Source organism: Heloderma suspectum, chromosome 6, assembly GCF_057233095.1.
Source record: "Heloderma suspectum isolate Gila_16-S chromosome 6, 16-S_ref, whole genome shotgun sequence".
NCBI lineage: Eukaryota > Metazoa > Chordata > Lepidosauria > Squamata > Helodermatidae > Heloderma > Heloderma suspectum.
Window position 1 is genome coordinate 81,872,849 of NC_139463.1, and position 72,089 is coordinate 81,944,937.

The 72,089-nt window shown below is 44.1% G+C and overlaps 4 protein-coding genes across 4 annotated transcripts; all 4 read right to left on the minus strand.

The window, feature by feature from the left end:
- Window positions 1-17,247: 17,247 nt before the first annotated feature.
- Window positions 17,248-18,192, minus strand: LOC146341470 (olfactory receptor 13G1-like). Its single transcript, XM_084807475.1, has one exon. The coding sequence runs from the start codon at window positions 18,190-18,192 to the stop codon at window positions 17,248-17,250; it is 945 nt and encodes a 314-aa protein (XP_084663601.1).
- A 14,165-nt stretch (window positions 18,193-32,357) lies between these two features.
- Window positions 32,358-33,293, minus strand: LOC146341471 (olfactory receptor 13G1-like). The gene has a single exon (XM_084807476.1). It carries the CDS (start codon window positions 33,291-33,293, stop codon window positions 32,358-32,360), a length of 936 nt encoding a protein of 311 aa, XP_084663602.1.
- A 12,782-nt stretch (window positions 33,294-46,075) lies between these two features.
- On the minus strand, window positions 46,076-47,011 carry LOC146341472 (olfactory receptor 13G1-like). The gene has a single exon (XM_084807477.1). The coding sequence runs from the start codon at window positions 47,009-47,011 to the stop codon at window positions 46,076-46,078; it is 936 nt and encodes a 311-aa protein (XP_084663603.1).
- An 18,275-nt stretch (window positions 47,012-65,286) lies between these two features.
- LOC146341473 (olfactory receptor 13G1-like) lies at window positions 65,287-66,225 on the minus strand. The gene has a single exon (XM_084807478.1). It carries the CDS (start codon window positions 66,223-66,225, stop codon window positions 65,287-65,289), a length of 939 nt encoding a protein of 312 aa, XP_084663604.1.
- Between the last annotated feature and the right edge of the window lie 5,864 nt (window positions 66,226-72,089).

The following is a 72,089-nucleotide window of genomic DNA, read 5'->3' on the forward strand; positions in this document are numbered from 1 at the left end:
GTGGGATGAGTTTTGATCCTTGCGAGGTGCCTTTGGAGTTTGTTTGTGAGACCAAAAGGTAATATTAAAAACAAATACATAAATAAAGTTCATCTATGAAGATGATTACTCTTGTAACATCTGGCTAATTTAAGAAGAGTAGGGCTGCTGAGACATGGAAGCAGGACAGGTGGTACACATGGCTAGGGATGGGAGAACTCACCACCTCTTGCCCTGTGTGCTATGTGCTGTCACCTAACCCTGTTCGCTGCAGCAGTAAACCACCGGACAGTCCACAGGCACCTGGTGAGTGGCACAAGGCATTCTGCTGCTCTGGTGGCCACCATTTTGTGCAAAATGGTGGATAGGCTTTTTCCACAAACCCCCCATTTTGTGCAAATGGCTGTAAGTAGGGCCATTTATTGAAAGTTACAGGTGGAAATATCTAAATAGACCATTTACGCCTGTAATTTAACATCAGTGGCTCTATTTATGACCACCACTCATGCAAAATGGGGGATTGGCAGAAAAAGCCCAGCCAGCTGCCATTTTGTGCAAAATGGTGGCTGTCGGAGGTTCCATCGCTGCTCACCAAGCTCTCGTCTGTCCTCCTTGCAAAGAGAATATGGGGTTGGTGGGTGGCAGGGACTACTGCCCCTTTTGCCTATCAATCCCTCACGGTGTCCTTGCAAGGAAGGAGAACATGAGGGGTTGTCCAGCGGTGGCGGTAGGACAACCCCTACCTTTGCAAGGAGAGCAAAGTGGTGGGTGGCAGGGGACTCCTGCCCCCACTGCCTGTCAACCCCTCATTGTCTTCTTCCAAGAAAGGAGAACAGGAGTGGTTGGCATGTGGCAGATAACCATGAACTTGCCCAACTTTGCATGCACTGAGTCAGGCAGGCTCAGGGGTCCACAAGATGGCATCCAGGGAGCCGAGCTGGTGGCAATCTGATGAACTCGAGCTCCCAGCCAGACTCCACTGCCATCTCTATATGTGGCCCAGGCTTGAAAGGCCAGAAGGTCCCACCACTGTCACACCCCCAGTATGCTGCCCTAGCTCACAGCTGCTCACTGCCTCCTCCAGTCCTTCCCAAGAAAGTTTTGCTCCCAAGCCACAAGCTATACTGCCTGCTACTTCCCCACTGGATGGAACACAAAATCTCAGACACCTCTGCAAAAGGAAACAAGGTTCTTCATTAGTACTGTCAAAATCCCAGTTTTGTGCATTTCCTTCTAGTCCATGTAAGATTCCAAATGTCATGTAATGAGACTCTAAGCAATGAAATGTGCACATGTACAAGAAAAACACACAAGTGTGTTGTAGCAGCATGTGCTATGCATGCATGTAAAGATCACTCCCCTCTGCATGAAGCTAAATGTACCCTAGGAAGACCCCTGGAAGAGGGTCCAATCTCTGTAAAGTTGACCAGGTACGTAGTGCAGAGGTTGGCACCTCTGCTCTGAAAAGAGGACCTAGGTGTAATAGGACATATAATGAAAAACAGAAATAGTGAATGAGACTTCTGTGTTACTTCCCACTGATCCAGTGTTTTATCATACTGGCCAGAATGGCTGACCTGAAGCGCATTATCCTCAATACAAACATTTGTCCTCTTGAAGTGAGATAAGTGTGAACCTCCTCCCCCACTAAATTTAATCTTCACTCTGTCTCTAATCATATTTTGGACAGGATAATAATTCCAGTGGCATGCAATTATCTTCAAATTAAAAAAAAAAAACTTCATTGCACCCAGTTTCATTAGTAGTGTGTCTTTAATTGCAACTCCTTTCTAAAAATGAAACTTTTGCAATTGGTCGCACTGCGTCATCTGCCTAGGAGTTAACAAGATGCATCTTCCCGGGTGATTTTTCTTGTAAATTCCTTGTTTGCTAATAATCCTTCTGCAAATTTGTTCTCTGGGTTGCAATAATGAGGCTCAAAGCGACCAATTCAGCTTTATCCCCATGGACCAGAAACCTGGAGATTTTGATTAATCTCTTGAGGTATTAGAGCAACATATGAAATGAAGTTTCTGTAACTCTAATGGGGCCCATTGGGAGCTGGGAAACTTCTTTTTTTTCCAAAGGCAAAAATGCAGCTCTAAGCAGAAATTTCATTTCAGGAGGCCTTGAAAAATATTCAGCGGCACTGATTAAAATCCATCTTTTTATGTCTAAGAAATTTCATTGTGCATGCTTACGTATGTGTGTCCATAAAACATCTGCTGTTGTGCAAAGGTAGTTTCATTTAGAAATCCCATCAGGAATCTCAGCAGTTAAAGGAATGGAAAATTATATGTTACAGTGATTATATATCCCCTGTCCTTGCTGCATGGCCAAAATCAACCTGCCTGGCTAAAATTAACCCTGTAGAAAAGCCCAGATGTAGGCATGTGCAGAAGTATACTTGTGCTGTGCCCATTCCAGTTGTAAAATCTATGGTAGTTTGCTCAGGATTTTTGCAGGCAGCTTATATCTGACCTTAAAGTGTGTGTGTGTGTGGGGGGGGGGGGGATTTCAGACAAAAATATCCAAGGGTTTTTGGTATCCTCACATCCTAACCCTGTCAATCTCTCAGCTGCTTTGAGTGCCATTTTTTTTGGTAAAAAGGTGAGGTACAGATTAAATAAATAAATAAATAAATAAATGGGAAGATGACCTAAGTGTCATGTCACATATCCAAAGACTTAATGATGTAACAAGGAGTTGATTGAGCCTTGTCCTGTTCAGCTGTTATTGTTGTTGTTGTTTTGCTATAATCCTTAAGTATTATTAAAAAATACATCCCCGTTTCCTGGTTTTTAATTCCTGGCCTTTGGCTTTATTGCAGAGTGATATTTTTTCTTGCATATTTTATATTTGTACTGCAGTTTTACTATTGGAAACTGCCAGGATATGTTGCATATGAAAGGCAGTTTTCAAACTATTTTAAAAATAAAAAAATAAAAAATTTCTTTTTCTGTTATGCTATGGTTTCCTAACAGGTTCAGCTGGCATCAAATATTTTGCCTAAAGTGAAATGTCAAGGAAATTTGGGGTTTCCTACTGAGCCAAAATATATCTGCAGGATTTTTGAAGGTGAGAAAAATGTTTGGGTAAGAACAGCAGAGGCATCACTCATATCTACTGACAACTCTTGCTCATAGTATGGGACTTAAACTGCAAGTGATGACATGAAAAAAAAAGGGCTTCTTCAGAAGTGCTCTCCATGTCTTCACAGAATGTGCGGAGGGAGGGAGCACAGCTGCATGTGCTGGTTTCACCCCAATTCAAAGTTCCCTGCCAGCTCCATCCCCCTGACCTCCACATATTCAGCAGCATAAGGGTAGGGATGCCAGAGAATTCCGCCATGGATTCCAGTGAGGCCAGATTCTTTAGAATCCAGCAAAAAAACAAACAAACAGCATATGCAAATGGCGGCGGCTACTGCAGCCGCCATTTGCGTTCCCTATTTTTCGCCGTTTTATCTTACGTAAATATTTACGTAGGCTATTACGGCAAAAAAAGGGGACGCAAATAGCGCCCACTATGCTATTTGCGTTCCCCTTTTTTTCGTAAAGATTTACGTAGACTACAGGGACCAAATAAGGAACGCAAATGGCGGCGCTCCATGGGGGCCGCCATTTGCGTATGCACTTTTTATTTTTTTTTTCAAAGTCACCCATGATAGGCTACGTGACGATTTACGTAGCCTATCACAGCTGACTTTGGAAATCTAGCCGTGATAGGCTACGTAAATCATCACGTAGCCTTTCACGGGGTCTTTTTGTTTGTTTGTTTGCTTGTTTCGCGGCCGGGGAGATGGGGTGCTTCTCCCCGGCCTGAATTTCGGCCGGGTGAGGCAGGGCGCCTCCCCCCCGGCCTGAATTTCGGCCGGGCGAGGCGGGATGCCTCCCCCCCTTGCCTGAACTTCGGGGGGAGAAGCGAAGCGCCTCCCCCCCACCGCAAAGCCAAGCTGTGAAAAGGTCAGTGACTTTCATACATCCCTACATTTTGGCAGCACGAAGTTTGATCTGGATATGAAATAAATAAATACATACGTACATACATACCCCAGGCAACAACAAGAGAGAGCTCGACTGAGAGAAACGAGAGGCTGCCGGGACGAGGAGGCACAAGGAGGATTCTAAACATCAGCCTCCCCCCTCCCCTTCTTAAAGTGTGATTGGGAGTGATTCCGGTTTATACACAAAGTTATGTCACTGTTGTCTGTGGTTTGATGCTCAGGCTGACATCAATAGATATTTGTATTTTATATTGTTTTATGCCATGCTTCGTGTTTTTAATTTTTGTGAACTGCCCAGAGAGAAGTGGCTATAGCGCAGTATAGAAAAGAAACAAACAAACTTAAAATTGTAGGGATGGAGAAATGTATCTAGTCATTTTTTGTTTGTTTGCTTGTTTTCTTTTCCCTCAAAAATTGATTGGGACAGACCCGGGTCAGTTAATGTTGCATGTAAATTAAGTATGATAGAACTAACAACCTTCATCATCCTACCCTTTCAGATTGGCCTAAGATATAAGCAACACCGTATTCCTGTTGTTGTTGTTGTTGCTATTCAGCAGCATTTTCCTGAGGATGAAATAACTTTGGTCAGAAGGTGCAGGTAGCACCGAAAAGCCAGCAAGCGTCCACTTAAAAATATGTGAATGCACATTATCATTTTATTTCGTAAAGAGAGAATATTTTATGACTGAGAAAGTACGCATTAGATTTTTACAGGTAAGCCAAGATGCTTATGCAATACACTTCAGTGGGCAGCTGGAACAAGCAGAGAACTTTTTTAAAAAAAAAAGGTAATTAAGTAGCCACTGGTTAATAAGTGACTGATCATATATAAAGGTAGTGAGAACTGTGGCCAGCTGGGGGCACAGGTAAGGCAAATATAAAGACATTATTTGTAAAATGCTGTCTTATTACAACAATTAGCTGATAGACGAGATTCTACAGTCATACTGTGTGAATTAATTGAAAGCAACAGGTAATATTTCTTCTGAGAATTATAAGCTGGCTGGAAGCCCAGAATGTTCCTTTTCCTCTCAAGAATTTCAAGGCAAGTTTAGAAACAAAGTTACATGTAATGTAGTAGAATCTATTGGGAGCCATTAGCAGGACACCATACAGGGGAAAACAGAGCTTCAGATAATGTTCCCAGCGAGGGTGATTAGAAAGAAAATCAGTTTCATTAATTGATCTTAGATGAGGAAATCAACAAAAATATATGTTGGCACAGATGTGTATTTAGAGCTTTGGAATGCAGGTCACTTAACCTTCCCTACCATGTACAGCAATGTTACCACTGAAAAAATTCCATTAGGTGCCCATACAGTGAAGGAATTCCTGCATAACTATTGCATTGAAACTGAGACCTGAACAAAGCTGAGAGCATCTCTCCAGAGAAAGCATTTGTGCTGTTAGCAGTAGACATTTGCTGCTCTCTAGGCTGTTGCAAAAGAGCCAAGATCAACCAGTGTTTGTCACAAAGCACGCTGGTTCGTTCCCATATTGTTCCTGTATTCGAGGCGGGCACCACGCTGATCATTATGATCTGCAAACTGAAATTCACAAGTTAGCCTGCTTGTTTCCTTCCACACAGCAATAATTGCAACCATGTAATAAGCATTATATTTATAGGGTAAGATCCAGATGAAGTTAGTCATACTTTAGTCACACTGGAAACAATGCGACAAGCAAGTTGTGACTAATTTAAGCTCTATTTGATTTCAAAAAGATTAAAACATGACTATCTTCATCTGGCTCCAACATATAAAATAAGCAGTTCTGGAAACATGTAGGCCCTGAATCCCAGAAGGATGCTGTCAAATACTAAGTCATAATATATAAAAATAAGTGAGTGATCAAAGAGAGGTAGATTATATACTGCTGAGGTGTATTCATGGGGATGAATGTCCTTTTCGGTTTTTCTGAGTTTCTCATTTTTCTAATCTGAAATTTGTTTCATCCTGAAGTTCGAGATTTTTTTCCAACCTTTAGTTTGACTTGTCCTGAACTTTGAGACTTTTAAAAAATAAACATTTGCATGAAAATTCATAAGCATATGTGAAATGCAGTTTGGACTAATATACACATTTTTGTAAGCAATTCCCCTAATATAATGCATTTTGAGATGTTATTTTCCCTAACATATGCACATTTTTGTGTGTGCTTTCCCCTAACATTTTCAGATGCATTTTTGGATGGGAGAATTCAACTGCAAAGATGTGTAGAAGTGTGTATTTCACAGGATAACTGGCTTTTGGTTCACATATTGGATCAGAAAGGAAAAAAGGAAAAATACAATACAATAGGCATATTGATATTAAGATGTGAACCAAACAAATTTCTCCCCCATTGCTAATTAAGTGTTCCACCTTCTGCCCTCCTAACAGTTGAGATTTCAAATGAATGCTGTAAGCCAAGAAGACAATTTAAGAATACTCAGGATGGAATAATTCTAAGGAATGCGGCATATGCAAGATAAGTTTTTTTTTTTTTTTTTTTTTTGGTTTGGTTTTATTTGGTTTTTAAGGGGAAAAAAATCAAAGGCCAATTACAAATCAACTGTTGTTCCAGAACACACGGATGAGTGTTGTTACGTGACTCCTGAACGTGTGGAGGATCCTACAGAAGCAACATCCCTCTTCAGACCTCAGCCCAATGTGTAGAGGTTGGGAGGTGGATAGGGATGTGTGAATAGGGAATCTGAGAGGGCAGTGGAGTCCATCAGACTCCCCCTCCCCTATTATTATTATTATTATTATTAATTAATTAATCGCCCATCTGGCTGGTCTCCCAGCCACTCTGGGCGATGTACAGCATATAATAAAACAATTTAAAACAATAAAATTCTACAATAAAAATGTTTTCTAAAATACCCTAACCCACCCCAAAAGCCTGCCTGAACCACCATGTTTTAATGCATGACAGAAGCTCATTAAAGAGGGGGCGTGGTGGAGCTCCCTAGGGAGGGAGTTCCACAGAGTGGGGACCACCTCAGAAACGGCCCTCTCCCTCATCCCCACCAGTCTAGCTGTCCTGGCTGATGGGACAGAGAGAAGGCCATCCGAGGCTGATCTTATTGAGTGGCCTGTCTGGTGTTGCTGGAGGCGCTCCTTGAGATAGGCTGGGCCGGAACCATATAGGGTTTTAAAGGTCAAAACCAACACCTTGAATTTGGCCTGGAAAACACCTGGTAGCCAGTGCAGCTCTTTCAGCACTGGAGTGATGTGATCTTGCCGGTGGCTGCCTTTAATCAGGCGAGCCGCCACATTCTGCACCAGCTGCAGCTTCCGAACCGTCTTCAAGGGTAACCCCACATAGAATGCATTACAGTAGTCTAAACGAGAGGAGACCAGAGCATGTACTACCGATGGGAGCAGATGGTCGGGAAGGAAGGGGCACAGCCGCCGTATCAGATGGAGTTGATACAGCTCTGTCCGGCTGACAGCTGACACCTGAGCCTCCATGGACAGCTGGGAGTCCAAAATGACCCCCAGGCTGCGGACCTGGTCTTTCAAGGGTAGCCGTACCCCATTCAACACCAGGTCAACATCCCCCAGCCTCCTCTTGTCTCCCACCAAAAGTACCTCGATCTTGTCAGGGTTCAGCTTCAGCTTATTCCTCCCCATCCAGCCACTCACCATCTCCAGACATTTGGACAGGGATTCTACGGCCAACCTTGGTGAAGATTTGAATGAGAGGTAGAGCTGCGTGTCATCTGCGTATTGATGACACCGCACCCCAAACCTCCTGATGATAGCCCCTAGTGGCTTCACATAGATGTTAAATAACATCGGGAACCCTGTGGCCACGGGTCCGAAACCTCCTCTCCCAGTGCTACCCTCTGGTACCTGCCAGAGAGGAAGGACCAGAACCACTGCAATACAGTGTCTCCAATGCCCAACCCCTCCAGGCGGTCCAGGAGGATACCATGATCAACGGTATCAAAAGCTGCTGAGAGGTCAAGGAGAACAAGGAAGGAGCATTCACCCCTATCCAGAGCCCTCCTCATATCATCCACCAAGGCGACCAAGGCCATTTCTGTCCCATGCCCAAGCCTGAAGCCAGACTGAAATGGGTCTAGATAATCAGTTTCTTCCAAGTGTGTCTTCAACTGCATTGCCACCACCCACTCAATCACCTTGCCCAAAAATGGCAGATTTGAGACTGGGCGAAAGTTGTTCAGAACTTGAGGATCCAAGGGGGGCTTCTTTAAGAGCAGTCTTATCACTGCCTCCTTGAGGACTGATGGCATCACTCCCTCCTCAAGGGAGACGTTCACCACTGCCCTGATCCCCTCACCCAGTCTCTCTCTGCAGCCCATAATGAGCCAAGATGGGCAAGGATCAAGTAAGCAGGTGGTCGGCCTTACAGATGAAAGCACCTTGTCCACTTCATCAGGAGGAAGAAGCTGGAACCGATCCCACAAAACCAGTTTGTCACAGGCCGCCTCTTGCTCACTAACTGTATCCACAGCATGCAGAGTAACACACCTAATCTGATCAATTTTATCTGCAAAGTGCCTTGCCAAGGCCTCACAGGAGGCCTTAGAATGCTCCAGTGGTTCCAGAGCCACAGGACTGACCAGGCTCCAGACCACTTGGAACAGCCTCCTGGGACACCACTCTGCAGATGCGATGGAGGCAGCATAATATTCCTTTTTTGCTGCCTTCACTGCCACGTGATAGGCTGAAGATACAGCTCTAGCCCATGTCTGATCATCTTTGGAGCGAGACTTCCGCCACCGGCACTCTAGCCGTCTCACCTCCTGTTTCAGAGCTCGTAACCGTGGATTGAACCATGGTGCAGTCCGAGCCCTGTTCAGAGGGAGAGGGCATTTTTGAGCCACCGGATCTAATGCCCCAGTGATTGCAGCATTCCAGCCACCCACCAGGGTCTCGACCAAGTGGCCGTTGGCGTGCCCCAGAGAATCCCCAAGCGCGTTCAGGAATCCATTTGGATCCATAAGACGCCCGGGATGGACCATTTTAATGGGTCCTCCACCCCTGCGGAGGGGTTGTGGAACCATGAAGTCTAACGTCACCAGATAGTGAGCTGACCATGACAAGGGGGTGGTGGATATACCCCTGACTTCCAGATCACTCCCCGCTTCTCCAGAAACAAACACAAGGTCTAGTTCATGACCGGCTACATGGGTGGGCCCAGTTAGAATATGGTGCAGCTCTCAGGAAGCCATGGTCTCCATGAAGTCCTGAGGTGCTCCTGTGAGGATGGCCTCTGAATGTACATTGAAGTCCCCCAACACCAATAAGTTAGGGGACTGTACACGCACATCAGAGACCACCTCAAGCACCTCATCCAGGGAGTCAGTCATGCAGCGGGGTGGACGGTACACGAGCAGAATCCCCAGACTGCCCTTTGGGCCCAACCTCCAGTACATGCACTCAGCAACCTTGGTCTCCCGGAGAGGGGGTCTGGTGAAGACCAAGGACTCTTGGTAGATAACAGCCACTCCCCCTCCCCGATCCCCAGCCCTCGGCTGCTGTGCATACGAAAATCCGGCTGGACACATGGCTGCAAGGGTTGGAGCAGCAGCCTCGGCCAGCCAGGTCTCCGTAATACATGCCAGGTCTGCACCCTTATCCAGGATCATGTCATGGATGAGGGAGGTTTTCTGGGTAACAGACCTGGCATTGCAGAGCCGCAAACGAAGGCCAGAAGATGGGCTCACACCTCCTCCAGCCATCCTTTGGCTCTGGACAGGCCCGGAGCAGGGGACAGATACTACACATCTCTCCCTTGTTCCCCTTAGCTGGCATGGCCTGCCCCTAGCGCTCCGCCAGCGCCTGCCGCCCAGCCTCAGTATGTTCTGGCCCCCAACACTCCCCCCACTGCCTCCATCAGGTGGACACATGCCCCCTCGCTCCCGCCTATCAGGCAGGCTACCCACCCCTAAAAACACAACAAAATCCCCCAGAAGTTAAAAACAACAACAACAAACAATTAAAAATCCCCTTAAAAATAATGACAGGCAGGAGTCCACAGTAGTGGTGGTGGTGGTGGTGGTGGTGGTGCAGCAGCAGCAGCAGCAGCAGCAGCAGCAGCAGGCACACCTCTTCCCCAGTGGTGGCAGCTTCTCCTGCAGGCCCTGGCTCTCCCAGGCCATCTCAGCCAGCCAGCTTATGTAGCCCCTCCAGGAAGGGGCAGGTGGAAGCAGCACAGCTGGCTCAGTACCTGGCGGCCTGGTCCTGCAGGGACTGGCGGTCTGCCAGGCAGAAGTCTGCAGGGAAGGCCTGGTGTTGGTGGCAGCGGTGGTGGTGGTGGTGGTGGTGCAGCAGCAGCAGCAACAGGCACGCCTCTTCCCCAGTGGTGGCAGCTTCTCCTGCAGGCTCTGGCTCTCCATTCGGCCTCCTGGCCGCTGCCACTTACCTGCTATGTTTGGCTCCCTGGTCAAGCTGTCGGGCAGTCCGTGGGCAGCTGGCAAATGGCAAGCGGCCACCTGACTTCTCAGCCAACCATTTTGCATTAAAATGTCAGCTCATTGTTTTATGTAAAAGACATTTTATGTAAATTGCGGCCATAAAGTGGCCATTTACTCATGATTACAGGCATGAATAGATTATTCATGCCTGTAATCTTGTGTAAATGTCAGTTTTGTGGCCGCCATGTACTAAAAAGTATTTTATGTAAAACAACGAGCTGCCATTTTAAAGCAAAATGGCAGCTCGCTGAGCAGTTGGGCAACTGTGTACTGGTCACTGTGTGCCTGTGGACCACCCACCAGCTCAACCAGGGAGCTGAACCAGGTCGGGTAAGTGGTGGCAGTCCAGTGAGCAGCACATAGGCTGTGTGAACAAGCCATTAGGGATGGCTTGTTCACCCATCCCTAATCAGCAAAACCCAAGCTTGCCAAAGTTCTAAAAATTCCACCTCTAACTTCATTCTGACCTGAGTCTGTATCAGATTGCGAACTTTGTTTTTTTTTGGGGGGGGGGTTGCATGAGAATATGTGCATAGTTTTTATGCATAGTTTTTCCAAATGTCTGCATCAATTGTGCACATCTTTGACATGTATGTATTCTTGTCCCATTGATTAAGGCATATCTGTGCACATTTTGCAAACGTGCACATTTTTTAATACATATTTTTGTATGCATGCTATCAAACACTCTATCATCCATCTATCTATCTATCTATCTATCTATCTATCTATCTATCTATCTATCTATCTATCTATTGAATTTCTTAATCACCCACCTGGCCAGTCACCTGGCCACTCTGGGCAATGTACAGCAATACAACAGTTTTAAAACAATAAAATTCTACATCAAAACATCATATTTCTAAAAATACCCTAACCCACCCCAAATGCTTGCCTGAACAACCACATTTTTAATGTGTGGTGAAAGCTCATTAAAGAGGGGGCATGGCGGAGTTCCCTAGGGAGGGAGTTCAACAGAATGGAGGCCAGCACAGAAAAGGCTCAGGAATCACATTGCAAGCTCAGAAATGACTTCAACTACAGATTGCACCTGAGTCTGTGGTCGGTCCAGAAGGTACAAACTGGATATATCCTGATTAGGGATGTATGAAATGTACTTACCTTTCTGTGGATTATGTTTATGGGGGGGGAGGCACTCCGTTCCTCCCCCCTGGAATCCTCGATGGCTGGCTGTGCTCTGCGGCAGCTCCGCAGAGCAGCCGGCCAGGCCCAGCCAGGCCAGAGCCATCAGCAGCCAGATTTCTGGCCGTGGAGGGCTCTGGGTAAAAAAAAAACAAAAACGCTTACACAAATGGCGGTGGCTATGGCCACCGCCATTTGCGTTCCTTATTTTTGGCCGTCTTAGTCTATGTAAATATTTACGGAGACTATGATGGTGAAAATAAAGGGGAATGCAAATAGTGTAGCAGGCGCTATTTGCATCCCTTTTTGATTCGCCATTTTAGCCTACGTAAATATTTACGTAGGCTAAAATGGCGAATCAAAAAGGCACAAATAGCACCTGCTATGGTGTTTGTGTTCCCCTTATTTTCGCTGTCTTAGTCTACGTAAATATTTACGTAGACTAAGACGAAGAAAAATAAGGAATGCAAATGGCGGTGGCCATAGCCACTGCCATTTGCGTACGCATTTTTGTTTTGTTTTTTTACCCAGCCATGATAGGCTACGTAAATCTTTATGTAGCCTATCATGTCTTGGGGAAAAAAAAACACCACAAGTCTGCAAATGGTTGTGGTGGCAGCTGGTCGGAAGCCCAGCCGTCGGAGCCGCCAGCACCCGGAAGATCCACCCCAGGTAAGTCTCGTCCCGGGGGGGATCTGTGGGGGGGATCCGCGGGGGCGTGGGGGGGTGGCAGGCCATTCCGCCACAGATTTCGGGGGGCCGAATGCACTGGCATTCGGCCTCACCGAGATCCATGGCGGAATTCTCTGCTATCCCTAATCCTGATCAAAATTGAACTGAAACAAATTTCTCATACATCCTAAGAGGCAGAGCCAGGCTAGCAGGTGTGATGCCAGGGGGCAGTAGTTGCCTGGCTGATTCATGATTTAGCCATTCACATGGCTAACACAACCTTTTTTTGTTTGTTTGTTTTAATCCAATGTTTATGAATGAAACTAAGTTTGATGCTATCTTTATTAAGCAAATACTTTTAGATAGAGCATAAGATGACTATTTTAGCCTCTAAAGTTTCTCCTTGGTTTAAGAAAGTCATATCAACTACCGACAGTTACAGCTTTGGGTATGCAGACTCAGCACTAAATAGTATGGCATCCCCTCCATTCCTTGGAAGAGATGGAATATGAGACAAGAAGAAGCTGGGCCAGCTAACTAAATCTTGTGTAGCCTGGCCATTCTCAGGATGGCATGATTTCAGCTATATAGAGCAGCAACACCACTCCCTCAGTCCACTTCAAAGCAGCTCTGACAGTCCAGGACTAGCTGGTCAGTGATGTATAAGGAGGGATGCATATATCAGTGTTGATATCTCTCAGTTACTCGTTTCTCCAATCTTAAGTTCAGTTTGCCTCAAACTGAGATTTTCTCCAGCCTTAAGTTTGGTTCATCCTGAACTTTGAGATTTTTTAGTTACTGTTTTAAAGTTAGCATGAAAATTCTTAAACATTTTTGTGGGCATTTCTCCTGATTCATGCATTTTGTATGACTCTTTGGCTAATACTATACTTCTTTGCAAGCAGTTTTCCTAATGTAATGCATATCTGAACATTACTTTCTTTAATACATATGTGTGCCATTGTCTCAGCCATCCACACCTCAGTTACTGCTGAGATGTGAAGGAGAACCTCTCCAGAAAATCCTAAAGAATGGATACTTTCAGATGGGATATAAGGCAATCCCTTAGGTAACCTGGATCCAAGCTATCTTAAAAATGTAATAACCAGCAGCACTTTGAATTCTACCCAGAACCAAAGTGGAAGCTGGTGCAGCTATATTAAAATGAGACTCATATGCTCCAGGGGCTAGCAATGCCCATTACATGTGCGTTATTCTGGACCACTTGAGGTTTCTGGAGGTTCCTCAAGGCCAGGCTCATGGACTGAGCTTTTCAGTAATCCACTCCAGATGTTAGTGACACTTGCATCACTATGGCTAGGTCTGATCTACCCATGAATGGACACAGCTGGCACACTAGCCTAAGCTGGACAACCCCACCCCCAGCCACCACCTCGCACCAAGGAACAAAGCTTGTTTCAGGGGTACCTCCAGACTGTAAGCCTGATATTTAAAGGGGAATGATAACCCATGCAAACCAGGTTGGCTCCATATTTTCACATCAGACATTCTCCTAACCAGGAGAGTCCTGTTCCATTAATTTTGGCAGAAGATGTTGGGACCATCCCTCCCCCCTCCAAAAAAACCCACACAAAAAACAAAAACCCTGCATTTAACCATTTTGGACTCTTGGTGGCAGCAAAGAATAAGAAATGCAAGCAGTGAGGCAAATCCAACAACTGAATTTCAAGTGTCATGTTGTTTCAATATAGATTTATTACGATGGTATTTTGATTGGGGTCAATAGTTACTGTTTATTTTTCTCCAGAACATAGGTAAATGTATCACTAATCACTTTACTGAGTACTTTCCCCCTTATTACCTTAAATCATATCGTGTAAAATAAGCTGCAGGAAATCCCATTAATCCAGCTCACAATAGGTTTTCCAGCTGACAGTGAAATCCTATTAATGTTAACTTAGAAATCACTCCCAGTGTTTCCAATGGCACATAAGTGTGTTTCTGATTGCAGCTTAAGGCTGCAAGCTTGTGCGCACTTACTTGAGAGTAAGCCCCATCAGACAGTGAAACTTACTGCTGAGCAATAAATACATAGGACTGGGCTGTAGTTTTTTGCCACCTCCTGCGCCTTTAACAACAGCTGAACCTGCAGACATTAAAAGGGATGCTTGATGTGGGGGTGGAGGGGAGCATCTCTGACTTTTTCTTTAAAGGAAAAGAGCAGGCCTGGTAAACTTCTTAGATATCATGTGAAATGTGGGAATGGATGGTGGACCCTCTGCTGGTCTTGGGGCCCTGGGAAATGCCCAACTTTGCCACCTTTGGTGCTAACCCTGCATAGAGCTATACACATCTGGAAGGGAACAGCTACACACATTTAGCTGTATGCACATAGGTGCTTCATGCAATTGGGGACCCCACACAATGGCTTCCTGATCGCCTACATGTGTAAAGCTGTATGGATGTAGGTGCCCCCTCTCAGACATCCTGCTGATGCAGTCATCAAGGATCAGGACCAGCTGGACATGATGATGTTGGGGAAGGGCACCATGTATGGTCCTGCTCCCCTGTAAGCACATTTAGTCTACATACAGAGGGAATGGGTGAAGAAGACGGGACTGGAATGCTCATAATATAGTCAACAAAGACATGCATTAGATTAGGTGTGTTGAACCTCCAGCCCACAGAACAAATACAGCCTGCCTGGTGTCTGGGATGTCTGGGATTCCCCAGATGACCACACACCCTTCCATTGGCTCCACCTTCTTTCCTCTGACTGCTGATTGGTTGTTTTCTGGCTTTTGCGAGGTCCCCCCCACACACACACACACACGTTCCAAAAGGTTGGATATTACTCCAGTGTGTCTGACAAGGATAGTGACTATCAAACATACAAATAGTTGGAGAAATTGTCATCAACAAGCTTCACATAGTCATATCTGGTGCTCATGCCCTGTTGTGTTACACTTTTGGAACACAATATTCCCAGAAATGACTAACATTGCACATCAAACTGTATATGTTACATCAGCCTTGGCTCTATTAGCAAAACCGGAAGAACAACATGGAAAAGTGACATCTAATGAATTAATTGTGTTCATGCTGATGCCAGCCAGCTAAAAGTTGGGAAATTGCCAAAATTCTAAACTTGAAATCTTGGTACATGGTGCTGTGGCAAATTGCTATGTTTGTTGCCAAGAAACAATGGTTATTTTTAAGATTCAGAATACAATAAACACACTAATGGGTGAAGGGAAGATTTTATTAAGCAGAAGCTTATTAACAAAGCAGAGGAATAAAACAAACCACTGCAATATAAGAATTGCAATGAGCAACTACAAAGCAAGATCATAAGCCTATGCCCTTAAGTTGGCATAGCTGCCTGATGAATACTGGGAGTTGCAGGACATTTTTTCTGTCTAAAATTGCATAGGATCGTACCCTTAATGGCCCATTCCAATTATGTTTACTCAGAACTAAATCCTTCTGCCCCAAATGGGATTTACTTCCAAATGAGTTCATTTAGAATTGCTGTGCCAGCCTGATCATTTAAACGGGACAGGTTTGAGTATGTACTTAGGTTCCCCATTGAATTCAACATATCTTGCAAGTGGCTGGACCTTGACTGCACCATACTCAGTATGAGCATACAGTATTAATTATGCTCATCTAGCAAGAGGGCCACGGTGGATTAGTGGTTAAGACGCTGAACTGCAGACCGGAAGGTCGGCAGGACAGCAGTTCGAGACCCAAGTGCCGTGTGACGGAGTGAGCTCCCAACTTCAGTCCCAGCTCCTGCCAGCCTAGCAGTTCGAAAGCAAGAAATTGCAAGTAGATAAATAGGTACTGCCTCAGCGGGAAAGGTAACAGTGTTCTGTGCACCTCGGTGTTCAGTCATGCCGGCCACATGACCACGGAAGCGTCTTCAGACAGCGCTGGCTCTTTGGCTTAGAAATGGAGATGAGCACCACACCCTAGAGTCAGACACGAGTCACGACTGGCTGGGGACACCTTTACCTTTTAGCAAGAGGCACGCCTCCTAGAAATGGTGTAGACCCTACAGAGATTAAGTTCATCACTGTGGGTTGGAGCCATTAGACCCGGAACCCTGTGCTATCAGGCTTCTGACTCACTTGGAGATCTCTGTGTGTACAGCTGGTTGTGTGGAGCCCTGCTATCTGCAGACATTCACACTGCATGCTGGGAGATCAGGGGACAAGGCTAAATGCTAACTGAAGTGTTAGGGGGCAGAGGTACCAAGTCCAGCACTGATCCCACCTCACATGTTTACCTAAGCAGGATGATCATGATTTACATTTCCTAGACATCTTCCTCAGAAGATAAACAACAACAACAACAACTCAAGGCATCTTACAACAAGGATTAAAAACATGCAAACATGTAAACCAATTTAAAACAGCTAAAAACAATTAACAATCAAATACAAAGACCTGATAAATCAAATAAATTAAGAAGGCCATCAAAGGCCATAACTTATCTGGGAATGGCAGAAAGTATTAATCTGCTGCCTAAAAGATAACTATGCTGGTGCCAGGCAGACCTCAGTGGGGAGCGCACTCCACACTTGGGAATAAAATAGGGAATACAGCCTGAACAGGGGTACTTCAGGGGTTGGGCACCATTTTTGGCTCCATGGCCAAATTGGATCCAGGATGAGGATCCAGAACACTGGGGTCTGGATGCCAGCAATGTAAATATGACATGTGATCCCTCCAACATTCTCTCTCTCTCTCTCTCTCTCTCTCTCACACACACACACACACACGTTATCTCTTACACAGAGACCATTCATACACACACACACATTCACAAATATGGACACACACACACACATGCACACATTATTCACACACACACACACATTCACAAAGATGGACACACACACACACACGCATACACAACGCTACATATCCTGTCTCTGGGCGGATACAGCATACTTGCTTACTTACTTTATAGTCCATTCCAATTTTTGATATTTTGTCAGTTAGCTTGTGTGCATGCTAAAGAAGTGGATAAATGTAAGCCATCCTTACTGGAAAGACCCATCTCTGCATATGAGTTTTGTTAGAGCCTTTTTAACCTCTTTGTTTCTAAGAGAATATATGATTGGATTGAGCACTGGTGTAAGCACTGAGTAAATGATAGCAATAGTCTTGTATTGCTCTTCATCATTGGTGGAAGAAGGCTTGGCATATGTGTAGATGATGGTGGAAAAGTAAAAGCTAACTACCAGGAGATGGGAGGAACATGTAGAGAAGGCTTTCTTCTTCCCTTTGACAGATTGGATTTTAAGTATAGTTCTCAAAATGAGCAAATATGATATTAGAGTGAGAGCACAGCTACTCATTGTGAAGGTCACATCAGCTGCAAAAGCCATGGTTTCATTAAGGCTGATGTCCGAGCAAGAGAGCTTCCACAAGGGAGGCAGGTCACAGAAAAAATGGTTGATGACTTGAGAGTCACAGAAGGACAATGTCAGCAAAAGACCAGCGTGAACTGCAGAATTGGCCATTCCCACAAGCCACACTCCACCAGCTACCCCAATACATACCTCCTTCTTCATGATGTCCATGTAACGCAAAGGCTGGCAGATGGCAGCATACCGGTCGAAAGCCATAAACGATAGTAACAGAATCTCTGTCCCCAAAGCCCACACGAAAAGAAATACTTGAGTGATACAGCCAGAAAACGAGATGGTCCTTTTTTGGTCCAAAATGTTCTGAAGCATTTTGGGAACTGTAACTGAGATTGAGCACATGTTCACTACAGATAGGTTGACCAAAAGGAAATACATTGGCGTGTGGAGTTTGCTACAAGTGCAAATGGACAGGATCAGGAGAAAGTTGCCTGCCAAAGCTGCTGTATAGATGAAGGTGAATGCCCAGAAGATGAAAACCTGATATCCAGGTGTCCTGGATAAACCCACCAATGAGAATTCAGCATCAGCAGTAGCATTGCGGTTATTCATTTCCATGTTTCTGATGCTGCTCACCTAGACAGAAAAATCATGTCATTTCCAAAAATGTTTATGCAAACCGATCCATATGATGGAGTCAGTCAGATGGACTTGTGGCCATCATGTAGTGGCTAGAGTGTTGGACTGGGATCCAGGAGATCCGGGTTCTAGTCCCCACTCAGCCATGGAAGCTCACTGGGTGACTCTGGGCCAGTCACAAACTCTCAGCCCAACCTACCTCACAGGGTTGTTGTTGTGAGGATAAAATGGAGAGGAGGAGGAAAATGTAAGCCGCCTTGGGTTCCTTGCAAGAAGAAAAAGGCAGGATATAAATGCAATAAAATAAATAAATAAATAAATCCCAGAGCCGGACATGTAGCCAAGATGTATCATATTGCAAAAGAGAACAATCATTACATCTCCCTGTCCAGATCCAGTTTTAGTTCTAGTAGCACATGAACAATTAGCTTATAGTAAAAGAGAGGGAAGACAAATTTTAAAATGCACACACTTACTCTCGAGTAGGTGTATGCGGTATTTGCAAAAAGGCAGACAAAAATGTGTAGGAATTTTCATGCAAAGTTCAGGATGAACCAAACTTGTACCGAAGTACATGTTACACAAATTGCATTGCATATAGCTGAGACTTCTCTCTCCCTCTCTTTTTTTACTCTCGTGTAAGCAAGAGCGGCCTCACCTATCTTTTCCCCAAATAAATAAACTTAATAAAAACTCTTGATTGGAGCCAATGGAGGGTTTTTTCCCCCTTTTTCCTTTTTTCTTTTTCCACTATAAACTGGAGTCTACAAGAACTCAATTGTTTTTCATTCTTTAATATTGTTTCTGATGTAGGATCTAGTGCATGAATATATTTCCAGAATTCAACAGGTAAACACTTTCTGAAGAGGTTACTGTGTTAGTCTGTTGCAGCAAAAACAAACAAAGAAACGTGTGTAATCTTAAAGAGTAACAAAAAACATAAGTTTTGGACTCATTGTTTTCACAGTTAAAAGAGGTAATTATGAGGAACAGGAAGGGAGGGAGGGAGGAAGGGAGGGAGGGAGGGAGGGAGGAAAATAAAATAAATTCTCACCTCTGTTCCTTTTCCTAAATGCCTGATAATATTGGTTAAAGTTAACTCTAAAATATAGGGTTAACTTTAATATGCAGAAACCTCCTTTTGAATAAAAAACCAAAATCTGATCTTAGGCTATTTAGCAAAACCACATCTTTTATAAGTGTGTTGACTAGAAGTAACCAAAGGCAGGGTTATCTTGAAGCACCTTAAGCAAAGCGTAAGAGATCTATCCCCAAAGAATGAATTAAATATGTTTTTAATGGGTTTTTTGTTGTTGTTTTGTTTTTTAACCATTGGGAGAGACTCTGTGATGACCTTGAAATTAACATAACCATCTCTTAGTGCCAGTCATTCCCCAGGCTAATTGCTTTGGTCTTTGGAGAGGTACACATAGGATAACTCTAGAAGAAGGTATGTAATGGTGTTATAGATGTCGATTTCCAGTTCATCTGGAGCCAAACGGCTCATATTCCAAAACTGAGCAACGAGACTTTTTAAAGTATTGGCCTTAGTAAGGGGGGGACATGATTAGGGCTCTGTGGAAGTCACAGAAATGTCTTGGGGTGGCATTGAATATGCATTCATCATAACTTGTGAAAGAGCCTTCATTTGTACAAACTTTATGTACTTGTACTCTGCACATATGACCAGTCCAGGGGCTCTACATTTTCCAGTTCACTAATCACACATACAGAACCTATGCACGTAGAATTTGTATACATTTAGATTCTTCCACAAATTATAATGAATGTGTGTAAGTGTGGGAGAAAAGTCAGAGAGGGCAAACCTGCTCCTCCCTTTACACACATCATTCATTCATTCATTCATTCATTCATCCATTTAAAACATTTGCATCCCACCCTATATCCTTATGATCTCAGAGTGGTGTACAAATAAAATCCACTTAAGCAGTATAAACAAATAAATAATTTAAACAGTTAAAAGCATATTACACCATTAAACAATCTAATACCAATTAAAATCTAAAACAATAAAACCGTTAAAACAGCGTGCTGCTTCAGGGCATACATTAAGCCCTCAAAGGCTTTGGTGAAAAGCTATATTTTAACTTTGTGCTGAAATGAAACCAGTGTCTGTGGCAGTCTGGCCTCCAAGGGGAGGGCATTCAATTGGGGTACCACAGCCCTCTTCCATGTCCCACCATAATGTATGTCTCACACTGGTGGGATGCAGAGGAGGGCTCCTCCAACAGATCTGAGTCCTCCAACAAGCATATATAAGGGGAGGCGCTCCCTCAAATATTGAGGTCCCAAGTAGGGATGGCGGAGAATTCCGCCACAGATTTCAGTGGGGCCGAATGCACTGGCACTGGCATTCGGCCCCCCGAAATCTGTGGCGGAACGGCCTGCCAACCCCCCGCCCCCCTGCAGATTCCACCAGGGATGAAGCTTACCTGGGGCGGATGTTTCGGATGGTGGCGGCTCTGGCGGCGGCTCTGGCGGTGGCGGCAGCGGCTGGTCTTTTGACTGGCTGCCATGGCCACCATTTGCATCCTGGTCTTTGCCATCATAGGCTACGTATTATTTACGTAGCCTATCACGGCAAGCCAAGCAACCCCCCCCCCAAAACAACGGCATACACATGGTGGCGGCTACAGCGGCCACTATTTACGTTCCCTATTTTTCAACATTTTAGCCTACGTGAATATTTACATAGGCTATTACGGCGGGAAAAAAAGGGGGGAACACAAATAGCGTAGTGGGAGCTATTTGCCTTCCTTTTTTCTTTTCTTTTTTTGCCATTTTAGCCTACGCTGTTTGTTTGGGGTTTTTTTTCTTTGCCCAGCTGTGATAGGCTATGTAAATACTTACATAGCCTATCATGGCAGCCTGGCAGGACGCAAATGGCGGCCGCTACGGCAGCTGCCATTTGCATCCGCAGCAGCCCGTCCGGCTGCAGAAGTCCTGCTGCAGACGGCCCTGGCCGGCTGCTCCACGGAGCTGCCACGGAGTGGAGCCGGCCGGGCAGGATTCCGGGGGGGAGGAGGACCGCATTGCCTCCCCCCTGTCGAGGATTCCAGGGGTAGGGATGGAGTGCCTCCCCTCCCACCGCGAATCAATTCTGTGAAAAGGGAAGTGACTTTCGTACATCCCTAGTCCCAAGTCACTTAGGGCTTTAAACATCTTCACCAGAACCTTGAATTCTGACCTGAAGCATATTGACAGCCAGTGCAATTCCTTTAAAATTGGTGTCATATGATCCTTATGAGATGTTCCAGTCAGCAGCCTAGCTGCTGCATTTTGCACTAGCTGGAACTTCTGAGTCATCTTCAAGGGCAGCCCCACATAAAGTGCACTGCAGTAGTCTAATCAGGAAGTTACCAGCACATTTACTACTGTGGCTAGGTTATCCCTGTCCAGGAAAGGCCATAACTGGTGGATCAGCTGAAGCTGGCCCCAAATACTTCGGGCCACCTGGGGCTCCAGTGACAGGAATGGATCTAGGAATACTCCCAAGCTACTCACCTGCTCCTTCAGGGGAGTGCAACCCCATTCAGGACAGGTTGCTCACCCAATTCCTAGACTCAGGAACCACCAATTCACAGAGCTTCCATCTTTTCAGGATTTAGCTTCATTTTATTAGCCCTCATCCAGCCCAGTATAGCCTCGAGGCACTGCTCCAGCACCTTCACCACCTCAGCTTACTCTGATGATGAGGAGAAGTAGAGCTGAGTATCATCAGCGTACTGGTAACACCCCACCCCAAAATTCCTAATTACCACTCCCAATGGTTTCATATGGATGTTGAACAGCATGGAGGATAGAATAGACCCTTGTGGCACCCCACAGCTTAATAGCCATGGGGTAGAACAGGAGTCTCCAATTCCACTCTGGAATCGGCCCTGCAGGTAGGAGCAGAACCACAGTAACACAGTGTCCCCAACCAACCCCCATCCTGCAGAGTCAATCCAGTAAGATACCATGATCAATGGTGTCAAAAGCCACTGAGAGATCCAGGAAGATCAACAGGGTAGCACTCCCCCTGTCTTTCACCCGGAGTAGGTTGTCAGTCAGAGTGACAAAGGCTGTTTCAGTGCAATACCCTGGCAGGAAACCAGACTGAAATGAGTCCAGATAATCAGTTTCCTCCAAGAATGTCTGAAGCTGCCCAGCCACCACACAAAGAAGCACCTTTCCCCCAAAGCAGATGTTAGAATGGGGCGAAAGCTGTCACATACCTCTGAGTCCAGGGAGATCCTCTTCAGGAGAGGGTGCACTACAACTTATTTTAAGGTGGCAGAAATCACCCCCTGACAGACCAAAGCATTTACCATCCCCTGGACCCACCCTATCAATCCACCCCTGCTAGATTGTGAAACCCCTGTTCACGCGATTGGCTACGCAAATATTTGTGTAGCCTATCATATCAAAAAACAGGGATGCAAATATAGTGGACGTAGTGGACGCCATTTGCGGCTGGAAAGCTGGTAGATTAACCTAAATGCAGCTGTAAATGGCTGCATTTAGGCTAATCTACCAGCTTTATGGCCACAAATGGCATCCACTATGCCATTTGTGTCCAGAGACTTACTTATACAGAGATACAGCACCGCAATGGCTGCTGGCTGTATCAACTTTTGCCAGTGAAGTGGAGCAGGCGGCCGGCGCCACAGGATTGTCATCAAGAGGGATCTGACCTGGGCAGATTCCACGGGGAGGCAGAGGTGAGTGCTCCATTCTGCCACGGACTCTGGAGAGGTGGATTCTTTAGAATCCGCCCTCATTGGCATCTGTGGCGGAATTCTCTGCCATCCCTAAAGCAAATGACCGAGGGTTCCAGTCCCAATTTCTCTGAGCCCAAGCCAGATCCCAACAGGCTCTTTAACACTCAGAACAGTTCTGTTGGGCACCATTTCAAGGATGAGATAATAGAGGTGTAATAAGATTTTTTTTTTACATCCTCCTTGCCTTCCCTCCACACACCACACTTTATGGTAGTAATAGTGGTGGTCGCAGGATTCACCCTTCCTCCATATGAACCACATGATCTCCTGGTTCTTGGATTGAGGGACTTTGCAGAAGGAGAACCACAGATCTTCCTGCTCACAATTTCCATGGAACTGGCAATCAGAAATACCCACTGGTTGCTGTCTTATTAACTCAGGGATTCCAAGACCATTGTTCAAGTGGCAGTTGGGTTCTTCCATGGAGTCAGCTGGCAGAGGGACCCAGCATGTATCTTGTGCTGTTCAAGATTCTCTGTTCCTCTCTGGATATGAATGCATATGTGCATTTATTTATTCATTTGAAATTAGGAAATAGGCTATTGTTTAATGTTTCAAAGGAAGCAGAAAGGAACTGGGCAGGAGAAAAGGACTTTCTAGGTTTATACCTTCAGAAAACCTTTGCTTCTTTCAGGCCTGATTGATTGAGGTTTGGAGAATAATGGGGGAGGCCAAAGGGTGTGATACAATGCATATCTTTGTCTACTAAGCCTCCTTGACTGATCAACCCCCTGCAGCAGAATAAAGATTTTCACTAGCAGAAGTGCTCACTTGGACCTTAGATCTACTTAGATTTCTCATGGGATACTACTGTCGAGTTAAGGAACTTAGGTGGCATCTTGGTGCATCTGGTTATGTCTGTAACTGAAGTTGCAGAATGGGTGGTGGACATCCTCACTGTACCTAAATGTTTTATTTATGTATTTACAATATTTGTATACCACTCCATATCTAAAACAGATTTCAGAATGGTGAACATAAAGGGTAAAATAGTAAAAGGATACAAGGTTAAAACCACCAAATTAAAATTATGCTTTTTAAAAAACAATGCTGGTAAGAACCATGGCTGGTCAATTATGGAATGCCTCCTGGAATGGTGCTGTTTTCAGGAGGTGCCAGAAGTAACTCAATGTTGGTGCCTGCCTGATCTCCAGGGTCAGGGAATTCCAAAGAAAGGGGGCCACAACATTGAAGGCTCTTCTCTTGGTGGACTTCAATTGCGCAATAGGTCCATGTGAAACCACCAGGATCATGCCCTCTGATGACCTCAGTTACCAGGCAGGTTGGTAAAGGAGAAGGTGCTCTCTCAGGTATCCTGGTCCCAAGTTGTTTAGGGCTTTGTACACTAGTACTAGAACCTTAAACCTGGTTGTAGATTCATACCTCCCATCTTTCTAGTCCATCCTTAATATTCATAAGGTATTAATTTTGGAGCTATATCTTCAGTCAATTATTATCATTTAGAGATTACTAAAAGTTCAACAAATTGGAAGCCTGGGCAGCCACTGAAAATCATATATATATATATATATATATATATATATATATTTACATTGCAAAATTTGGAGAAGTGCGGAATCTGAAGAAATAACTGTGTTTTGATCTGCATATTAGTATGGGAGGTGTATATCAAGTAAGTCCATATCAGAATTCACAACAAACATATTCCTTAAGCATCCTTAGTTGAACCATATCTTTAAAAACTGTCATTGTAAATGTAAACCTCCATAACCAGTAATGGACTTGATTGATTGATTGATTGATTGATTGATTGATTTTATTTAATGATTTATTTGTTGATTGAGGCAGAAAGCTTTCACACAATGGCTCACCATATAGAAAAGCTAGTATAAATAGGTTAAAGAAACAATGAACATTAAATAAGAACACACACACACAGTTCTACGACTAAGATACTAGAACATGAAGGCATAGGTTTGAAACATTTAGGAAATGAGAGATCTTGATTCAGAGCAAACAACTAAGGATGTATGAATCCCCTTACCTTGTGTCTGGGGGGGGGGTCTGCTGGAGAGGGAGGTGACCCATTACACACCCCAGAATCCTCAATGGGGGGGACGCGATCCATTCCTCCCCCCACCGGAATCCAAGCTGGCTGGTTCCGCTTTGCAGAGCCGCCAGCCAGCTCCATCCCGGCTCCTATATGTGGGGAACAGTGCTCTCTGGATGCAAATGGCGTCAGCTACGCCATTTGTGTCCCCGTTTCTTCTTGCAATAGGCTACGCGTCTCTATTTATGTAGATACTTATGTAGCCTATCACATGAAAAACCAGGGATGCAAATGGAGTCCACTACGCCATTTGCATCCCTGTTTTTTCACGCTATAGGCTATGTAAGTATCTATGTAAATAGAGACACGTAACCTATTGCAAGGGAAAACGGGGACGTAAATGGCGTAGCAGATGCCATTTGTGCCCGATCACTTACTTCCGGGTTCCACACAGACGGCGGAACAGAACTGGCCAGGGGGCGATATTTGGTCCGGGGAGGCACAGGTAAGTGCGTTCGTTCTGCCACGGACTTCGGGGGCCCAAATTCACTGGAATTCGGCCTCATTGGCATCTGCGGCAGATTCCGTAGACATCCCTACAAACAACTGGAGTGGATCATCTGAGATTGCTTGAAGGAGTTTGCCAGGTTCAGTTCAGTCATGTCATAATTGGGAACATGGCATCAGAAGCTATTCCACACTTGTTATCTTTCATGGGCCTCCAGATCATTACTACAGTATATGGAACAGGGGTTGTCCATGAGCCAGTTTAACTCTCCTTGAAGAGCACCATAACCCACAGCCAGAACTGCATGATCCAGCTCACCCCTGTTGTTCTGCCCCTGGGCCTGTAGAAGGTGCTCTTAGATTAGAAAGTAAAAGTTCTGTGGAAGGCATCAATGCTGATGGACATGGGTGGATCTACACTTGTAATGTTCCCAGAAGTGATATTGGCATAACCTGAGACTTAGCCCACAAGTTCAATCTGGTTGCTATGAAAACAGGTATTGGGCCACTTAGCACTTTACAATAAGCCATGCTGAAAACAAGCCATGGTGGGTTGGTTAATTACTTGCTAAGCCATGCTGCTGCTGACAGACAATCAGGTGCTCACTAGCTTGCCAAGGTTTGTTTCCCCCTTTGTCCTCCCATCCATTCCCAGCACATATCACAGAGGCTGTGGCACAACTTGTCTATACTCCTACTGTGATGAGTCCCCTCCCCGCCCACAGGAAATGGTTTAAAAAAGAAAGAATAGATTTTTTTTCTTTTTAACTCCCCCATCAGGGGTGGATTTCATGATGAAAACAAGAGGGAGGAGCTTAAATCCCCCCTTCCCAATCCACCACGACCCCATATTTCTTTCTTTCTTTCTTTCTTTCTTTCTTTCTTTCTTTCTTTCTTTCATTCATTTATATCCCGCCTTTTTTTTTCTTGCAAGGAACCCAAGGCAGCTTACATTATCCTCCTCCTCCTCTCCATTTTATCCTCACAACAACTCTGTGAGGTAGGTTGGGCTAAGAGTCTGTGATGGGCCCAAAGTCCAGTGAGCTTCCATGGCTGAGTGGGGACTAGAATCCAGATCTCCCAGCTCCCAGTCCAACTGTCTCGCCACTACATCACACTGGATTTGGGGGCACCTGCACTTCCTCAGAAGTAAGTTGATCACACATATATGCACAGCTGTGCTAACTTGGCTCACAAGGGGATAAAGCCGTCTGCTCTCAAAGGAAGTGCCAAACTGGAGGAGGAGGAGCAGAGGGCACTGGAAGGAGTTGAGTTTTTTGTGGCTCAACCTTCGCGGGGGGGGGGAGCAGTCCGTTCCGCCACAGACTCCGCCACAGACTTCTTTAGAATCCGGCCTCATTGGAGTCCATGGCGGATTTCTCCGCCATCCCTACCTATGCTGAGAATGAATGCTAGGGGCATGTGTTGCTGTTAGGCTGCTTATTGCTAACGTGTAGAGTATAAGACCCATTGTACCCAATGGCTCGGGGTTCAGAGAAACTGTCTGATCCAACCATTGGGTACGCCTGTGTGCTGTAAGTAGGGATGGCGGAGAATTTCTCCCCGAAACTTCGGGGGGCCGAGCGCCAATGTGTTCGGCCCCCCGAACAAGTTTCGGGGAGAAATCCTCTGCACCCCCCCGCCCCCCGCACCCCCCCCCGGGACGGGACTTACCTTCCCTGAATGTCCCTCCCGGCGGCGGGTCCGGCTGGTGGTTCGTCGGGTGTTCGAGCGGGGCGGGAGCGGCAGCCGGTCTTTCGACCGGCTGCTGCCGCCGCCATTGCAATAAAAGAAAAAAAAAACGTCCCCTGATAGGCTACGTGATGATTCACGTAGCCTATCATGGCTAGATTTGCAAAGTCAGCCGTGATAGGCTACGTGAATCGTCACGTAGCCTATCACGGGTGACTTAAAAAAAAAAAAGTGTGTACGGATAATGGCGGCCCCCATAGGGAGCCGCCATTCCCGTTCCTTATTTGGTCGCTGTAGTCTACGTAAATGTTTACGTAGACTACGGCGAAAATAAGGGCAACGCTATTTGTGTTGCCCTTATTTTCGCTGTAGTCTACGTAAACATTTACGTAGACTACAGCAACTAAATAAGGAACGCGAATGGCGGCTCCCTATGGGGGCCACCATTCATGTACGCGCTTTTTTTTCTTTTAAGTCACCCGTGATAGGCTACGTGACGATTGACGTAGCCTATCACGGCTGACTTTGCAGATCTAGCCGTGATAGGCTACGTGAATCGTCACGTAGCCTATCAGGGGGCGTTTTGTTTTGTTTTTTAACTTTCGTGTTCGAGGCCGGGCGAGGCGGCAAGCCTCCTCCCCGGCCTGAATTTCGGCCGGGCGAGGTGGGAAGCCTCCCCCCCGGCCTGAATTTCGGAGAGGCGAGGTGGGAAGCCTCCCCCCCCGGCCTGAACTTCGCGGGGGGAGCAGCGAAGCGCTCCCCCCCACCGCGAACAAGCTGCGAGAAAAGGTAAGTGACTTTCGTCCACCCCTAGCTGTAAGTTACTCAATAAAGTCTCCTTGTAATCAAACCTTTGAGTCTGATTTATCACTATCTTGGCACTTCTAACCTAAGAGTTTAACACCCACGGCCAGGGAGACACAGTCTGCCAGACTCCACCCCCCTCTCAGACACCTGCAACATCCCTAGCTGTTGTGTCATGCGAACCAGGCACTGTAGCCTTTCTATAGTCCATAGGAGTCTATATTGGCAATGTTGCCATACTTCTAGACCCATTGATATGTCTGTGTATTTAATTTGTTTTTACTGATGCATTGCATCATAGCTTTCATAGAGTGATGGTACTGGCAACATTAGGAGTTAGTTATTTTCACACCTGATATGTAGGAATGTTGCACAGTTCCTTGATGATGGAACCATAAATGCCATCAGGACAAGCTGGATTTGGTATGTTCTTTACCTCATCTGCAGAAATTCAAAATAGCAAGCCCCAAATATTCCTCATCCTTGGCAGATAAGCAAACATCTATCATCATTTGAAGTTATGCTTGCAGATTTTGTTTTGTTATATATCCCTATTTTCAGGAAACTGAATGTTCCCCAGACTTATATTTTCTGTAATTATGTCTGTCTGTCTGTCTGTCTGTATATTTCTCTCTCTCTCTCTCTCTCTCTCTTTCACACACACACACACACACACACACACACACGTCTATCAAATAGTTAACACTTGCCCATGTTTGAGATGGTGAAATCTAAAGCCTAAATTTAAAACCTATTCTAAAACCATATTTGAGAATAAATCTAAAAGTTTTATATTCAAAGGTATTGATATGGGGGATGTGAAAGGTAGTCAAAATCCATTGAAGATGTACAATGGATGGTACAAAATAAAATTAGGATGTTCATTTGCTTTTCCATCACAATCTATAGAGGAATCATTGCTGCCAAATTTTGCCTTCCAATCTTATTGGGGAGACTTTTATATAAGTTCAACATGTCTGGGTTTGGCCAGTGTCTGGACTGGAGACTGCTTGGGGAATCCTTTGTATGCTTTGGTGAATTCCATCAGGAGTAAAAAGTGGTATATCAATCAATCAATTAATTCAATTGTATTGTATTGTGTTGACAACCAGTCATTAGCAAAACAATGAACCAGGCCATACAGCTAAAACATATTTAATTAAAATACAGCCACTGGTTACTTCCAGAAATTCAACAACCCTTAAAATGTAATATTTAAACCCTATGACCAAACCATTGGGACTTGTCTTACCCTGAACTAAGCAAAATTTGGAAAGTGGTATATAGGTGAAATGAATAATAGTTATTTTTTAAAAGATTCCCCCCTTTTCATTTTCTCATATTCACAGTGGCTATTCCCAGAACTATTGTATTTATATAAAGGGATATTTCATTGTATCCCATTTTTGTGAATGGCATTCTTCTCTTTCTCTGATTCTATATTTTGGAATCTATCTTCTTAATTTCTATATGAGCCATAAAGCCTCCTGAACCAAATTACTGTCAATGTACATGTAAGCATTGCTCTAGTCTTATTCAGTCTTCTCTTCATGCAAATGTGATTAGTTAGTATGCAGATGTATTCAGTCAGTATACACACATTTCATATATCCTGTGTTTGTGCAGAATCATACATACAGTCAGCAGCATGTGTGTCATACTGCACATTCTCCAAAGCTGCTGAAGTAAGAGAAACTGTTCTAGATCCTGGATGCTATCCTAATAAGTCATGCCCTATTGCCAGTGGCAGTTATGGCTTCTGTGATGTTTCTGGAATGCATCCAGCTTTTTATGGCACTTTCAGGAAGTGTTTTCTAAGGTTTACTTTCTATAAGAGTGGCAGTTGCAGCAAAAAGTCAAATGGAATTTAAGCCGGCTGAGCCTGAGCTCTGCCTTGTTTTTGATCGGATGTCTGATAAACCTGCTGTTGCTAATCCCTTAATCTCTTTTGGAATGTTTCTGACAAGGAGGCAGCATTGGGGAAGGAGGAATGGAATGGAAGTGAAGAGAAAAGAAAAGCTCCTAAATAATGAGGCTAGTAAAGGACTAGCCAGTTAACTTAAAAACCTTTAAATTTGTACTACATTTTGCCATTGCATGCAGGTTTTTTGTTTGCCCCATAGCACAAACAGGGTTCAATCTTTGATTAATTTCTTTGGCATGCAGGAGGAAAGTGTGAAGCCAATGGAGGTTTGTTTGTTTTTAACTAGTAAAACTGTCCCTCCCAAGACAGAGATAACTGGATGAGCCTGAGACAGGTATCAGGCATCCAATGAAGAGAGCCTCAGGTTTGTGATCCAGTGTCTTGGAGACATTTTATTGAAATTGAGAGGGCTTAAACGTTGTTGTTGTTGTTATTATTATTATTATTATTATTATTGTGGTGGTGGTGGTGGTGGTGGTGGTGATGGTAATTTGCCTTCCACTCATTTCTTCAGATGACAGAGCCTTCTATCTCTGTGCTCATTTGAAAATATTGCTAGACTCAATCATATCATTACCTCAAATCCAATCAATATCAAGTCTGCAATCCTGTAAACATGTCTTTAGGAGTAAATCCATTGAACTCAATAGGACTTACTTCTGAGAAAGCATGCGTATGTTAGGCTGGCTGCTTTTTACAATTTGCCCTGTAGCCGAGCACAAGAGTTTCCATTGAGCTGGCTGCTTTTTGCAACAGAAAGACCCCCTGCCCCCTGCTGGTGGGACAAACAAAAGCACAAAACATGGATAGTGGATCCCCTGCCAGCTTTTGCAGGGTGAGCTCAGCTGGGTGAAAGAGTTCCATTCCCAGTGTGGCAAAAACAGCAGGCAACAGAAAGTTCAATTAACAGACAAAGGATTTCTTTTTGCTGTTGTGGTCTCTACAGAAAATGAAGGAAACATGGAAAACAGAAAGACAGGAAGGAACCCAAGGAACAGCCACTCTACACTATGAAGTCTGTGATTGGAAGAGGAGCTTCAAATGTCAGGAGCAAGAGGTTACGCATGGTGCACTGCAGACAAAAGAACCTGTGAGCATTCTCTATGTGAAGGAGAGATCACGTTATTCAGAACTTGGATTGCTGAGGGTACAGTTCCATGTGTAGAACTTTGAGATAAATAGGGATGGTGGAGAAATCCACCACGGACTCCAGTGAGGCTGGATTCTAAAGAATCCAGCCCCCCAGAGTCTGTGGCGGAACGGACTGCTCCCCCCCGCCACTTTGCAAAGTCTGGTTGGGACGGACCCTACTTGGCGCCGGCCAGTCCGGGTCCATCGTCTTCGGTCCACAGCTATCTGCTGCTGGGCTGCAGATGCAAATGGCATCCTGCATAGCGGATGCCATTTGTGTCCCTGCCCTTGGCCATGATTGGCTATGTAAATTATGTAGCCTATCACGGCCAAGGGCAGGGATGCAAATGACATCCGCTATGCCAGACGCCATTTGCATGGCAATGTACAGAAGTCCAGCTGCAGACGGGCCCGGCCAGCGGCTCCGCAGACTCGCCACGGAGCGAAGCCGGCTGGGGAGGATTCTGGGGGGAGGGACAGATCACCTCCCCCCCCCCATGGACCCCTTCAGCAGACTGGTAAGTGGGTTTCATACACCCCTAGAGACAAATGTGTGTAGAGATACCTGTACAATCAATTCAACATGAGTTAATTCAGTTGAAACTGTGTATAGCAGAAGTGTGCATGATTAGACCATAACACCTGAGTAGGGCTTCCGTCATCCTATTCCAACACATAACATTTCAAGTCTCTATAATAATAGCCCTGTTCAGGCATTCTGAACCTGAATAGAGCAGACACATGAGGAGAGGAAGTGTTCCAGCCACACCCTCTCTCTCATCACATTTATCACCCTCTACTCATTGAGGGTGACAGTTTGAAGAGGAGAGTCACCTATATCTGTGGAGGATCTCCACACATGCAGGAACCTGGAAAACCAGGGTTCTTGCTCTCATGGAGAGCCTACACTGATACAGGAGACTTTCCCCTTCGGATGGTCACTCTCCATGGGTAAAGACTGACAAATGTGATGGTGAAGGGGCTGCAGTTGGACAGCTCCATCTCCTGAAGCATTTGCACTACTCAGATTCAGAATGCTTGAAAAGGAGCTGTATTTCTTGTTTTATTTCTTGTTTTATTGATTTCTTGATTTCCTGATTTATTTAATTAATTGTGCTTATAGTCTGCCTTTCTTTCTTCCTGCAAGGAACCCCAAATGGCTTACATTATCTTATTAATATGAAGATAACATAAATATACAGAAATGATTCAATCATCATGCTTTGTGCAATGACATAATAATTTAGACATATAATTGGGGGTGGGGGAAGGAACCGTGGGGGGAGGAACCCTAATCTCCCTGGAAGAGCCTCCTAACTATTAGCTTTGTGAGAGCCTCTTTAACATCAGTGTTTCTCAGAGAATATATGAGTGGATTGAGGACTGGGGTTACTACTGAGTAGAGGATAGCGATAACTTTGTCTTCCTCAAGTGAGTAGGTTGAAGCAGGCCGAAGGTAAGTATAGATGATTGTGGAATAGTAAAAACTGACAACCAAGAGATGGGAGGAACATGTAGAGAAGGCTTTCTTCTTCCCTTCTGTAGAACAGATTCTGAGGATAGTTCTCAGGATAAACCAATAAGATGTAAATGTCAATGCACAGCTACCTATTGCAATGATCACAGAAGCTGCAAAAACCATAGTTTCATTCAGACTAGTGTCTGAGCAGGAGATCATGAACATTGGTGGCAGCTCACAGAAGAAATGATTGATGATGTTGGAGTTGCAGAAGGAAAGCTGTAGCACAAGTCCTGTGTGAACTGCTGAATTGACCATGCCTATCAGCCACAGTCCAGTCATTGCCCCAAAGCAAAACTCCTTGCTCATGATGACTGTATACTGGAAAGGATGGCAGATAGCAGCATAGCGGTCAAAAGCCATGAATGCAAGGAGCAAGAGCTCAGTTCCTAAAGCCAAGATGAAGAGATATACCTGTGCAATGCAGCCAGTCAGTGTAATGGCCTTTCTCTCTGACAAAATGGTTTGCAGCATTTTGGGGATTGTAACAGAAATAGAACAAACATTTATTACAGACAAATTGATGAGCAGGAAGTACATTGGTGTATGGAGTTTTCTACTAGCACTGATGGCAAAGATGATGAGGGCATTGCCTAACAGTGCTGCTACATAGGTGAAAGTGAAGGGCCAAAAGATGAACATCTGATGTTCAGCGGAACTGGAAAGACCCACCAAGATAAACTCTGTAATGGCAGAATAGTTCTTCATTTCCAAGATTGTGACCTAGGTAAAGGTAAATAAATCACTTTATGCAGAGATCAAACTTGGTGATAGGAGAGGTCACTCCCTCAATAAACAATCATTCCCTTCCCCCATTGGATTCATTAATAGCAACATATGAGCATGTCAAGACAAATTATGCTGAACATCTAAGGAAAGGACAATAAATAACTAGGTATTTACAAAGTGTTAAAATAATCTGAGGCTGCAAATACTGCTCATGGGTAAGCCATTTCCATTCAGTGGGGTTTAGTTAGTTTAACTATGTTCAGGATTGCAGGCTTCAAAGGGGATCCACAGGTGATTGAGGCTTACACAAGACCAGTGTCATTTTCAGCTTGTATTTTCTTTATATGGCCGCTGACCTCAATGTCAGTACTGAGCACATCTGAAAATCCTCCCAGCCCCCAAATGAAATGAGTGCATTATGGAGGAGGAAAAGTGTAGCTATTTGAGAACAGCAAGTTCTGTAGCCCCTTGGGACTCATGGCACTCATTGCATGTTAATTTGGATCCTGACCTTAGTTTCAGCTTAAAACATTACAGCTTCTACCTGGACTTCAGCCACTAGCAGTTACTTGAGTAAGAACAGCATTTGAGTAGCTGGAAACCTGAAGGTTTAATTCAAGGTGAAATGAGAGGCAAATCTGATGTACACTGAAATAACAGAATATAACCTGCCACCTGGACATTGTAGGTAAAATAATCTGTAATAGGGAAGGGGATGAAGTTGTATAGTATTTGTGTACAAACAAAGTGAGAAAGGACATAACTGAATTAAGGAGGCTGAGATAAGAAATCTGTTGCCATTTTCTATTCGTTACCAAATTCCTAATGGTGCACAAACAATAAATAGCAATTTAACTTGTTTGGCAGCTTCACATGCATTGGCTTGGATCCAGACTAAATCAGTTGCACTTAGTTTCCATTTACCTTAATCGAACTTAAATTACTTTATGACTAAATTGTCCCATTGATTTCAGACTACTGCCTTTCCATTCCAGCCTATATTACAGCTCTTCTACTTTGTTTAAGTGGTGGAATGGTTGTATAAAATGGTTGCCATGAGCTCAGTTATTGATTCACAATTATAGGTTCGAAGCTGTATGTCCCACTGGTCCCCCAAGGAGTTTCCCCAAGAAGTTCAGGGTGGCTTCATGACTTGCCTGAGGCCAACTAGCGGGGATATACAATGACGTCTGGTCTGCCTAAGCCAAGCACAACACTCTTTTCATTATACACTACATGATACTATACTATTTGAAATCCACAGCAAAAGGCACACCTGACTCAAGCATGAGCTGAAAGTGTGGTGTAGTTTGCACATGGGTGCTTCACCAAGGGCAAAGATGCAGCAGAACTGTAATATCAGTCAAAGAGGTGGGAAGCAGTGTAGCCAAAGCAGTCAGGATAATAAACCTGAGTCATTATAGCAGTGTTAATATGTTGGATATTTCATTTCTCTATCATTCTCAAGCTTACAACAGATTAGAGCCAAGAAGGATTCTCACTGCCTGGATGTGCGTGATCTCATATGATCTTGCAAGCTAAGCAGGGTCAGCTGTGGTTAGTACTTGGATGGGAGACCTCCTGGGAATCAGGCCTGCTGAGCAGGGGGTAGGACCCGATGTTCTTGTAGGCCCCTTCCAACCCTATGATTCTATATTAATCTACTGCAAAAAAATAACAACAACAACAAAAATCCTTTAGCGCCTTAGAGACTGAAGGATCCTGCAATCCTGTACACACTTACCTTGGGAAAAGCCCATTCACTTCAGTGGGTTGTGCTTCTGCGTAGACATTTATAAGATTTGTCTGTTATCATGGTATACTGTTCATGGAGTAGAGCCCATTTCATAACAATAAGTAGTCTGTAATATATTAAAGTTTATTTCACCACACATCTGTTCGTGCTAAAGGCGCCACAAGATGTGTCAAATGACTCTTGTCACAGTGGTGGCTGAGAATGATACTATGCCCAGTAACCAATAGTGTAATTCTGCAAATTCAAATAGTTTCAGCAGAGCTCCACTGAATCTTTCAGTTGCACAAATGGTTGACCATTATGCTTGCACAACTGGTTGTGCAAACTGCTGGGCAACCAGTTACACAATGGGTTGTCCAAGCAGAATGGGCAACTAGTTGCACAATGGGTTGCACAAAAGTTATGTGCAAGTGGTTTGTGCACGTGTAATGCACAATTCTTTTGCAAGTGCATCTGTGTAAATGTAACTTTAGTTGGATTCTCCCTTTCCACATAGTTCAGAATGCAGTTTTTGCTAGAGGAACATCATTTGCACTAACAGAATGACACAGTTGACTACTGCCCTATATCCATGAACTCAGAGTCAAGATGTCTGCATAATTACGTAAGCCAAGAGAAATGCTGGGAGATTTGCACACAGGTTTTGTTTGTTTTCATTAGTATTATATGGCTGAAGCTAATTACTTGCATATAAGCTATGATTTCCTAGGTAGTGGTAAAATTCTGATGTGCATTTCAGTGATGGAGGTGGGGCGGGGGGGGGAATCCTAGCTCTGCTGTAAATGGCCAGATATTTAATTCCTTCAGCTAGAATTAATACAATGTTAATATAAAGTCTACAGGCAAGAGATGAGAATTAGTCATTTTTTAAAAAATAGTATTATATTTCAGCATACTGCATGGTGCATGCCATGGACATTACACTGCCTTATACTGTTGGACCATTGGTCCATCTAGCCCAGCACTGTCTATTCTGATTAGTAGTTGCTCTTAAAATTTCTGATTTAAGAATTATTACCTGCAGACTTCTGGCATCCAATGTCTGAAGAATTCTGTAATCCACTAGTGTCATAATATTGCAAGCTATTTAAATGCACAAAGGAAGGAAGGACCAAAATCTCACTTCAGTTCCAGTTGCTTGTGGTGAAATGATTAATTGTAAAGCATCAGTGATCATGGTCAGTAAATTTGATGGCTGGAGGTAATTATTGATATCCTATGGATGATGCAATCCCAGCCTAACCAACGGTGGATCTTCTGGATGCTTATTTGACAAACCGGAACCAATTATTATCAGATTTCAAAGGCTTCCTTAAATAGGTTGTTGATGCTCTTGAGGGGAGGGGGGAGACTTTAGAGACACCTTCAGAACAATAATGAGTATATAAGGGGGAAGATGTGATCTGTGTAAATGGTTGTGTCTTTAAACAAAAACGAACGAACAAAAAAACCAATAGCATGTCACCATATGATTAGATTCAGTTGTAAATAGATTGAAGAGTGATAGGCCAGTCACAGGTCAAAAACAGCTTACCATACAGAGATAAACACCCCTAAAAATAATGTAAATGACCCGCACCCCTCAGGTCATGGTGACAAGTCCACCTGTTCTATAAGTAGTACAGTCCTATGAACCCCTTCTAATCATATTCCACTGGATTAGTTTTAAATAGAATTCCACTATCCTGGTTCCATCAGAGATGAATTATTTTTTCTATATTCTGGGTTGCTTATCTGAAATCCAACATGCCTGATCAGCATTCACAGGATCCTAATCTCAATCGCAGGGAGGATTCCAAGCAACTCCACTCAAATGCACATAGAAGCCATCATCAGACTTCTAAACAATATTGGGGTGGAGCAGACAGGGACAGCATATGCAGGGACATCAGAGGCTGGGGTAGCATACATACCACCATGCCCCCTCCCTACTTTAGCCTTCATGCTTTCAGGTTAATGCTTGAACATGCCTTCAGTCATTCACTTCTGATTTGTACACATATATTAGAATCCTACTTAATCCAGGTTATGTGTGGAGTTGTGTGTTGAATGAACATACATACAGTTCTGTGAACTGATAATCATGTGATAACTTTATGCAACCATGTAAAGTGTAACCCCTTGCAGGATGCCTGGAACACCACCCTTTTTGGTATGTACATGGGGATGACTCTTTCTGTGTGCCACTCTCTTCATTTAAATTGCATCCCACACTGCCACCAAACACCTGTTTGGCAGTACAGTAGGATTAGGAAGGGGAAAAAGACATCTGAGAATGGGGATGTCAATCGCAGGAAAATTGGCCCTTCCTGGGCCCAACAGGCTCCTATGGTGTCCCCAAGTCAGCTTGCATTTTCTTCCCGAAATCTAGGAACATTTCTGTTCCCCCCCCCCACACACTTTTAACTTAACATTTACACAAATTGTAGGTGAAATTTGCTTAATTTGTGCATAATACAGCTGTAATTTCCTTAATTTGTGCATATTTTGGCTTGTGTATGCTTCATCTGCACAAATTGCTCCCGCAATATCCACAAATTATGGGTGCAATGTGGGCAAATTAAGTATATCGTGGCCAAAATACACACAAATTAAGCAAACTATGGCCGGAATATGAGCAAATAGGCACATTTTGCCTGCCATTGGTATAAATGGAAAGTTGGTGGTGATGGTGGAGGGGAATGGAAATCCATGAGCTGGCCCGACTCAGTGCAGATTGAATCGAGCCAGCTCCAACTCACAGGTGGGCAAGCAAGAGACAAGAGAGCCAAGCCACTGAAAGCTCAGTGGATCTCACCCCCTGGGCAGAATTCTCCAACATCCCTATTTGAGAAAAGTCATTCCTGCATGATGTCCTCCCAATAATAATTGCACACCACACAGCCCACCATTTAGCTGCCCATATGTGAGGTAGGTGAAAGCAGCAGTAATAACTTATACACTGGGACTTTTTTAGAGGGATACAAGGCAGGGTTGAAAAACAATAATAATCGGTAGGTAAAGCGATACACTCCCACAATACTTTCTATCTTAATCCTGACTGCAACTTATGATGGTGCCCTTTACAATTGTATTTATTCACAGTTTTAGTAATGGAGGCATCTTCAAATTCATTGTTTTTCTGTTACAGATCAGGTGGTGATGTGAAAAAATTCAAGCAACCCAAGAAAACGTAGAGGTATCTCAGATGGATTTTACACTGAACTCCTCAAGTTGGTGTCTCAGCAATGATCCAACTACTGAGGAGAACCAAATCTCCTTTCACTCTCTCTCAGCTCCAGCTGCTTCATCTCTCCCCCAAATAAATCCTCAGATAGAAATACCAAGTCACTAATTAATAGGGATTCCTTTTAAAGAAGGATTCCAGACCAACCTCTCTTTAATTAGGTTACATTTACATATAGCTAGCAATTCCAGAAGTCAGGTAATGTTGAACCCACCCCAAAACATTATGCTTACATTTCAAACTGAACCAAAAGATTAGGCGAGGTTTTGTAAAGAGGAAAGAAGGTGAGGTTGATATTAGGGATGTTGTGAGCACCCACCTGGCTCCTGGAGTCCAGTGGACTGCCCCGCATCCACCCCCTGGACACCACTCGTCAAATCGCAGGGTGCTCACAGACCCAGTCACTGAGTTCCCTGGGGCTCAGCAAGTGGCTGGGAGCAGCTTGCTCTCATTGTGAGCCATGGTAGCCACTGGAGTCCCATCACCATGTGCCAACTGCTCACCCCTCTCCTCCTTGCAAGGAGGAGAGGGATGAGCAGTTGTCATGCAGCAATGGGGACTCCTGCCAAGGCCTGCTGTCAAGCCCTTGTGGTCTCCTTCCTTGAAAGAAAGGACACCGCGAGGGCTTCAGAGCCAGGAGCGGGGGGGGGGGCTTGTGGGGGCTTCAGAGCCAGAAGGGGCAGGATGGTGGCAGCTCACAATGGGGACAGACAGCCCTATGACCTCATCAGCCACTTGCCAAACTGCCAAGAAGCTCACACAACACCACAACGAGGTCAGCGGCTCAATGAGTGGCCAACAAAGCCAGCCACTGGTAAATCTGCCCATTCCTAGTTCATAGAATCATAGACTAGTAGGGTTGGAAGGGGACTATAAGACCATCGAGTCCAACCCCCTGCTCAATGCAGGAATCCAAATCAAAGCATCCCTGATAGATGGCTGTCCAGCCTCATCTTGAATGCCTCCAGTATGGGAGAGCCCACCACCTCCCTAGGTAACTGGGGAGTTGCTTTTCACCTAGCAAGGAGAATTGTAAAGAAACATCTGCCTAGTAGCAGCAGAGTTCATAGGATTTGGAATCATTCAATGCAGGTCGTATAAAACTAGCTAGTTCTCACAAACTGCACATATGTGCATCTTCCTCTTGGAGGTCTGACATTGCAGAAAAATCTTCAATATATTAATAGTGAGCACAAATTTTTGTTCACTCTATTTTGATCCCTAAATATCCAATCAAGTTCAGAACAGTCTCAAATTAAAGCTGCCAATGCCTAGATGTGCAGGGGAAATAATTGCACCCCCCAAAATAAATGGACAGCTTTGCAATTAATTGTTAAAGTTTATAATAATTTGTATCGTGGAGCTGAATGGGTGTGCAAGAAAGGATCGCATGCATTCACTATCGATGTCTAAAATTGCAGAAAAAATCATTCCGTTTTTACAAATTAGTTAAAACATTGATAATTAAATGTTAATGTTTTAATCTAGACATGTTCCCACTTCTCGCTGCATTGCATTGCAATTACTTTGCAATGCCAATCTACGTATGTACCCCACCATTGCTATTGCAGGTCATGTGCTCTGTATGAACAGGAATATTCCCAAGAAAAGCTGGGGTTATGTACTCCACTGAAAACATAGCTGGTACCTCCCAAGTTTAACTCTGACACTGTACTTACTATATGGGTGGGTGGGAGATCTTTTTCCTGTTGATGTCTGCATTACCTCAGTCAATACCTGCCCAGGATTTTTCCAGCAGTGGATGGAGCCAGGGCCAAAAGTGGGTGGAGCCAGAGCCAAAGTGGGTGAGGAAGAGCAAAATGGGTGGAGCTATAGAAATGACTCTTAGTTTTGTCCAGTGTGCAGGGGGGGGGGGAGTCATTTGCATCCAGGCATTCTTCTTCCCCAATGTGTGTGAGCCCCCTTTTGTAGTTGGAAGGAAGGAATCAATAATTGTAGTCAGAGTAAATAATGTCAGTAACTTGGATTGGAGCCATGGCCTTGGAAGAGCCTGGAGGTCTGGATTCGGAGGTGCAGAGGTCTGCATTTGGCCCATGGAACACAGGTTCCACATCCCTAACTCTATTGCATGATATAGGATGTGTGCCAGGGGTGTTGAACCTCTTAAAGCCCAAGGGCCATCTCAGAGAAGCTCTCAGGGACTGCATTCCAGTGGTAGGCAGAGCCAAAGGTAAAGGGGAGGACCCCAATGACCAAAAATACCAAACAATTGTAACATAAAGCTCTGAACTGCCAGGCACTAAGCCTTAAGAGAAGATTTTGACCTTTTAGAATGGGGAGGGGGGACTCCACAAAAGCTGGCAATCCAGCAAGCAATCAATGGTCAGGGGAAAGTGCATGTGGCCATCTGTGGAACCCTGAAGGACATAACTGGGACCCCAAGCAGGCTGGATTTGGCCCCCGGGTCTCAGATACTTCATCCCTGATATATACAATCCCCAGTGCCTTGGGCTGTCCCTGTCTAGGGAGAATGTATGGTGTATCTCCTTCAGATACAGAGAAGTATTTTCTTAGATTACTATTACTCCATGTTTGTTTGTTTATTTCTATACTGCACAATAGCCAACACTCTCTGGGCAGTTCACAAAAATTAAAATCACAAGATACAGCATAAAACATTATAAAACATAAAAGCTTAAGACCACAACATAACAGTACAACCAGAATAAAACCTAGCAGCAATGCAGAGATTTAAAATACAGATTTAAAACAGCAGAACTAAAAGACCAGAGGACTAAAATGCTAGGAAATTGAAAAGCTATTCACCTCTCACCAAAGCGTACAATGTAGCTGCCTGGTGAACATCTCTAGGGAGCTCATTCCACAGCCGGGGTGCCACAGCAGAAAAAGCCCTCCTCCTTGTTGCCACCCATCTCACTTCCTTTGGCAGGGGCTCACAGAGAAGGACCACTGAGGATGATCTTAGGGTCCGGGCAGGCACATATGGGAGGAGGTGATCCTTCAGATAACCTGACCCCAAGGCATTTAGGGCTTTGAATACCAGCACTTTGAATCAGGCCCGGATATGGCCTGGCAGCTGGTGCAGCTGGAAAAGTACTGGTGTAATGTGATCTTGTTGGCTAGTCTCTGTTAAGAATCTTGCTGCCCTATTTTGGACTAGTTGGAGTTTCTGGACCATTTTCAAAGGCAGCCCTATGTATAACACATTGCAGTAATCCAGATGAGGTGTTATCAGAGCGTGGATAACTTTAGCTCGGATATCTCCATCCAGATGAGGATATAGTTGGTATACCAGCCTAAGCTAATAAAAATTGCTGAGTGCTGCCACTGCTTTCATCTGTACCTCAACTGACAATTCTGGGTCCAAGAGCACCCCCAAACTATGAACCTGATCCTTTAGGGGGAGTGCAAGCCCCTGCAGAACAGGTTGAACATCACCTAGCCCAGCAGATGAACGACAGTACCTCTGTCTTGTCTAGATGGAGTTTCAGTTTATTGGTTCTCATCCAGTCCATTACTGTGCCCAGGCACTGATTCAGAACATCCACTGCCTAACCTGGGTTTGATGAAAAAGAGAGGTAGAGCTGGGTGTCATCCGCATATTGATGTCACCTCACCCCACACCTCCGGATAACCTCCCTCAATGGTTTCTTGTAGATGTTGAACAGCACACAGGATAAAATAGAGCCCCGTGGAACCCCATGGCATAATTGCCAAGGCACAGAGCAATTATCCCTCAGCACCACCTTCTGGAATCAGCCATCCAAGTTGGAGTGGAACCACTGCAGTGCAGTGCTTCTCCAACTCCCAACACAGACAGCCTAACCAGAAGGATGTCATGGTTGATGGTATCGAAAGACTCTGAGAGGTCCAGGAGAATCAGGAGAGTTGCACTCCCCCTTTCCCTCTCCCAGCATAGGTCATCCCACAGGGTGACCAAGGTACTTTCCATTCCAAAACTAGGCCTGAAGCCCGATGGAAATGGATCTAGATTGTGGGTGTCACCAGTTATGAATATAACAGGACATATAATGTGGTAGCATATGATACCTTTAAAGAAGCAGCTCAAGCATGTAATTTACTACTTGAAGATACAGAATGGAAATGCATAAATAATGGTAAAATCAACATTTAGTACTTGAATTAGCACTTTGAAGTCTACATGCATTTCTGTTATGAGAGTGTTCATTGCGTATTACATATTAAAACTTGAAGTGATTTCTTTAGCAATCAATACATCAAGTTCCACTTATTGGCCAAATTATATATTATAGTTATTTTAATTAAAGCATTTACCAAACAGCTAAGGCAAAAAAATACTGAACATCACTTTTGGGGCTAATTTCATCAAAATAATTGGAAAAATATGTGCATTTCTATTATGTATAACTCCAAAACTGTGGGTCATAGCAATTCTTGGTGGGGTTGGGGGAGGGGTTAATGAAAGAGCTTTCAAAACTGAGCAACTTTCTCACTTACTGTACCAGTCTATCTCTAACAGTTTTAATACAAATTCAACACGAAGTTGTGAAATCTCAACAACAGGGCTGTGTTTCCACGATAATGGAAGGAGAAGCTAATGGGAGGAGTACCAGAATTTTAAAAAAAGAATTGGCTTTTATGTGAGCAGGGTTCCACGAGCAGATTCTCTGGAGCAGTAAAAATCGCTTCACAGAACATACTTCCAGGTGGAGGTGCGGATTGGCATGAACATCATCTGACTGGCAGGGGCTGCCCAACTAATAAGAGAGCCCCCCCTTTTCTCCTTTCCCCCGAAAGTCCAGATACACCTGCATTTCAGGAGCAAGCCCAATTGAGCACAATGGGAGTTACTTCCGAGTAAACACACATATGCTTGTGCTGGGAAAGGGGGGGAGAACATAAAGACAGAAAGCAGCCCCCACTTTAACCAGCAAGACCTCATTGACCACAATGGGAATTACTTCTGAGGAGACAGTAATGGGTTTGTTGTGGGAAAGACAGCAGTAAACACAAAGACAGAAACCAGCCCCCATTGTAACCGACAGGATATCTAAAACAAAGCTGTGAAGTACTTACTTCCTAAGGCAATGAATCGAAGCATCGAGATTGTGCTTAATCAAACTTAAGGAATTGGGCTTTAAAATGTGCCCTGTCAACTGAGGGGCTTCTCTGTTGTTTCTGTGGGCATTCAGAGGGCAAGCCTCATTCAGCACAATGGGAGAAATCACCCTTTGACTGGGGTCATGGTGCAAGGCACACGCCTAGGCAGGGCTAGCATACCTGAGCTAAATGCGGGGGTTGGGGCATACAAGAATTACACCTGAGAGAACCCAACCTAAGGAAAAGAATCGGACTTTAAGCAGTCTCAGGAAATCTGGGTTTTCCCTGATAAGCTCTGGGGTGGCTGCTGGATGGCCATAATGTCATGTATCCCTAACAACCTCAATATGCAGCAGGCTCAGAGTAAATCACTGGTAGAAACACCCCCTAGGTGAAACAGCTGAATAACTAAGTTACTACTGTAAATTGTAAGTCACACACAGCCACATTTTATTTATTTATTTATTTATTTATTTATTTATTTTGCAGCAGGTAGAGCTAGGAATAATAATTTGATCTAGCAAAATATCAAAACTGATATACAGAGCAGCCTATATCAGTGGGTTTCCCCAGTCCTTCCCACAGGAAAGAAATGAGGATATAGGGTTTTCAACTGGTGTGAATGTAATGCCAAGGGAATTGATGGGGGTCTGGCATCTGGGAGTACCAGACATCATCACTAGGGATGTCAGAGAATTTCGCCACGAATCTTGGGGAGGCCGAATGCCAGCGCATTCGGCCCCCCGAAATCGGTGGTGAAACGGTCTGCCCCCCGCCCCCCCACAGGAAGGGACTTACCTTCGGCGAATCTTCCTGGCGACAGCAGCTCCAGCAGCGATTCGGCGGCGGTTCGGCGGCGGTGGCTGCGGCGGCCGGTCTTCTGACCGGCTGCCGCCGCCGCCATTTCCAGTAAAAAAAAAAAAAAAGTGATAGGCTACATAAAGATTTACGTAGCCTATCACAGCTAGATTTTTAAAAAACACCATGATAGGCTACGTTAATGTTTACGTAGCCTATCACAGCTTCTTTAAAAGAAAAAAAAACATACGTACGCAAATGGCGGCACCCATGGGCGCTGCCATTTGCATTCCTTATTTTGGCACATCTTAGTCTACGTAAACATTTATGTAGACTAAGATGGCGAAAACAAGGGGAACGCAAATAGCATAGCGTCTACGCTATTTGCGTTCCCCTTATTTTCGCCGTCTTAGTCTACGTAAATGTTTACATAGACTAAGACGGCAAAAATAAGGAAAACAAATGGCGGTGCCCATGGGCGCCGCCATTTGCGTACGTGCATTTTTTTTTCTTTTAAAGCAGCTGTGATAGGCTACATAAACATTTATGTAGCTTATCACGGCTGACTGCAGGGACGCAAACGGCGACGGCTACAGCCGCCGCCATTTGCGGAACCGGCTGGCCAGGATTTGGGGGGGGGAGGGACGGAGCGCCTCCCCCCCGGCCAGAATTTCAGGGGGGAGGGACGGCGCGCCTCCCCCCAGGCCAGAATTTCAGGGGGAGGGACGAAGCACCTCCCCCCCACCGCGAATGTCACCCGTTGAAAAGGTAAGTGACTTTCGTACATCCCTAATCATCACTCACAATAGCTGACTGCCTTTTACATTTTCCCTTGTAGCCCAGCACAAGAGCTTCTATTCAGCTGGCTGCTTTTTGTGACAGAACTGCTGTTCTACCTACTGTTGGTGAGTAGAACAAGCCCTTCTTCAGCACAAAATGAGGGTAGTGGATCTCCTGCCAGATCCTGCAGGGTGAGCTCAGCTGGGCGAAAGATTTCCATTGCCAGTGTGGCAACAAGAGCAGGCAACAGAAAGTTCAATTTACAGACAAAGGATTTTCTAGCTGTTCCTGTCCTTATAGAAAATGAAAGAAACTTGAAAACAAAAAGAGACAGGAAAGAACACAAGGAACAGCCACTCTACGCTATGAAGTCTGTGATCGGAAAAGTAGCTTCAAATGCTAGCAGCAAGAGTTCATGAATTGTTTACGGCAGACAAAAGAACCCAGGAGCATTCTGCATGTGATGGAGAGATCATGCAATCCTGAACCTGGATTGCTGAGGGTACAGTTCCATGTGTAGAACTTCAAGACACATGTGTGTAGAGACACCTGTACAATCAAGTCAATATGAGTTAATTCAGCTGAGTCTTTGTACCGCAGAACACTACATTGCTAGACCATAACACCAGAGTAGGGCTTTTGTTATCATATTCCAACATACAACATTTCAAGCCTGTCTAATAATAGCTCTATTCAGGCTTTCTGAACTGAACAGAGCAAATACATGAGAAGATGAAGTGCTCCAGGCATCCCCTTTCTGTCATCACATTTGTTACCCTCTACTCATGGAAGATTTGACAGTTCAAAGAGAAGAATCTCCCAGATCCATGGACACTGTCCACATGAGCAGGAATGCTGGAAAACTAGGATTCTTACTTGTATGGGGAGGATCCACAAATACAGGAGGCTCTCCTCTTCAGACTGTCACCCTCCATGAGTAAAGAGTGACAAATGTGATGATGGAGCAGGGCAGGACTGGAGAATTCCCTCTTCTCAAGTATTTGCACTATTCAGATTCAGAATCCCTGAATAGGGGATTTATCTTGTTACTATGAAGATGACATTAATATGCACAAATTATTCAATCATCATACCTCGTGCAATGGCATAAATATTTTGACATATAATGGGGGGATCCTAATCTCTCTGGAAGAGCCTTCTAACGATTAGCTTTGAGAGAGCCTCTTTAACATCAGTGTTTCTCAGGGAGTATATGAGAGGGTTGAGGACTGGGGTTACTACTGAGTAGAGGATAGCGATAACTTTGTCTTCCTCTAGTGAGTAGGCTGAGGCAGGGCGAAGGAAAGTATAGATGATTGTGGAATAGTAAAAACTGACAACCAAGAGATGGGAGGAACATGTAGAGAAGGCTTTCTTCTTCCCTTCTGTAGAACGGATTCTGAGGATAGTTCTCAGGATAAACCAATAAGATGTTAATGTCAATGCACAGCTACCTATTGCAATGATCACAGAAGCTGCAAAAACCATAGTTTCATTCAGACTCGTGTCTGAGCAGGAGATCTTGAACATTGGTGGCAGCTCACAGAAGAAATGATTGATGATGTTGGAGTTGCAGAAGGAAAGCTGTAGCACAAGTCCTGTGTGAACTGCAGAATTCACCATGCCTATGAGCCACAGTCCAGCCATTACTCCAATGCAAAACTCCTTCCTCATGATGACTACATACTGGAAAGGATGGCAGATAGCAGCATAGCGGTCAAAAGCCATGAATGCAAGGAGCAAGAGCTCAGTTCCTAAAGCCAAGGTGAAGAGATATACCTGTGCAATGCAGCCAGTCAGTGTAATGGCCTTTCTCTCCAACAAAATGGTTTGCAGCATTTTGGGGATTGTAACAGAAATAGAACAAACATTTATTACAGACAAATTGATGAGCAGGAAGTACATTGGCATGTGGAGTTTGCTATCAGTACTGACCGCAAGGATGATGAGGGCGTTTCCTGACAACGCTGCTGCATAGATGAAAGTGAAGGGCCAAAAGATGAACATCTGATGTTCTGCAGAACTGGAAAGACCCACCAAGATAAACTCTGTAATGGCAGAATAGTTCTTCATTTCCAAGATTGTGACCTAGATAAATAAATCACTTTATAGAGAGAACATGTCTGGTAATAGGAGAGGTCACTCACTCAATAAACAATCATTCCCTTCCCCCATTGGATTCATTAATAATTGTATATGAGCACGTCAAGACAAATTATGCTGAACATCTAAGGAAAGGACAAAAAATAACTAGGTATTTACAAAGCGTTAACATAATCTAAGGCTGCAAATACTGCTCGTGGGTAAGCCATTTACATTCAGTGGGTTTTAGTCATAGAATCATAGAATAGTAGGGTAGGAAGGGGCCTATAAGATCATCAAGTCCAACCCCCTGCTCAATGCAGGAATCTAAGTCAAAGCATCCCTGACAGATGGCTGTCCAGCTTCGTCTTGAATGCCTCCAGTGTGGGAGAACCTACTACCTCTGCAGGTAGTTGGTTCCATTGTCGTATTGCTCTAACAGTCAGGCAGTTTTTCCTGATGTTCAGCTGGACTCTGGCTTCCTGTAACTTGAGCCCATTCGTCCGTATCCTGCACTCTGGGATGACTGAGAAGAGATCCTGGCCTTTCTCTCTGTGACAACCTTTGAAGGACTTGAAGAGCGCAATCCTATTTCCCCTCAGTCTTCTCTTCTCAAGGTTAAACATGCCCAATTCAATTTAACTATGTTCAGGACTGCAGGCCTCATAGGGGATCCACAGGCTACGAAGGCTTACACAAGACCAGTGCCACTTTCAACTTTTATTTTCTTTATATAGCTGGCCTCAATGTCATATCAGAGTACATCTGAAAATCCTCCCAGCCCCCAATTGAGTGCACTATGGAAGCAAAGTGTTGCTATTCGAGAAAAGCAAGTTGTGTAGCCCCTTGGGACTCATGGCACTCATTTCATGTTTCTTTGGATCCTGACCTTAGTTTCAACTTAAAACATTACAGATTCTACTGGGACTTCAGCCACTAGCAAGACTTCAGTAAGAACAATGTTTGAGTAGCTGGAAACATGAAGGTTTAATTCAAGGTGAAATGAGAGACAAATCTGATGTACACTGAAAATAATACAATATAATTCACTACCTGGACATCATAGGTAAAATAATCTGTAATAGGGAAGGGGATGAAGTTATAGAGTATTTGCGTACAAAGTGTGACAGGACATAACTGAATTAAGGAGGCTGAGATAAGAAATCTGTTGCCATTTTCTGATCATTACCAAATTCCTAATGCTGCACAATCAATAAATAGCCATTTCACTTGTTTGGCAGCTTCACATGCATTGGCTTGGATCCAGACTAAATCAGTTGCACTTAGTTTCCATTTACCTTAATCGAACTTAAATTACTTTATGACTAAATTGTCCCATTGATTTCAGACTACTGCCTTTCCATTCCAGCCTATATTACAGCTCTTCTACTTTGTTTAAGTGGTGAAATGGTTGTATAAAATGGTTGCCATGAGCTCAGTTATTGATTCACAATTATAGGTTTGAAGCTGTATATCCCATTGGTCCCCCAAGGAGTTTCCCCAAGAAGTTCAGGGTGGCTTCCATAAATGATTTTGCATTTTACAACAAGCCAGTAAGGTAGGTTAGGTTGAGAGATCATGACTTGCCTGAGGCCAACTAGCGGGGATATACAATGACGTCTGCCTAAGCCAAGCACAACACTCCTTTCATTATACACTACGTGATACTATACTGTTTGAAATCCACAGCAAAAAACACACCTCACCTAAGCATGAGCTGAAAGCGTGGTGTAGTTTGCACATGGGTGCTTCACCAAGGGCAAAGATGCAGCAGAACTGTAATATCAGTCAAAGAGGTGGGAAGTAGTGTAGCCAAAGCAGTCAGGATAATAAACCTGAGTCATTATAGCAGTGTTAATATGTTGGATATTTCATTTCTCTATCATTCTCAAGCTTACAACAGATTAGAGCCAAGAAGGAAGTAGCATATTCCCACTACCTGGATGTGCCTGCTCTCATCTGATCTTGGAAGCTAAGCAGGGTCAGCCATGATTAGTACTTGGATGGGAGACCTCCTGGGAATCAGGCTTGCTGCATTGGGCAGGGGCTTGGACTTGATGATCTTGTAGGCCCCTTTCAACCCTATGATTCTATATTAATCTATTGCAGGAAAACAACAACAGCAATCCTTTAGCACCTCAGAGACTAAAGGATCCTGCAATCCTGTACACACTTACCTGCAATCCTGTACACACTTACCTTGGGAAAAGCCCATTCAGTTCAGTGGGTTGTGCTTCTGATTAGACATTTATAAGATTTATCTGTTAACGTGTTATACAGTTCATGGAGTACAGCCCACATCATAACAATAAGTAGGCTGTAATCTATTTAAGTTTATTTCACCATAAATCTGTTTGTGTTGAAGATGCCACAAGATGTATCAAATCAAATGACTCTTGTCACACTGGTGGCTGAGAATGATATTATGGACAGTATCCAACAGTGTAAATCTCCGGATTCAAATAGTTCTAGCAGAGCTCCAGCAAATCTTTCAGTTGCACAAATGGTTATCCATTATACTTGCACAACTGGTTGTGCAAGCAGCAGGGCAACTGGTCGCACAATGGGTGGCACAAAAGTTATGTGCAAGCGATTGCAAAGTGGTTTGCACACATGTAATGCACAATGCTTGTGCAAGTGCACTTGTGCAAATGTAACTTTAGTTGGATTCTCCCACAGTTCAGAATGTAGTTTTTGCTGGAGGAACATCACTAGCACTAACAGAATTATGCAGTTGGTTACTGCCCTATATCCATGAACTCAGAGTCAAGATGTCTGCATAATTACGTAAGCCAAGAGAAATGCTGGGAGATTTGCACACAGGTTTTGTTTGTTTCCATTATTATTATATGGCTGAAGTTAATTACTTGCACATAAGCTATGATTTCCTAGGTAATGGTAAAAGTCTGATGTGCATTTCAGTGATGGAGGTGGGGCGGGGAGGAATCCTAGCTCTGCTGTAAATGGCCAGATATTTAATTCCTACAGCTGGATTTAATACAATTTTAATATAAAGTCTACAGGAAAGAGATGGGAATTAGTCATTTAAAAATTGTATTATTATATTTCAACATACTGCATGGACATTACACTGCCTTATACTGTTGGACCATTGGTCCATCTAGCCCAGCACTGTCTATTCTGATTAGTAGTTGCTCTTAAAATTTCTGATTTAAGAATTACTGTCTGCAGACTTCTGGGATCCAATGTACAATAATTTTGTAATCTGGTACTGACATAATATTGCAAGCTATCCAAATGCACAAAGGAAGGAAGGACCAAAATCTCACCTCAGTTCCAGTTTCTTAAAGTATCAGTGATCATGGTCAGTAAATTTGATGGCTGGAAGTAATTATTGATATCCTATGGATGATGCAATCCCAGACTAACCAACGGTGGATCTTCTGGGTGCTTATTTGACAAACCGGAACCAATTATTATCAGATTTCAAAGGCTTCCTTAAATACGTTCTTGATGCTCCTGGGTGGCGGGGGGAGACTTTAGAGACACCATCAGAACAATAATGATCATGCACAGACAAAGATGGGATCTGTGTAAACGCTTGTGTCTTTAAACAAACAAACAAACAAACAAAAACAATAGCATGTCACCATATGATTAGATACAGTTGCAAGTAGATAAAAGATTGCTAGGCTTGTCACATCTGAAACATAGCTTACCATACAGAAATAAACACTCCTAAAAATAACGTAAAAGACCCGCACCGCTCAGATCACAGTGACAAGTTCATCCGTTCTATAAGTAGTACAGTCCTATGAACTCCCCCTAAGTGTATTCCACTGGATTCCTTTTAAATAGAAGTCCGGTTGTATATTCTGGTTTCATCAGAGATGAATTATTTTTTCCTATATTCTGGGATGCTTATGCGAATTCCAACATGCCTGATCAGCATTCCCAATCACAGGGACGATTCCAAGTAACTTCACCCAAATGCACATAGAAGCCATCATCAGACTTCTAAACAATATTGGGGTGGAGCAGACAGGGACAGCACATGCAGGGACATCAGAGGCTGGGGTAGCATACATACCACTATGCCCCCTTCCTACTTCAGCCTTCATGCTTTCAGGCTAATGCCTGAACATGCCTTCAGTATACATGTGTTCACACCTGATTTGTACAAGTATACAAGAATCCTACTTATTCCAGGTTATAGTTAATGTGTACAGTCATGCATGTGTTGAGTGTAAGGATGGCGGAGAATTCCACCACGGATCTTGGTGAGGCCAAATGCCAGCGCATTCGGCTCCCCAAAACCCATGGCGGAATGAAGCCCCCCACCCCCCACCCCGCGGAAGGCGTGTGAAACAGAGCACTCACCTGCTGCCGTTTGCGCTGCTCTGCGAATGGCGGCCACATCTGCGGCCGCCATTCGCTTCACCATTTTAGCCATGATAGGCTATGTAAATACTTACGTAGCCTATCACAGCTAATGCAGGGATGCCATTTGCATCCCTGCAGAGGCTGTGATAGGCTACGTAAATATTTACATAGCCTATCACGGCAAAAAAAAAAGGGGACTCAAATGGCGGCGGCTATGGAGGCCGCCATTTGTGTCCCTGCACAGCCCAGTAGCGGCCGGATGTTGTTGCAGGCTGCCCTGGCCGGCGGCTCCACGGAGTCACCATGGAGTGGAGCCAGCCGTCGAGGATTTCGGTGGGAGGGACAGAGTGCCTCCCCCCCACCATGGATGTACGAAACGAAACAGGTAAGTCATTTCGTAAATCCCTAGTTGAATGTATATACATATACTTCTGTGAACTGATAATCATGTGAATAGGGACGGCGGAGAATTTAGAATCCAGCCCCCCGGAGTACGAGGTGGAATGACCTCACTCCCCCCACCACCCTGCAGAATCACCCAGGACAGACCTACCTGGTGGTGGATGCGGCAGCTGCAGCGGCTCCGGCAGCAGCTCCGGCTGCAGCTCCGGCTGCGAATGAAGAGGTGGTGGTGGCTCCGGCCACTGCTGGGCTGCTGCAGCCGCAAATGGCGGCTGTCGTAGCGGCTGCCATTTGTGTCCCTACACTAGCCCAGGATAGGCTACGTATATATTTACATAGCCTATCATGGCTAAAGCAGGGATGCAAATAGCGTCCCCTATGCAAGACTCCATTTGCGTCCGCAGCAGCCCAGCAGCAGGTGGAGGCCCCGCTGCGGGTTGGCCTGGCCGGCGGCTCCGCAGACTGGCCAGTCCGCGGAGCCGGCCAGGCAGGATTCCAGGGGGGAGGAATGGATCTCCTCCCCCCCCGTCAAGGATACCAGGGGGAGGAACGGATTGCCTCCCCCACCTGTGGACTGCAGTGGAGCCAGGTAAGTGGGGTTTCATACACCCCTACATGTGATAACTTTATGTAACCATGTAAACTGTAACCTCTTGCAGGATGCCTGGAATGCCACCCTTTTTGATATGTACATGGGGATGACTCTCTGTGTGTGCCGCTCTCCTCATTTTTATTGCATCCCACACTGCCTACCAAACACCTTTTTAACAGTACAGTTGGATAAGGAAGGGGAGAAAGACATCTGAGAACAGGGATATCCATCGTAGGAAAATCGGCCCTTCCTGGGCCCAATAGATTCCTGTGGCGCCCCCACGTCAGCTTGCACTTGTGAGCTGAGCCAAGGGTTTCTTCCCAAAATCTGGGAACTTATCTGTTGTTGTTGTTTTTTCCTTTTAACTAACCATTTACACAAATTGCAGGATAAATTTGCTTAATTTGTGCATATTACAGCCATAATATCCTTAATGTGTGCTAGGGATGTACGAAAGGGACTTACCTTGTCCCGCAGCTTGCTTCGCGGTGGGGGGAGGCGCTTCACTTCTCCCCCCGAAGTTCAGGCGAGGGGGTGGAGGTGCCCTGCCTCGCCCGGCCGAAATTCAGGCCGGGGAGAAGTTCCCCGTCTCCCCGGCCGCGAAAGAAAAAGTGAAAAAAAAAACCCATGATAGGCTACATAACGATTAACGTAGCCTATCACGGCTAGATTTCCAAAGTCAGCCGTGATAGGCTACGTTAATCGTCACGTAGCCTATCACGGGTGACTTTGGGAAAGAAAAAAAAAGCGCTTACGCAAATGGTGGCGGCCCATGGGCACCGCCATTTGCGTTCCTTATTTTGGCACGTCTAGTCTATGTAAATCTTTACATAGACTACGGCGAAAATAAGGGAACGCTATTTGCATTGCCCTTATTTTCACCGTAGTCTACGTAAATCTTTACGTAGACTAGATGCGCCAAAATAAGGAACGCAAATGGGTCGCTGCCATTTGCATACGCACTTTTTTTTTTCTCCAAAGTCTCCCGTGATAGGCGACATGACGATTTACGTAGCCTATCACGGCTGACTTTGGAAATCTAGCCATGATAGGCTACGTAAATCGTCACGTAGCCTATCATGGGTGTGTGTGTGTGTTTTAGTTTTTTATTTTGTAATGGCGGTGGCGGCAGCCAGTCTGGAGACCGGCCGCTTCCCCCACCCCCGACGAACCGCCGATGAACCGCTGCCAGGACCCGCCGCCGAGAGGGACATTCGGCCACGGTAAGTCCCATCCCGGGGGGCATGGGGGGCCGGCGGAGAATTTCCCCAACACTTTTGGGGGGCCGAATGCGTTGGTGCTCGGCCTCCTGAAGATTCGTGGAGAAATTCTCCACCATCCCTAATGTGCATATTTTGGCTTGTATATGCTTAATCTGCACAAATTGCTCCTGCAACAAGTATACTAGTATAAGTATATTATGGCCAAAATTAGGGATGGATGAAAGTCACTTACCTGGTCCCGCAGCTTGCTTTGTGGTGGGGGTGAGGTGCTCCGTTCCTCCCCGTTGAAATTCTGGCTGGGGGGGAGGCGCCCCGTCCCTCCGGCTGCGAATCCTCCTGGCCAGCTGGGACGCAAATGGCGGTGGCCGTAGCCGCCGCCATTTGTGTCCCTGCAGTCAGCCGCGTGATAGGCTACGTAAATCCTTATGTAGCCTATCATGGCTGACTTTGGGGGGAAAAAAATGCGTATGCAAATGGCGGTGCCCATGGGCGCTGCCATTTGTGTACCTTATTTGGGCACGTGTAGTCTATGTAAAGATTTACGTAGACTATCGCAAAAATAAGGGCAACGCTATTTGCGTACACGTTTTTTTTCTTTTTCCAAAGTCAGCCGTGATAGGCTACGTAAGGATTTACGTAGCCTATCACGGTGTTTTTGGAAAATTTAGTCGTGGTAGGCTACGTAAATCTTTACATAGCCTATCACGTTTGTTGTTGTTGTTTTTTACTGGGAAATGGCGGCGGTGGCAGCCGGTCGGAAGACCGGCCGCCGCCACCGAACCGCCACCGAACTGCTTCCAGGAGCCACCAGCGCCAGGGACATTCACCAAAGGTAAGTCCCATTCCCGGTGGGGGTGGCAGGGGGGTGGCGGAGAATTTCTCCAGCAATTTCGGGGGGCCGAATGCGTTGGCATTTGGCCTCCCGGAGATTCATGGAGAAATTCTCCGCCATCCCTAGCCAAAATACGCACAAATTAAGCAAACTACAGCAAATTATATGTCTATCTCTAACAGTTTTAATACAAATTTAGCATGAAGTTGTGAAATCTCAAGATCAGGGCTGTGTTTGCAAGGAGGAGTACTGGATTTTTAAAAACAAATCAGCTTTGCTGTGACCAGGGTTCCATGAGCAGATTCTCCGGAGCAGTAAAAATCACTTCATAGAACATATTTCCTGGTGGGGTTGCGGGTTTCATGAACATCATCTAACTGGCAGGCGCTGCTCAACTGATAAGAGAGCCTCCCCCCACTTTCTCCTTTCCCCTGAAAGTCTAGATGCACCTGAATTTCAGGAGCAACCGAGCAAGCCTCACTGAGCACAATGGGAGTTACTTCCGAGTAAACACACATATGCTTGTGCTGAGAAAGGCGGGGACATAAAGACAGAAACCAGCCCACATTTTAACCCACAGGACTTCTGAGGAGACAGTAATGAGTTTGTTGTGAGAAAGACAGCAGTGAACACAAAGACAGAAGACAGCCCAAATAATAACTCGCAAGTAGGGATGTCAGAGAATTCCACCACGGATCTCAGTGAGGCCTCTGCGGCCATCATTCACTTCATGATTTTTTCCGTAATAGGCTATGTAAATACTTACATAGCCTATCATGGCTAATGCAGGGATGCCATTTGCCGTAGCCGCTGACATTTGCGTTCCCTTTTTTTCACCGTGATAGGCTATGTAAATATTTACGTAGCCTGTCACGGCCTCCGCAGGGACACAAATGGTGTCCCTGAATTAGCCGTGATAGGCTACGTAAGTATTTATGTAGCCTATCGCGATCGTGAAGTGAATGGCGGCCACAGGCGTATTTATGTAGCCTATTACGGCAAAAAAAGGGATGCAAATGGTGGCGGATACAGCGGCCACCATTTGCGTCCTTGCGCAGCCCATCAGCAGCTGGATGTCGGTGAGGGCGGCCCCAGCCGGGGGCTCCACGGAGTTGCTATGGAGCGGAGCTGGCTGGCAAGGATTTCGGTGGGAGCGATGGAGCACCTCGGCCTCACCGCAGATGTCACGAAACAAAACAGGTAAATCATTTTGTACATCCCTAGCTTCTCTGTTATTTCTGTGGGCATTCAGAGGTAGAGATGTACGAAAGTCACCTACCTTTTCAAAGGGGGACATTTGTGGTGGGTGGAGGCGCTCCATCCCTCCCCCCGAAATTCTCTCTGGCTGGCTCCGCTCCACAGCGACTCCATGGAGCCGCCGGCCAGGGCAGCCTGCAGCTGGACATCCGGCCGCTGGGCAGCCTGCACTGGGCAGCCTGCACAGCCACTGCCATTTGTGTCCCTGTATTTTGCTGTGATAGGCTACATAAATATTTACGTAGCCCATCATGGCAAAAAAAAAAAAGGGAACGCAAATGGTGGCAGCTACGGCATTCCTTTTTTTTTTTTTTTCCGTGATAGGCTACGTAAATATTTATGTAGCCTATCACGGCCTCCACAGGGACACAAATGGCATCCCTGCATTAGCTGTGATAGGCTACATAAGTATTTACGTAGCCTATCATGGCTATAATGAAGAAGTGAATGGCGGCCACAGACCCAGCCGCCATTCGCAAAGCAGCGTGAATGGCAGCAGGTAAGTGCTCCGTTTTGCATGCCTTTTGAGGGGCGGGGGGGCAGGGGGCTTCATTCTGCCATGGATTTCGGTGGGCCAAATGCACTCCCATTCGGCCTCACCCAGATCTGTGGCGGAATTCTCTGACATCCCTATTCAGAGAGCGAGCCTCATTCAGCACCCTTTGACTGGGGTCATGGTGCAAGGCACACCCCTGGGCAGAGCTAGCATACCTGAGCTAAATGCGGGGGTTGGGGCATACAACAATTACACCAGAGAGAGCCCAACTTAAGGAAAAGAACCAGACTTTAAGCAGTCTCAGGAAATCTGGGTTTTCCTTGATAAGCTATGGGTGGCCGCTGGATGGCCCCAATGTCATCTATCCCTAATGACCTCAACATGTAGCTGGCTCAGAGTAAATTTCTGGTGGAAACACCCCTTAGGTTAAACAGTGGTTTAACTTAGTTACTAAATTGTAACTAACACACACATGGTTGCATTTTTTTATTTTTTTATTTTGCAACAGATAGAGCTAATAATAATTTGATCTGGAGATATACCAAAAACTGATATACAGAACAGCCTATATCAGTGGATTTCCCCCACTCCTCCCCACAGGAAAGACAAGAGGATATAGGGTTTTCAACTGGTGTGAATGAAACAACAGGGGGATCAGTGGGGGTCTGGCATCTGGGAGTACCAGGCACAATCACTCACAATTCAAGGCAAAGACAGTTTGTGAATGGAATTTGCCCCATTTAATCTGCTGGTCTGATGTCATCTAGTTTCTCAGTTTCCTCCAATAATGGTTGCAATGTGTAATATTTTTACTCTCCACCAATTTGGTGTGGGTAGGGGTATGTGACAGGAATGTAGTAGGAGGCAACACTTCAAAGCTTGGTGCCCAGTGCCCTATAGTTATAGTCTTCCTCCTTGGGAGATAACATGACAAACCTAGTTAAGAGGTCTCTTTCAGACAGCTACATCATCACAATATATGTGATTTATGAGGGAATTGTGTGCATATTAAATTGATGGTTTTCTCTTCAAGTACCTACCAGTCATGAAAAAAGAAGCATTCAAGATCCACTTCCCTGTATTTTGAATGAAAACCTATGATTTCCAAACAGTTTGGGGAACATGCATGTTATGCTCCATACGTTATTCCCAAGTATAAATGTATCATATTGTTATGTTTGCACACCCACAAACATAGTAGTGAGCCATTTCAGGGGTTCCAGCACTTACCCAAGATTCATTTTTCTTATAAGTCGGTCACTGGAGACTTATAGTGTTTCTGTGATATAAGGTTTATTTACTCAAATATACAGGCTGAACATAAGATGAGGGTTTAGAGCATTAACATTCCAATAGACTCCTGTCCTGCCTCAGATTTCTGGGGGAACTTATAGTGTAAGATGGTTTCTTATAAGTAGCAGTCAGATCTTTACCTCCTTTCTGTCTCTGTTCCAGCACAGATGAACTTCTTGCTGCACATAGAGACCTCATTTGCCCCTTACTTTTTCTCTTCTCTTCTCTTCTCTTCTCTTCTCTTCTCTTCTCTTCTCTTCTCTTCTCTTCTCTTCCTTTTTGTGTGTGTATGCAGGGGATGAAAAATGAATGATGCTGGCCCATCATCTACAGTTTCTTGGGCCATTCCAGTTCCTAATGAAACACATCACCAGAATGTTACCAGCTATCAACTGTCCTTTAAGAGATACTGCCCCAGTTTGCATGACACTGGGTTATTGTGGGCTAAACAAACCATGATGAGCCATTACATATGCTGAGTGCATCTGGCTGCCATTTGGAGTATGCAGCCCTACAATGTGGCAATTGGGGTTTGCACCATATTGTGCAAACCTGGTCACCATTGTTTATTCAAGAGTTGAACAAACTTTGCATAACCCTTGATTAATAGTAGGGTTCTGTGAGGGTTGCTTAACCCATGATGGCCCGGACATGTCATGCGAACCAGCCCACTGCCTCCAGACACCCAAGGTGTAGGGATGTACGAAAGTCACTTACCTTTTTGAAGGGTGACATTAGCGGTGGGGGGGAGGTGCTCCGTCCCTCCCCCCCAAATTCTCTCCGGCCGTCTCATTCCCTTTTCCCCCCACTATTACGGCAAAAAAAGAGGGAATGCAAATGGTGTAGTGGCCGCCATTTGCGTTCCCTTTTTTTCCCACCGTAATAGCCTATGTAAATATTTACATAGGCTAAAACGGCAAAAAAAGAGGGAACGCCGTAGCTGCCATTTGCGTTCCCTTAGTTAAGCTGTGATAGGCTATGTAAGTATTTACATAGCCTATCACGGCTATATGGAAGAAGCGAATGGCGGCCGCAGACGCAGATGCCATTCGCAAGTCAGCGCGGACGGCAGCAGGTAGGTGCTCCATTCCAGGCCCATTTCGTGAGGTGGGGGGGCTTTGTTCCGCCACGGATTTCGGGGGGCTGAATGCACTGGCATTCGGCCTCACCGAGATCCGTGGTGGAATTCTCTGACATCCCTACCTAGGTGATAGCTTTACTTATGGCAATCTTAAGGATTACATATTTGGAAGGAAACCTGAATTCCTTTCAAATCAGAGGCATTGGGATCTAAAGGATCACTGAAAGTCATTCAGACCTACTCCCAACTCATAACAATATGATATGAAGAACCTTTTACTTCACATCAACCAGTTTAACAGTTTATTGCTTCCAGGTTTATTGCTCGGGGGGTGGGGGGGTGGCCAGATGTGCATGAGAATGGCCGCATTAATGAGACGTTCCTTCTCTCAGTTGTTAAAAATAGCTTGCAGCAGTGAGTAAAACATCTTTCATGACCTGCAATATATCTTTTCCTACTGGCTATGAGATGAGCCACTGACCAGCCAGCCATGAAAGATCTCACCTCCTATTTTCTATCTAAAGGTCACTCTGATGTAAGGGTGTACAAAACCCCACTTACCTGGCTCCACTGGGGTCCACAGGTGGGGGGAGGCAATCTGTTCCTACCCCCGGAATCGTCGACAGGGGGGGGAGGGGATCCATTTCTCCCCCACTGGAATCCTGCCCAGCTGGCTCCACTCCATGGCCAGTCCGCTGAGCCGCCAGCCGGGCCGATCTGCAACAGGGCCTCCACCCACTGCCGGGCTGCTGCAGCCGCATATGGCTTCCTGCGTAGGGGACGCCTTTTGTGTCCCTATGCTAGCCAGTGATAGGCTACATAAATATTTACGTAGCCTATCACAACTAAAGTGGGGACGTAAATGGCATAGGGGACGCCATTTGCGTCCCTGCTTTAGCCGTGATAGGCTACGTAAATATATACGTAGCCTATCACGGGCAAGCATAGGGACGCAAATGGCAGCTGCTATGATGGCAGCCACTATCACTATCACAAATGGCAGCCACTATCACTATGTCCCTTTATAGATGAAACACACTATGACAGACAGAGGGGGGGAGAGAGAGAGAATTCTACACCAAAAATAGCACTGGCAAGTTTGTGGGATACCTTGAAAACAGTGCTTAGAGGTCTTTTCACAAAGGAAGGTTCCACCCAAAAGAAATTAAAGGAAAAAGCTAGAAACAAGCTCCTAAAAGAAACTGAAGATTGAACTAAACCACACAAAGTAACAGATAGTTCAAAATTAGATCAAAAGTGAGCTGAATTGAATTTATTAGATTTAAATAAATGCACACTTCTTTAACATGCTTGAACAGACAATTTTATGAATTTGGTAATAAAAATACTAAAATGCTAGCACTTAAAAAGAAGAGTCTTAAAAATACCATCCCAATGATAAAAGACAACTCAGGAAAACCTCTGTTTATTGTCAATAAAATTAATGAGGAGTTCCGAAATTTTAACTCCAAATCATACACATCGGATTTTGACCCCACAATGAATCTACAACAAATATTAGATTCCCTTCCTATAGCAAAGATTGATGAAGTAGATCAAGCATCTTTAAATGCTCCGATATTAGAGACAGAGATTTTATCTGCAATAAAAATATTAAAACAAGGGAAAGCTCCAGGATCGGATGGTTTTCCTGAGAATTCTACAAAGGGTTTTACTAAGATTTATCTCCCCATGTTAACCATCTCTTCATTAATGTCTCAGAAGGAGACTTGCCTGAATCATGGCAGTTATCAAATATTACCACAATATTGAAGCCCAATAGTGATAGTTCACAATTAACATCATATTGTCTGATAGCACTTCTTAATCAAGATGTTAAACTTCTAACAGCAATATTAGCAAGTTGGCTAAAGAGTTTCATTGCTAAACATATCTCAACTGACCAAGTTGGGTTCATCCCAAAAAAGACAGATTTATGATGGTATTCGAAGGGCTCTTAATGTAAGATATCATGGTAATGAAGCTAAATCTCCAATAGCAATAGTTAAGTTAGATGCCTTAAAAGCTTTCAATAGGTTCAAGACAGCTTACCTTATTGAATTGCTTAAAAAAGCTAATTATGGTGAATATTTTGTTTAATTAATAGACAGATTATATGCAAATGTTAAGGCACAGGTAAGAACCAATGGGTTGGACTATGCCCCATTTGATGCCTTAGGAAGCATTAGTAACAACAAAGCTAGCGGAGATGACAGTATTCCAGCTGAGCTATTTAAAATCCTAAAAGAGGATGCTGTTAAAGTGCTGCACTCAATATGCCAAAACATTTGGAACACTCAACAGTGGCCACAAGACTGGAAAAGGTCAGTTTACATTCCAATTCCAAAGAAGGGCAATGCCAAAGAGTGTTCAAACTACTGCACAATTACACTCATTTCACATGCCAGCAAGGTGATGCTCAAAATCCTACAAGCTAGGCTTCAGCAGCATGTGAACCAAGAACTACCGGAAGTACAAGCAGGGTTTCGAAGAGGCAGAGGAACTAGAGATCAAATCGCCAACGTTTGCTGGATCATGGAGAAAGCAAGAGAATTCCAGAAATACGTCTACTTCTGCTTCGTTGACTACGCTAAAGCCTTTGATTGTGTGGATCACAACAAACTATGGCAAATTCTTAATGAGATGGGAGTACCAGACCACCTTATCTGTCTCCTGAGAAACCTGTACGAGGGTCAAGAAGCAACAGTAAGAACCGGACATGGAACAACCGATTGGCTCTAAATTGGGAAAGGAGTACAACAAGGCTGTATATTGTCGCTCTGCATATTTAATTTATATGCAGAGTACATCATGAGAAACATCAGGTTGGATGAATCACAGGTCGGAATTAAGATTGCCGGGAGAATTATCAACAACCTCAGATACGTAGATGATACCACCCTAATGGCAGAAAGCGAAGAGGATCTCAAGAGCCTCTTGTTGAGGGTGAAACTGGACAGTGCAAAAGCTGGTTTGAAACTCAACATTAAAAAAACTCAGATCATGGCATCTGGCCCATCACTTCCTGGCATATAAAAGGGGAAGAAATGGAAGCAGTGACAGATTTTACTTTCTTAGGCTCCAAGATCACCGCAGACGGTGAGTGTAGCCATGAAATTAAAAGACGCTTGCTCCTTGGGAGGAAAGCTATGGCAAACCTAGACAGCACAGTAAGAAGCAGAGACATCACCTTGCTGACAAAGGTTCGTATAATCAAAGCTATGGTTTTCCCAGTAGTAATGTATGGCTGTGAGAGCTGGACTATAAGGAAGGCTGAGCACCCAAGAATTGCTGCTTTCGAACTGTGGTGCTGGAGAAGACTCTTATGAGTCCCCTGGACTGCAAGGAGGTCAAATCAGTCAATTCTAAAGGAAATCAACCCTGACTTCTCATTGGAAGGACAGATACTGAAGCTGAAGCTGAAATATTTTGGCCACCTAATGCGAAGAGAAAACTCCCTGGAAAAGACCCTGATGCTGGGAAAGATTGAAGGCAAAAGGAGAAGGGGATGGCAGAGGATGAGATGGCTAGATAGCATCACCGAATGCGATGAATATGAACTTGAGCACACTCTGGGAGAGAGTGGAGGACAGGAAGGCCTGGCGTGCTATGGTCCATGGGGTCATGAAAAGTCAGACATGACTTAACAACTGAACAACAACAAGAAGAAGAAGACAGGAATTTCCACCATCACCCCTCTTATTTTCTAAAGCTCTAGAGCCATTAGCTTCATTAATTAAGGCAAATCCCAATATTACAGGAGTAAATAGTGATGGCTTTGAACATATAATAAATATGTATGCGGATGATATAATTTTATTTCTCACAAACCCAATGGTGGTATTACTGCAGATAACAAAGATTATCAACTCTTTCAGATCTTATTCTGGCCTAAAATAAATTATGCAAAGTTAATATTAATGTGCTTAAATATACCCATAAATGAACAGTATAAAATTCAGAACTTAATTGATTTAACTCTCGGTTTTTCTAGTCTGAAATACTTGGGAATTATATTAACAAAAGATTTGAAACAGTTACTGTACATAAATTATGATCCATTAATTAAATGGATTAAAAACAAAACAAAACAAGATGAGTGAATGGAAGGTCCTTAACATACTGGGCAATATTTCTGCATTCAAGGCACATTCAATTCCCAGATTTTTTTTCTCAAATAATTCCATTATATCCAGGACAATTAATAATGAAGATTTGGCAATAGACTCTAGAAAACTTTGTTACTAAACAAACAAACAAAAAATACAATTTCTAGAAAATATTTGGTATTCACATACTAAAAAAGGTGGATTAGATGTGCCAAGGTTGGACATGTATTTTGCTTCATACCACATTAAATAATATGATACAATTTATTAGAGAGGATGATACAGCAAAATGGATGTCTATGGAAGACAATGGTATTGGTCCAAATTATAATATGTCACCCTTTTTACCTTGAAGAGACAAAGAAATTAAGAAAATTAATAATACATTTCTATTATGCCCCTTGAAAACTTGGGACTAATGGGTAAAAATATTACTCCCGAAATCATCACATTTAATTCCAATTCTCTCACATCCAGATTTTCTTTTCCAGATAAATTTAATCAATTTGCACAATGGAAAGACAGTAGAATATACAGGTTAACAGATCTGTTTGTTAATGGGAAGCCCTTAGCTATAGACCAACTTGATAATAAACTAGGGATGTTAGAGAATTCCGCCACAGACTCCAGTGAGGCCAGATTCTTTAGAATCCGGCCCCCCGGAGGGAATGGAGCAATCTCCCCTGCCACCCCGCAAAATTTACCCGGGACGGAGCCTACCTTTGTCGGCCGTCCACTGCCCCACGAATGGCTGCCCCGGTCTGCGGCCGCCATTTCCTCTCTACTTTAGCCGTGATAGGGTACATAAGTATTTAAGTAGCCTATCACAGCTAACCACGCCCTGGGAGAGAGCGCAGGACAGGAAGGCCTGGCGTGCTATGGTCCATGGGGTCACGAAGAGTCGGACACGTCTGAATGACTGAACAACAACAAATCACAGCTAACACAGGGACACCATTTGCATACCTGCCTTTTGCCATGATAGGCTATGTAAATATATACATAGCCTATCATGGCTAATAAAGGTGAAAGGTAAAGGTGTCCCCAACCAGTCGTGTCTGACTCTAGGGTGCGGTGCTCATCCCCGTTTCTAAACCGAAGAGCCAGTGCTGTCCGAAGACGCTTCCGTGGTCATGTGGCCGGCATGACTGAACACCAAGGTGCATGGAACGCTGTTACCTTTCCCGCCGAGGCGGTACCTATTTATCTACTTGCAATTTCTTGCTTTCGAACTGCTAGGTTGGCAGAAGCTGGGACTGAAGACGGGAGCTCACTCCGTCACGCAGCACTCGGGTCTCGAACTGCTGTCCTGCCGACCTTCCAGTCTGCAGTTCAGCGTCTTAACCACTAAGCCACCACAGCCCCAAGTAATCTGTACACCCCTATAATAAACCAGAGAATTTAGAGGCCTCATAGTACCAAAAATCCCAAATTATTTTATTTGGTAAAAAACAAACAAAAAACAAAAACCCTTTACCAAACTAATGAATCACTAAGGTCCTTGACTATTTGTGAAAACTATTGTGTCACCACTACTAATATTACAAGAGGCCAAGCACCAGGCATATATAATTGGGATACCATGCATTTGTAATCTTGTATGGGAATCAAATTTATATATAGGCATTCCAGAGGAGAAATGGAACAATATCTGTACCTCTGTTCCATATAGATCCATATCAGCTCCAACAAAGGAAAATGTACTGAAGGTGATACATAGATGGCTTTTATGCCCTGTCCAACTCTCACGCTTCTGTAAAATATATCCACAATTTGCTGGAGGGGGTGTGGTGAAAAAGGGGCACTTAAACATATGTGGCTAGAGTGCCCAATAGTGTAATCCTTTGGGGAAGAAGTGATCTCATTCCTGTCACGAATGACAAATCAGACAATACATTTCCAGAGTGAGCTATTATTATTGACCATATTTTCTGAACAAAATGATCAATTAAGACATAGATTTGTTTAGATTCCACCTTGCTGAGGCTAGATCTGAACTTGCTCAGAGATGGGAAAAAATAAATGGTCTTACACACCATATTGGGTTGAATTGAAACAGCTTGAATACAGCTTTATTAGGAAAACTGACAACTACATTAAAATATGTAAAAGGACAAAGATATATGGACAATTTTGAAGAAACTTGGTTCCCTTTTATCTTATTTATAAATACAGAAACTACGTATATGATTATAAGGAGGACCAATTGAAGTATTGGAAAGACCTATTGACAGATTTGTCATCAAGGAAGTAGTAAATACATAAACCAATTTTAAGATTTGATTTTTTTAATTATATTCCCTAAATGGCAATGATTCCTGATGTAACCCATTATTTAATGTTGTAACAGATAGTAAGAAGCATCCTGTGTATATGTTAGCTTTTTTTGTGGTTTTGTTCTTGTTTTGTTCTTCTTTTTTTCCTTCTGTTTCTGTTGTGTTTTTTGTTTGTTATTATGAGTGTTTGTTATATGTAATTTGCATCATATATACATATATTTATATGCTTCATATAAATAAAATATAACTTTTACTTCACATCAACCAGTTTAACAGTTTATTGCTGCCAACCAGTTTCCCCCAACCCCCAACTTCTTTTTCACAATAGAACTGTTGCAGAAGATTTTGAAGATCAGCTTTAAGGTCTTGGGAGCAGTCTCCCACTTCCAGAGAGCCTACTGAGTGCTTCTTTAAAATCTTTGTTTCTCAGGGAATATATAATTGGATTAACAACTGGGGTTACCACTGAATACAAGAGAGAAATGAGCTTGTCTTTATCAAGAGAGTAGACTGAAGATGGCCTGATATATGTGTAGATAATTGCAGAAAAGTAAAAGCTGACTACAATGAGATGTGACGAACACGTGGAGAAAGCTTTCTTCTTCCCTTCGGTGGAATGGATTCTGAAGATAGCTCTCAGGATAAACAAATATGACGTTAGAGTCAATCCACAGCTACCAATTCCAAATATCACATCTGAAACAAATGTCATATACTCATTGAGGCTGGTGTCTGAGCATGCAAGGTCTAATAGTGGGGGTATATCACAGAAGAAATGATTGATAACGTTAGTGTTGCAGAAGGAAAGTTGTGACATAAGTCCAGCGTGAACTGCAGAATTGACCATCCCAGCAATCCACACTCCACTTGCTATGCCAACACACACTTCCTTTCTCATGATAACTGTATACTGCAAAGGATAGCAGATGGCTGCATAACGGTCGAAAGCCATAAATGAGAGAAGCAAAAGTTCTGTCCCTAAAGCCCATATGATGAGATACACCTGTAGGATGCAGCCATAAAATGAGATGGTCTTTCTGTGTGTCCAAAGAGACTGGAGCAGTTTGGGAGTTGTAACAGAGATAGACAACAAATTCACTAAGGACAAATTGATAAGCAGGAAGTACATGGGAGTGTGGAGTTTCCTGCATGTGCATATGGTAAAGATGAGGAGGACATTACCAGCCAGAGCAGTAGCATAGATGAATGCAAATACCCCAAACAGAAGTGTCTGTAGTTCAGGTGAATTAGTTAGGACAACCAGTATAAACTCTGTTATGGCAGATTGGTTTTTCATTTCAGTATCTCCAATTCTGATGACCTAGGCAGAGATATCGTGTTAATAAAACAACAACAACAAAGAGTCCTGTGGCACCTGAAAGACTAAAAACAAAACACTTTCTGGCATAAACTGTTGTGGACACTGCCCCTTTCATCAGATGCATGAAGTGTTAACACACTTGTTCACACAGGCTTTCTCTGTTTGCAAGGTGTTACTACCCTGTTGATCTTGTTAAAGTATTGTAATGTTTTCAAATGTTTTTTCAAATGTTTTAATTGTGTCTTATTTTATTTGGAATGTCATATTGTTTAAATTGTATTTTAATGTGAACCACTTAGGGATTTTACTATTTAGCAATCTTATGGCCCCTAGAAAGAGTCATAGGACAGGTCAGAGTCCCTGCTCCTAAGTCAGAGATAATGCTCCTACCTAGGGATGTACGAAACCCCACTTACCTGGCTCTGCCAGGTTCCACTGGGGGGGGGAGGCACTCCATCCCTCCCCCTGGAATCCTGGCCGGCTGGCTCCACTCCACTGGGATTCTGTGGAGCCGCTGGCCGGCTCCGCCAGCAGCTGGACATCCGTAGCCGCCGCCATTTGCGTCCCTGAATTCAGCCATGATAGGCTACGTAAAGACTTACGTATTCCTTATTGCATTCCTTATTGTTGGCCGTCTTAGTCTATGTAAATATTTACGTAGACTAAGATGAAGACAAGAAAGGGGAACACAAATAGCATAGCGGATGCTATTTGCATTCCCCTTTATTTTCACCGTCTTACTCTACGTAAATATTTATGTAGACTAAGACGGGGAAAATAAGGGGGAATGCAAATAGCGTCCACTACGCTATTTGCGTTCCCCCTTATTTTTGCCGTCTTAGTCTACGTAAATATTTACTTAAGACTAAGACGTCCAAAAATAAGGAATGCAAATGGCGGAGGCCATAGCCGCCGCCATTTGCGTATGCTTTTTTTTTTAACCCAGACGTGATAGGCTACATAAGTCTTTACGTAGCCTATCACAAATGGGGGGGGGGAAACAGATTGCAAATGGCGGTGGCGGCGGCAGCCGGTCGGAAGACCAGCCGCTGCCGCCACCAAAGCCGCCACTGGAGCCGCCACCATCCGGAACATCCGCCCCAGGTAAGTCCGTCCCGGGGGGATGTGCAGGGGGGCGAGGGGGGTGGCAGGCCGTTCTGCCACGGAGTTCGGGGGGCTGAATGCACTGGCATTCGGCCTCACCGAGATCCGTGGCGGAATTCTCTGACATCCCTACTCCTACCTCAGATGGGAGAATTGGAGATCCCCCACCTCCCTCTACCATAGCTGGCATGGAAAGAACCATGTAGGTTGGCCTCCAAGTACAGGAATTTGATTATAAAGGAGGAAGAAAGGGGGCATTTTGGTGGGTGCAGAGAGGAGCAGACGGGAGAGGACAGGATATGCTGAGGCCTCTCAAACCTCTTTACCTCCCTGTCTGCAACACCTTCATTATATGGCAAAAAAGCCCACCTAGCAAAAATGAACAGTGGGAGGAGGTGGAGATTGCTTCTGCCGCTCTTCCCGCCCTGCATAGAATGACCATAATCCTCTGGTTTCAAGCTTACAATCATCGAGAGTACATAGGATTGCATCTTAAATGGTGTTGAAGTATTTTAATAAACAAACAAACTTCATTTTAGCAGTTTTATATACATATATTTGGGAAGTGGAATAGAGATGTAAACTGTGCTGTCAGAGGGAATTAAACTACAGAAAGTACTGACAGTAATAATTACCATTGCAGTTGCCAAAACTTTGTTGGATGATAACACAGACAAAGTTGTAATGGTGAAAAAAATGCATATGTAGTGATAGATGATTGATAGATACACACACACACACACACAGGTTGGATCCAGATTTAGAGCACAATGCTATGCATTGGGTTGGACAGAAAGAAGTCCTACAACCCCCAAAGGGTTTGTCTTTAATCACACTACTTTTGTTAATCTGTTTACCGCTGATTTTAATGTCTCAACTTTTAAGTACGGATCTAACTCCTAATATCTGTAAATTTCCAAATTCTACTTCTCTCATTTTGACAACAACTGTCTCTGAGCTGCTGTTAACTTTTCCCTGCCTTCTCTTTTAAATATGTAATAATATGCTGGTGCAGCATCCAGTTTTCACAACAATAGTGAGTATCGTATGTTCCCTGCAAACCTGATCATACTGTTTCAAAAATTTGGTTGTCTACTCAGAAGTTTTAATTTATTTTCTATAATTTATTTATTTATTTATTACATTTATACCCCACCTTTTTTCCTCCTTAAGGAAGCCAAGGTGGCATATATAATCCCCCGCCTCTCCATTTTAGCCTCACAACAACAACCCTGTGAGGTAAGTTGAGCTTAGAGTCTGTGACTGGCCCAAAGTCACCCAGTGAGCTTCCATGGCTGAGTGGGGACAAGAACCTGCATCTCCCAGCAACTTAGAAAGAGTTAGCATGATGATGACTTAATATTAAAAAGCAGGATTGTTATGTTTTGCTTCCCCCAACTCCACAATATTAATTTCCCAAGAACTGCACTTGTGGCCTCCCAAATTTCTGACACCACCACCATCTTTGGTACTGTTTTATATTGCTTCTGCTAAGAAGTGGTTATCACACAAGATCCCAAAGCACAAAACTGCTTTCTTGCCAGTGTGAGTAGGTAGGAAAAGGGATAACATACATAACATAAGAAGGTAGACTACCACTGCAGAGGAAAGCTGTGTGTGTAGCTGCAAAGTGGGCAAACTGGCACACGTCTGTTTACTGTCACAATCAAATCAGCAGCAAATACTACTGCCTGCAGTGCACATTCCAATACATTTCCTTAATGGGCAAATAATATAAATGAGGCCTCCTTAAAGCTCCCCTCTGAAACTAAGCATTGGCATTTATATTTCAATATCTGAATCTCTTCAGAAATTACATATGAGCTGCCTACTGGACCATGTTTTGAATTTAATGAATAGTCATTGACCAGCCTTCCCCCAATCTGGTGCTCTCCAGATGTTTTAGACTTTAATTCCAAGCAGCCCCAGCCAATATGGCCAATGGTGAGGAATCCTGGGAGCCGTAGTCTAAAATCATCAGGGGAAGGATAATGTAGACTGTTAGAGCAAAGAGATGCTCCATTGCACCACTAACAATGCCATGGAAGAGCTAGTACAGACTGTTTCCACATGCCAAACAACACACACACCCACACCCAAAACCCCCCTGCAACTTTGGTAGGGAATCACTCTGTATTTGTGCATATGTGGTCGACTGCTGCTCAAGGTCAAAGGAAGCAGATATTTTCAATGAGTATTCAGCAAAGACTCAGGGCTGGATGCACCTGATCTCGGAAGCTCAGCAGGGTCAGCCCTAGTTAGTACTTGGATGGGAGACCACCTGGGAATCAGGCTTCCTGCACTGAGCAGGGGGTTGGACTTGATGGTCTTGTAGGCCCTTTCCAACCCTATGATATGATTCATAAGGCAGAAAGCTCTTAACCATTAGCTCCCATCAGTGCACTATTCTGGGCTATTAAGGAAACAATCCTATGCACATTTAGATGGAACAAGTCCTACAACTCCCAGCAATCTGGGACTTTTTTCTGAATAAGCATGCATAGGATGGCATCCTAAATCTGCATAAAAGGAATGGTCACTGATCAACTAACAACAGTGAAACCTGGGCGGGGGGAGAATTGGTCAGAGTACAAAATCTAATCAAATACTTGTCCTCATATTGAAAGAAAGAAAGAAAGAAAGAAAGAAAGAAAGAGAAAGAAAGAAAGAAACCAACAGAACGTATCAACAGAAAAATGGCAAAGAAGGGCTGCCCCCATTTATTTCAATTCTGTATGTGGTAACAGCAGATTTCAGAGAGACATCATACAGAGGATAAATTTGTGAGCATTTCTACATTAGATAAACAGAGCATGCAGGTTTGAATCCAATGTTAACACTAGTTAGAGTAGAGACACTGAAATGAATAGAACTTAAGTTAGTCTGACTAATTTAAGTAGGACTAACATTGGCTCCAACCCACAGGCTTCCCCCTGAGTGTACCCCGGCCCCAGTATGTTCCTACATTGCTCAAACTACATATTACACTGGATGTGAAGTAGTGTCACCATAAGCAGAGAAAAGTATTCTGTCCTCTCTACTGAAAGTGTTCTCGCTACGTGGGCCTAGAAGTAAAAAAACACACACAACAAGGAGGAACAGGCATACTGTCTGTCTATCTACCTTCAGTGCCTTGTCAGACTAATGATGCTTTATGTATGTGTCAGTGTGGTGATAGTGGTGATGGTGAAGGACAGCAAAGTCTACTGATATCAAAATGTCATAAAAAGAAAAAGAAAAAAGGAAGAAAGAAAAATACCAGCTTAGACACATTTGCTATGAAAACATACTTACAAAAAAGTAAGCTTACACTTTCAAGTAAACATACATAGGATTGCGCTGTAAGCCTAAACTTTAGATTCGGGCTTGTCAACTGTTGGATCATGGGTAGGTTCTTCCCCCAAAGCCATTTATCTGTCTCTGTCCCACCACAGGAGGTCCTCCAGCATTCCCAAATTTTCATTTAAACAGACGGAACATTGATTTTAAAAGTCATAACAGGCAGCAATTTTCGGCATGAAATTCATGAAACTTCACTTTCCCAAGTTGTTCACTCTTTAGCTTTTGTGTTCAGCTCCATACTAATGATCAAAATGAAGGAATTAACATCAATTTTTGTATAGTAACTGATTTAAAGAAACAAACAGTGCAATCTCATAGGCTAAGTGCCGAGGTTTGTATCCAGATGATGTTAGTGGAGCTTCGATCCCATTTAAAATCAACAAGCCTAGTTAGTCATGACTTTAGAAACTCATTTATTTCAGTAGGAACGAAGTTTGACTGACTTAGTCTGGATCCAACCGCATATTTTGTAGATGTAAGGGACCTGCAAAAAAAAAAGAGGCAGGGGGAAAGCTGAAGTGGAAATATTTACCTCCATTACTAATTGTTCATCTGTGTTCTTGCTGGACTTTGTTTGTTCTGGTGTGCTACTATTATTTTTTGCTTTGGCGTCTGGCAGCTGGAAAATGTCAGGACAAATTGCCTTTCATTGGGCAGATACTTGGTGATAACTCATGTGATAGTGAGTTGTCTGCATACTTACCATCTGAGAAAACCTTAGAAAAGTTGCTATTAGTAAAGTAATTGTGCAATTGGGAGAAAGACCTTTGAGGCATCACCAGGAAGATGTTGATGATTCATCCTACTGCTGAAACAAATTTTCAAAACTTGGCACACTTTTCTGCACAAGCCTATGTATGTTTACTGAGAAGTAGGTCATGGAGTTCTTTGGGGACATTTACAGTGCAATCTTATGCATGACTACATAGAAGTAAGCCTGGTTTGGTTCAATAGGGATTAGTACCAGCTAAATGTCTGCTGGACTGAACCCTTAGACATGGGCTTAACTCTCCCATGGAAGTTAAAGGAGCCATGCAGAACAAACCTATGTATGTTTACTCAAATTCCCACCACATAACATAGAGTTTACTCTCATAGAACTGTGTACAGGATTGCAGTCTAAAAGTTCTTAATGTTGACTGGACCATGTCACTAATATCTGTTCTAATTCCTAAGTCTCATTAAAAAGAAAAAGAAAAGGCAAATTTAGTGAGGTGTGAGAATGTATTTTTGCTGAAAAAACATGTGAACATGCCCCGTTTGAAGCTCTGAATACAAGTGTGAATGACAGCATGTGTTCACTGAAAATATTTGTAAATTGCTGAACATGTGCTTTCATTTGTCTTGTTCCTGATCCCCAGTTTGATTTGTGCACATTTTCTAATTTGCACAAA

Coding starts and splice junctions, on each gene's coding strand:
- LOC146341470 (XM_084807475.1), bottom strand. CDS start 18,192: ATGGAAATGAATAACCGCAATGCTACTGCTGATGCTGAATTCTCATTG.
- LOC146341471 (XM_084807476.1), bottom strand. CDS start 33,293: ATGAAGAACTATTCTGCCATTACAGAGTTTATCTTGGTGGGTCTTTCC.
- LOC146341473 (XM_084807478.1), bottom strand. CDS start 66,225: ATGAAAAACCAATCTGCCATAACAGAGTTTATACTGGTTGTCCTAACT.
- LOC146341472 (XM_084807477.1), bottom strand. CDS start 47,011: ATGAAGAACTATTCTGCCATTACAGAGTTTATCTTGGTGGGTCTTTCC.